The following is a 70,455-nucleotide window of genomic DNA, read 5'->3' as shown; positions in this document are numbered from 1 at the left end:
TCTGGGGAGGCTGAAGAGTGTGATCCCCTCATAGTTGGAACATACCTTCTGGTCTCCTTTCTTAAAGATCGGAACCACCACCCTGGTTTGCCATTCCCAACGTACTGCACCTGTCTTCCATGAAACATTGAAGAGGTGCACTAACTGTGGCACCCTGACTTTGTCCAGTGATTTCAATATCTCTGGACAGGGTGAATCTCATCCACCCCTGCTGCCTTACTGCTGTGAAGGCATTTTACTACTACAGCGACCTCATCAACAGAAAAGATCTGATCCCATTGGGGATTTCCAGCACTGTTTCCTGAAAGGAGGGAATGTCCACCTGGTTGAGTCGTTCCTCATAGTGCTTCTTCCACCTCTCAACAATCTTTTCAGTCCCAGTCAGCATTTCACCACCCTTACAGAGAACAGCCTGGGCAACGTCCTGCTGACTCCTCCTAAGGTGACGAATGGTTTGCCAGAACACCTTTGAGGCTGTCTGGTAGCCATTCTCCATGGTCTTTCCAAACTCCTCCCAGGCCCAGGCTTTTGCTTCAATGGCCACCATAGATATAGTCCTCCTAGCCTGCCAGTAACTCAGTTGTATCAGCAGTCTGATTCACAAGCATTTCTCAGAATGCCTCCTTCTTTGCCTTGACAGCTTCCCTCACCACTGGTGTCCACCAGCAGGTCCTAGGGTTGCCACCATGACAGGCACCAACTGCCTTCAGTTCATAGCTTTTCGTGGCTGCCTCAACAGTTGAGGCCCTGAACATGGTCCATTCGGACTCAATGTCCACAACCTTGCCTGGAATGCAGGAGAAGTTCTTCCGGAAGTGGGAATTGAAGTTTTCCTCACAGGATCCTCCATCAGACATTCCCAGGTGATCCACACTGATTGTGCAGTGCAGGTGATCCCGTGCATCAGATGTAACTCACCAACAAGTAGTGATCGGTTGACAGCTCTGCTCCTCTCTTCACCCAGGCATCCAGAACATATGGTCTGATGAAACGACTATAAAGTCAATTATCGATCTTCATCCCAAGGTGCTCTGGTACAAGGGACATTCATGAGCAACCTTGTATTCATTATCATAGAATCATAGAATATTAGAGTTGAAAGGGACCTCAGGAGGTCATCTAGTCCAACCCTCTGCTCAAAGCAGGACTAACCTCAGCTATATCATTCCAGCCAGGGCTTTGTCAAGCCTCAGCTTAAAAACCTCTAAAGATGGAGATTCCACCACCTCTCTAGGTAACCCATTCCAGTGCTTCACCACCCTCCTAGTGAAAAACTTTTTCCTAATGTCAAACCTAGACCTCCTGCCCTGCAACTTGAGACCGTTGCTCCTTGTTCTGTCATCTGCCACCACCGAGAACAGCCTAGCCCCATCCTCCATGGAACCCCCTTTCAGGTAGTTAAAGGCCACTATCAAATCCCCCCTCATTCTTCTCTTTTGCAGACTAAACAAGCCCAGTTCCCTCAGCCTCTCCTCATAAGTCCTGTGCTCCAGCCCCCTAATCATTTTTGTTGCCCTCCGCTGGACTCTCTTCAACTTGTCCACATCCTTTTTGTAGTGGGGGGGCCCAAAACTGGACACAATGCCGAATAGAGGGGAATAATCACTTCCCGTGACCTGCTGGCAATGCCCCTCCTAATGCAGCCCAATATGCTATTAGCCTTCTTGACAAGCAGGGCAACTGCTGACTCATATCCAGCTTTTTATCCACTGTTACCCCCAGGTCCTTTTCTACAGAGCTGCCGCCTAGCTCGTCGGTCCCCAGTCTATAGCTGTGCATGGGATTCTTCCTTCCTAAGTGGAGGACTCCGCACTTTTCTTTGTTGAACCTCATTAGATTACTTTTGGCCCAATCCTCCAGTTTGTTTAGGTCACTCTGTATCCTATTCCTACCTTCCAGGGTATCTACCACTCCCCCCAGCTTAGTGTCATCCACAAACTTGCTGAGGGTACAATCTACCCCATCTTCCAGATCATTAATGAAGATGTTGAACAAAACCGGCCCCAGGACCGACCCCTGGGGCACTCTGCTTGTGTCTGGTTGCCAGCTAGACATGGAGCCATTGATCACTACTCGTTGAGCCCTATGCTCTAGCCAGTTCTCTATCCATTTTATAGTCCATTCATCCAACCCATACTTCTTTAACTTGCTGATAAGAATACTGTGAGAGACAGTATCAAAAGCTTTGCTAAAGTCAAGGTATATCACATCCACCACCTTCCCTACATCCACAGAGCCAGTCACCTCATCATAGAAAGCAATCAGGTTGGTCAGGCATGACTTTCCCTTGGTGAATCCGTGTTGACTGTTCCTGATCACCTTCCTCTCTTCCAAGTACCTTAAAATGGATTCCTTAAGGACCTGCTCCATAATTTTTCCAGGGATTGAAGTGAGGCTGACCGGTCCGTAGTTCCCTGGATCCTCTTTCCTCCCTTTTTTGAAGATGGGCACTATATTTGCTTTTTTCCAGTCCTCAGGGACCTCCCTCTGTTGCCACGAGCTTTCAAAGATAATAGCCAATGGCTCTGAAATCACTCCAGCCAATTCCCTGAGCACCCTCGGTTGCATTGCATCCGGCCCCATGGACTTGTGTATGTCCAATCCTTCTAAATACTCTTGGACCTGTTCCTTCAGCACTGCGGGATGTTCACCTCCTTCCCTTTCTGTGCCACCCAGTACAGTAGTCTGGGAGCTGATCCTGTCTGTGAAGACAGAGGCAAAAAAGGCATTGAGTACCTCAGCTTTCTCCACATCCTCCGTCACTAGGTTGCCTCCCTCATTCTCTAAGGGGCCCACACTTTCACTAATCTTCCTCTTGTTGGCAACATGCCTGTAGAAACCCTTCTTGTTCCCCTTCACATCCCTTGCTAGCTGCAACTCCAATTGCGCTTTGGCCTTCCTGATTTCATTCCTGCATGTTCTACCATGACTACCACAGAAGTCCAACAACAGCTCACCTTTTGGGTCCAGATCAGGGAGGCCGTTCCTCCCAATCACGCCCCTCTAGATATCTCCATCATTCCCCACATGGGTGTTGAAGTCCCCCAGTAGAACGATAGAGTTGGTAGGTGGCACTCTATTCAGCACCAATCTCACCATCTCCAAAAAGGCTGAGTATTCTGAACTGCTGTTAGGCGCATAAACACACACAGAGGTCAGGTTTTCCTCTCTGAGACCCAAAGTCTTGTCAAGGCAACCCTCTCATCTACTGGGACAAATTCCAACTGGGCAGCACCCAGCCAGGGACTTGTGAGTATTCCCACAGCCACCCAGGGCCCCTTATGCATGGCCACTCCAGAGTAGGAAAGAGACCACCTTTAGTTGAGAAGTTTGTTTCCAGAGCCCCTGTTATGTATGAAGGTGAGGCCGGCTATATCTAGCTCTTCCACCACCTCTGGCTCTTTCCCCACCAACAAAGTGTCATCCCACATCCCTAGAGATAGTTTCCATTGTGGAAGGCCAGTCCATCCATGAATTAGTGATGAGATCTATGCTTGTCATATTAAAATCAATGGTAAAACTCCCATTGACTTTAATATGTGTAGAGTCTTTTTATATAAAGGACTTGTTTGGTTAGGATGCCTTCTCAATTGGTCTGCGCTCCAAACAATAGGGTACTACTGTTTGGACAGAGATCTTAGCTTTACCTATAACAAAACATACAGTATGATTCTCTGTAGATCATTAAAATTAATGATATACATTACGTGCCCAGGCATATGCACAGGAAAGAAGCTGTGGCAACAGGGGCATGCACAAAGGGGGGCAAGCAGGGGCACTGCCCCCCTCAATAATCAGTGGGGGGCATAGAGCACCTCCACCCCTTGGGGCCCTGCCAGGGAGAATGTGAGCTCTTCCATCCCCTCCAGTCCCGACAAGGGCAGGGGCACAGAGCTGTCCCAGGGCTGTGGAAGGGAGGGCATGCACTCCTCTGGGCCTTCCTCCAGGCCCCTCCAAAGTGTTGGAATCTAAGGGCTCATCTACACTTACCTCTGAGATTCGGTGGCAGTTGACCAGAGTTACGCATGCTACGCAAAAAACTTGCGTAACTCCCGTCGACTTCTCTGCTTCTCCTCTGCGTGCCGTCTTCACTGCACTGCGCCGGCGGGAACCATGTTCCCATCGACGCAGCACTACGCCACTTGAGAAGGTGGTCTTAATACATCGATTTCTGGATTGACTGAGCGGGTCTTCAGTGACCGCTCAGTTGATCCAGAGGAATCGATCTGACGGCGGCGACTTTGCCGCTGTCAGAGTAGCCGTAGCCTAAGTTTCTGCACACAACCCTGTGTGGCAATCTTCAATCAGAATTGCCTTATTTTTGGAGGTTAAAGGGCTCCTTAGCATTATTTTAACTTGCATGTACTTAAAACTATAATGGCAAGTACTTTTTATAGCATATTTCTGAAGTCTGCATTGTGTAAAATTATCTTTTAGAAGCTTGAAAACATTTCTTTGCTGTCCAGTTTTGTCCTTGTCCATTTTGTAGGTTTTGTGTTTCACTGCTTATAACAAAGCTTGAAATAAATATAGTACTTGTTTACTAACTTATTTGATTACACTAGTGTGCAAATAAGAGCAAACATCTGGCATGGATTGCCTATTTTCCCTTTTCTTTAAAAAAAAAAAAAAAGAAGAAGTATTTATTTGTTGACTTTGAACACCACCTGTTTCCTTGCCATCCACGCTGTCATATGTAAGCCATACAAATTAAACATATAATACAGTGCTACATCTACTGGGTAGCATGTGAATTGCTGCCAGTGCTGTAAACCAAAATATATATCATCATGATACCCTCCGCGCAATTTCTTGAATAGGTGAGCAAAAAAATAATTCAACCAAAATGTTCAACCTCATAACGAAAGAATGTTAGAACTGCAGCTCTTTCACAAAGCTTCCAATGGAAAACAAATTGAAAACCTAACATGCATCTTACACTAAGATTCTCTTAATAGGGAATGTCTAATAGTAGGGGTTTTATTTGTTTTTCTATTTACAGCCATGTTTGACATTTGAGGATTTAGATGTATGAGTGGGTCACTAAGTACCCATGTTGGATAAAGTTGAGTGTGAAATGCAAAGTTAAATCCTAGACTGCACATGAGGCTAATAGAGAGCAAGAGCTCCATGGCAACAAGGAGAGGCGCAGCAGACTCTCAGTGAGAGCTTTAATTCTCCAAAGGAGATAATATATCACTTCCCCCATTATAGCATGAAAGACAAGAAAAAAAATAAATTTTAGATAGCCAGGATGGCAAGGCTTGAAATGTTTTACCTAATGGAGAATATAATGCTGGACAGGGGCACTGAGTGCGATTAACTACCAGAGTTTATTCCATGTACTGGTTGATTTTTTATTGAGTTCCTCTTAAAAATTCAGGGTCAGATCTTGCAGCCGTATTCAGGCAGAACTCCCACTGATTTCATAATTGCTTTTTATGTGGGTAAGAACTGCCAGGCCATCAGTACATATCTGTTCATCAGTACACATTTTAATTAGTCCTTAAGAAAGGAGTTGCCATAATGGAGTCTATTTTCAAAACTAATTATTGTTACAGTGCACATGTATTCTTCTAAATTTAAGCACTAAAAATTGGTGGGAAGAGGGGCAATGATTAGTTGAGTACTAAACAACGCCAATAATTGTTTTAAACTATTTTAATTTCTACAAACTTTTACCATTTTTACATTGACACCTCCTCTACTTTGTAAAACTTTCCATGAGAAAAGTCACTTTTAAAGCAATTATCACAGCTTTGAAATCGCATTTGTTAATCTGTGCTCCCCAGTGACACAGCCATTGCAGTGCCCACAAGACTGCAGCTGTTATTTTGTTTCAACTTGGCATCAAATTGGTATATTTTTTTAAAAAAGGACCCCAGGGACATTCTAACTAGTCAAAGGCAATTTTAAGGTGCCTCTTGTTTGAGTCCTATGATGCTTGACAGTATCATTGAAATTATGTTAATTTAAATTCACTTAGTAGTAAAATCACATCAAAGGTATATCTAAAAATTGCTGCGGGTAGGAGAGTGTTTTCCAACTAAATCTTTAATATCGTTAGCTTTTTAGTAGAACTATCTCAGCGAGGTCTTATTGTCACATGGCCACTGTTACATCCTGGTGTCCACACTGTGTTAAGAAAAGGGAAAAAGAACTGCATTCACTGCCAGGAATAGGGACATTGGACCCAGTCCAGAAACTCTTCCTCTTTTAAGTAGTCCAGTGAATTCAATTTGTGTGAGTGAAGGAAGGCTAACCACAGTAAGGATTAATGTAAAGGAAGCAGGACCAGACACTTTGTCAAGAGATGTATTCTCCTGTTATGTTAGCATTTGACATGACATCTCTCCAATTGTGTTTGTCCTGGAGTAGCGAATGAAGTCTATAATAAATTAATAATACAAGGATAGGGCTTATTCTTGCAGTCCTTAGGCATGAATAGCTCCACTAGCTTCATGGAACCCATGCATGTTATTAGACATCGTGAACTAATTAAGTGTCAGTGTTCAGCTCCATAGTTCTCATCCCAAAACACAGCTGAGACTTTTTTCAAATCAGATACACCCCAACTGGGGTCATTAATTTATTGCAATAAAGCAATTTTCACTTCCATAGTACCTTTTATCTAAAGATCTCAAAGCACTTTACAAACATTCATTAACAAATACCATTGGAAAAATGTTCTATTGTGAGGCCTTCAGAAGAACCATCTGCTATTGCAGTTTAACTTAAAACATGTGCAAGGACTCATGTAACAAAAAGAAGAAACTCCTTGCTATGGACTGCCCCAAATATTTAAAATAAAAACTAGATGTACACACAAATATTTTCTCTTTTAGATCAAATTAAGGACCCTATCAACTGCTTAAATATCTAGTGCCGGATAGTGAACCTCTTCCTCACTTTGGTGAGTAGCTACTTATCTGTGTAGCACCACTGATTTCACTGGGACTATTCATATGAGTTACTTGTACCAATATGAGTTACTTGTACCAATGTGAGCAAGAAGATTACAATTTGGCCTTTAGTGATTTTATCACATTTTGGCACTTTTTCCCCAAAGTTTTACTTTTCACTCTGATGCTGATTAGTATTGTACCCGTATCATCTTATGAAGAGTAAAAAGCCTTGACAGGAAGATAAAGAAACCCATCTTAAAACAACAACTAGGAAATCAAAATGGCAGGTAACCCCAGGAAGAGGTATAGAAGTTGCTATAGACTGACATTTTAGAAGCTTGTGACCAAACTTTATGCTACAAATTTTTTTATTAATGTAACCAATTTGAAACCTGCTTCCTAATTATACAATATTTTTTTTAGTGTTCAGGTCTTGCATTTTGAAGCAAAATAGCCTTGGTACTAAACAATTTGGAGGAGATGTTCAAAGGTACAAAAGGCAGTTTGGTGCTTATTTCCCACTGAAAGCTAATAGGAGTAGAATGCCATACCGTCATTTTTGTCTCTGAAAATCTCTCTTTAGCTTGGTATTTCCCAAAGCTTTGTTTCAAGAGCTGAAAATCAATTGGTTGTCTTCAAATCAGGATGTCATTTTTCATAAGAAAATAACAAATTTGAAAACATTGGGTTTAGCATAATAAAACTGCTTCTTAAAGTCTGGTCTATACTTAAAATTTTGTCAATATAGCTATATCAGAGTGTGAAAAAGCAACAACATAGATATGCCAGAAAAGTCCTGGCTGTAGATGCAGTTATACCGGCAACAAAATCCTTTCACCGGTATAGCTTGTTTCATTTGAGGAACTGATGTAAGCTGTACCAGAAAAAAAAGCTCTTTTGCCAGTATAAGCTATGTCTCCACTGCTGATTTAGCTATATTAGCAAACCCTATCCAGTGTAGATAAGGCCTAAGTTGTTGCAAATGATAGAATTTTGCCCTTATTATCCAAGAGTCATTCAAGTAATATCAAGTCCAGGTTCCCACTGATAGTTAGAAGAGCAGGAAGGAAAAAGAAACCTACCTACTTCCTCTTGTCCAAGGAGTTCAGCAGTAGAAGGTGGAAAATATTTTTCAACAGCTCATTTAGACAGGTAAATATTAGTGTCGAAAGACATACTGTTACAGCTAAGGGTACCAAACTGAGTCTCTATCTTGAATTTCCCTGGATTGTGTGTATGTTATTATGAAATAAAATACACATTTCCTGTTTAAATACAGTTCATGTAGTTTCACACATGGTTTTCACACTCCAGTATATTGTTTATTTACCATCTATTTTCATTAATATGACTGTCTTCTGCTTTCCTGTATGGTGGTCTTCATTTGACCTAAACTGAGACATATTGATTCAAAGCAGAAAGCTGTTACATACAAGAGTGAGGCTAAGTGTATATATTTACTTACACACACAAATATTCATTCTATATATTTTTAGGCTTTTATTGCTCTGAATGTTAGAATTTATGCCTTCCAATCATTTATAGTCACTAAGCACACGAGGATTAGAAAAATGTGAAAGCGATCCAAACTATTTCAGGCCATCTTGCTCTGACACATAATATACTGTAATAACACTTTGCACTTCTGTAGTGCCTTTCATCTAAACATCTCACAGTGCTTCAGAAATATTCATTTAATAAGCATCACAACTGACCTGAGAAATAAGTGTTATTTTACAGATCTGTAAAATGATGTACAGAGCAGTTAACTATGTTCAAGGTCAGAAAGTGAGTCAGAGTCAAGAGTAGAAACTAAAATTAACATTTTCAAAAACTTCCAGAAAGTTAAACACATATATCCTAAAAGAGGTGGCTCAATTTTCTGAACAGCTCCCCTGAACTTAGGTAGGAATCCAATTGCAAAAAAACCCAAGCAGAAGCATCAGGGGAAAAAACAAAAAAACAAAAAAACCCCAAAGATTGAATGGGTAAATAATATTGGCTTTATAGGTAAGCAAAAATACCATAACATTTATAAGCAATTGTTTGGGTAACCAATGGAGATATTTTATAAACTACAATGTGAACAAAAACATGGATCCAGTTAAAAATTCTGGGAAACAATATTATCATTACATGCAATTTCTTAACATCTCTATCCAGGAGATATAAAAATAATGAGTTACACCATATAGATCCAAAAGGGAGTAAAATATTAACTAACATCTCCATATCTTTCTTTCTGAGCAAATGTTTCAGACTGTCAATGTTATATAAAGTGATAAAGAAGACAACACCTAGGTAACAGATACAAAATTATCATGAAAGGTTACTGAGATTAGATTTTAACTCTCCAAAGCCTTTTAAATTGAATAAGGTAGAACTGCATTATACTCAAAGTTAATTATCAAATTGGGAGTTATATGCAACAAATGTCTAAAAGCAGTTTATAAAAATTCTACATTTTAGTGATGGAGCTTAATGTACGTACACACACACACACACACACACCCAAACCATCAGGACTGAGACAGCTCAGGTATGATTGGATGCAAACACTAGGTACATTTGTATCATCTGTACAACAATGGAATGAAGTAATAACTGTCAGCAAGATCTGAATGGTAATATATGCACACAGAAAAGCAAAAACTTTAAAATGAAGTCCTGTAATATGCTTGACAACAGAGCAAATGGATGAGATCAGAAAAAATATAATCTGTTGAAACTGGTTTTTGATAGAAAATTGGGTTTTCAATAAAATGATTTTTTGGTGGAAAATGTTTGTTTTTCATGAAAAATTCTAATTTAGGTCCAAAAATGTATTTTTTTCCAATAAAAATGTTCAATCTACAGCCACAAATTTGTGCTTATTTGATGCAAAGTAGAAATTTTTCATGGAGGAAAAAAGCAATTTTCTAGTTCTAGTAACTACCGAAGGTACCTAAGCAGCAGAAGCTGTGTGCCAGGCTAGTAACAGAAATAATGTAGAAACAATATGTTTCCATGATATTTCATTGATAACACTGGGAGAACAAGTGAACCGGTTTCCTGGCTCAACAGCATATCTGGGTATCTGACATGATAACGACATGTCCAAACTTCACCACTTACATAACTTTATTACTGAAATTATTACCTTCTGAAATATGTGCTTCTAAGACTATTGTGACCCAGTATCACAGCTGGCACCCAGAAGGCAGGCCAATGTCTGAATTATTTCTGAGATCAAACTGTCTTTTCACCTTAGATATAGTTATTCCAGGAGGTGGGGGATTTCAATTTCCAGAGCTATGAGTCAGGTATTTTTCATGAGCACTAAACTCACTTAAATTATTTTCTTTTAAAATACTCCCAAGAGATGTGTGTGTCAGTATACAGACATGATTAGGGATATAAGTGGATATACACCTGCGTAGAATTCACATTTCTTTCCTTCAGAAAATGTGAATTGATAAGTGCTTGTCAATCAGTGGTTTGTTGCAGACCCTTAGCTGCAGGTGCTGAGAGAGCTGCTGCTGCAAGCTGGAAGTCTGAGGTATTTTTTCAAGGGCAACTGGGTGAAGCAACCAGTAACTGGAGATGGATTGTATATGGTCTACACATAAATATAGGCAAGAGTCATGTTTGTGGAGGCAAAGTCACTGGAACCCCATTGTGGTAGACTGTCCTGTGGCATTGCTATTTAGTTAAATGAGAAATGTACAGATGAATTACGCAACACAAGTGTTGCTGAACATTCCTGTAGTTTCCATTGTCTAATTTTCTTATTGTTTATGGTGGGAGATGGTTTAACTAAAAACCAGTTTATGTGCTATGGCTATATCTAGGGGAACTGTATGTTTCAAATGCCCCAAGATAAACACAGAAGGATTTACTGCATAAGAGGTGATGTTTGTAAAGGAAACTATTATCTGGACATTGTGAGAGAGTATCACATATAAACTTCCATTACCACTAATCGCCGTGCCTTGAGAGCAAAAGAAGATTAGAATCCTGTGGTGCTGCTTTCCAGCTGAAATCAGGATTGAGGGAATCCACACCGTAATCAGGAGAAACTATATAGAGTTCTCATATTTCCTGTAGCCTGAAAATGTATTCAACTTTTTGTTGCACTGTAAAATCAACTAATTCAAAGAGTAGTCTAAGTGTTACTCCTTGAAACTGTCCAAGAAGTTGTATAAAATGTCAAAAGGGCAACTAGAACGTGTACCGCAAGGCAAGAACAGTGGGATTGAGTGGGGGTGATGATAAAATTCCTGGAATATCTGGTAATTAATCTTAGTTTGGGGTGGATTTTAGAATGTTGGTTGATGTAACTAATTCCCTTTCACTGTACTAAAATGTAAATTTGCCAAGAGACCTTTGCCTCTGCTGTTGCCCAGTTTCTTCATGCAAACTTTAAAAGAAGAAACAGTTCAGAGATGTAAATCTACTTAACAGAAAAGGTAAAAGCTTTGAAATCTATACTGTGCTGACAGGTGCTATAGAAAAACTTTAGATAAATAACCAGTGTCAGCATGAACAGGACCATGGTCCTGTGACGGAGGTTTCTGTATGGTTTTCCATTTTATTGTTTTATAATCACACCTGCCTATTGTCTGCTTAAGAAAGAAACAGTAAATATATTTAAGCTTCTGTAAGAACCAGTCAAGAGTGTCTATCCTTGAAACTCAGTGCCTGCTTCAACACCCACCAAAGTAAATGGAAGCAAAATAAAGGGAATATTTTGATGCCTAGTTATTCTTAATATCATTTCAAGACTGGATTAGTGCAATGTGCTCTAACAGAGATAAGTTTGAAGAGTAGGTCAACTTCCACCAGAACAGAATGTAGCTGCTCTCTTCCTTAGTGCTATTTCCTGCAGGGAAGCCAACACAAAATGTGCACTAGAGTCTATACTGACTTTCATCTGGATTCTGGGTACAGTTCAATATATTGATTTCATTCAGTGTAGCCTGGTGTTGTTTGGATTCTAGCTATTTTAGTATCCCTATGAAGTGTAGCTGTCTTAGAGGATCTGCAGAATGCTTCTAGGAGTGTGTTCATAGCATCACACTTGTCTGAACTTGTGATGATGTTCCCAGAAATAATGTTTCAGTATTGGTATTTCTGAGAAAGTAAACACTAACCAGGAGGCCAGGAAGCAAGATGCCCATGTTACCAGTGATGACCTTTCCAGACCCCCAAGTTTTGAGGTGGATTGGCATTGACTGGTTATTTAGCTAGACCAGTTCTGAACTCACCATGTTGAGATTCTTGAATGTTTGGCTATTTCTTGTAACTTCATACTAAAGGAATCTAGTGAATTAAAGCTGATCCAACATGCTAGTGTACAAAAAAAGTTAGAAAATAAGACACCTCTAGATGAATTTCTATCTTTATAAAATTATCTAAAAACAGGCATATTAGAAAAAGGCGTAGCCATTGATATGGTCAAGCTGAAGAAGATATAATTAAGGTTACTTAGAGATAAGCGCTTGGACTGATAAACCCAAACCTGGGACCTTTGAACTGAGGAGACCAAGGTAGCCCTAGTTATGTAGGTTTTAATGACCATTTAAACAGCTAACCTTTGTCCGACATACCTTTTGTTATAGACAACACCTTTTATATGGCTGAAAGAGTCTTTATAACTTAATTTCCCCCCCCGCCCAGTGAAAATTTTTGGATCAGATCCCATCTTTTTTCCCCTATAAGAAACTAGCAAGAATTGAGTGTAAACAATTTAATATTTACAACATTCTCCACATTTAGTGACCACAGGAAAACTTCATAATTAGTACACTATGGACACTTTAAATCTATGCTAAATATTGTAGTCAGCCTTTAAGAAATGAGATTGCTTAGATTCAAGCAAATATGGATCAATATATCAATTTTACTCTGTCCCAAGATGCTGAGTTAGGAACAAAATATGGTACACAGCTGTATCCTAAGACTTTATTAGGAGTGGCTTTTGAATGGTCTTATACTATTTCAGAATGGTGTGAGTAGATAGGAGAGGATCTGAAAGTAGCTCAGAAGGTACCTTGAGAGACATACCTGGCTGCACTCATAAGAGTGATAGATGTTTCCAGTTTTATTGTTCTAAGGCTCTTGGCAGCTATTGAGTGATCAGGCTGAAAAACGTTCATTAAAACTGCAATAAAATGTGGCTGGTTTATTGCAACTGTCAATTTGTTTGAATTATTGTTTTTCAGAGAGCTCAGTATATTGTTTAATACATGCACAATGTTGCTAAATAGCGCTATCCATATACCAAAAGAAGCATATTATGGCATAGAGTGCATAGTTTGCATGCACATATGCAATGAAGTTACATACCTGAACCACACTGACAGACTCCAAAATTGGCTGTTAGGCAGCCAGTTTGGAATCATGCCTTTATTTCACTCCAAGCCAGATGTAACTTTCCTTATACAGTCATTAGTGTAGGGTTCTGAAGTCTGAGAAGAAAACCCTAGATTACCTCTCCCACAACTGGATCCCCCATTCAAGTCCAGCACTATCACCATACTACTCTTTGTTACTTTGACAGCACTGTATGATGCTGAAAACATTCCCAAGTGGGAGATTTCCTGGCTGTATCTCCATCCTCTCCACTTCCCAACAGTATTTACGGATGAGTGCAACATAAGCAGTATGAGTCTGATCCAAGGCCTACTGAAGTCCAGGGAAAGACTGGCAGTGATGTCAATAGGTCTTGGATAGGGCCCTATTTAAGGGCCAAAGCCTGCAACTGGATACCTCCATCCACAGGAAACCTCATTAAAGGTATGAGAAGGGTCCAGCTGAAGGTTCTAACCCTAAAATCTTAGCCACAGTTGAATATACATTAAAGGTAGAAAATGAATTCACAAGGTAATAGCCCAACAGCTTCCAGATGTCCTAAGATGTTTTCTTAAGAGCGAAAGATGATTGAGACTTACAAGGGATACACAAATACAGTTAAAAGAAAAGAATGTTTAACAATGGGATAAATAGTAAAATGTTATTCCAATATTTCTGAAGCTCTGAATCCTTTTTCTCATTTGGGCTTGGCACTGTATTTCATATAAAACAACACATGTAAATATTTATTGAAAAGGAGGGTTCTGTATATTCCAAAAATCCTGAGGATGACAGCCAAATGTCTCGCTAATTCACTGGGTGATCCCAAAAAGAAACAAATCTGTCTTTGATGTGTTATCCAGTGCATATAATAATGACGTTAGCTCTCCTGCCAGAAAATAGCTATTAATTTTCTATTCTACTATCTTGGAGTTGACCCATAACTTAAATAAATAGCTAGTACGACATGTACACTATTTCTAAGTGCACATTTACTAGCATTTTTATTACCTCCAACATTTTTCTGAGCATAAATGTGTTTTGATGTCTCTCGCTCACTATGTATTGTAAGTGAGGGGCAAGTCCATTTGAAAACATAAACCAGGCAAAATATACCAAATATTTTAACTGAAAGAATTAATAATTTGCCGCTGACAATGAAGAAGAAATGACAGCATTTAAAAGGGAGAAAGAGATCGTTAGTAGTCCCAACTTTCATTTTATGTTATTATTTTACAGATTTCAAGCAACAAAGTTTGAACAATTTCACTGTGAACACAAAGGCAATGTGATTATACTACATGTTATGCTAAACTCACTAAACACTCTGATGAAGAAATATGTTTTAGTCTTAAGAAGAAAGTGTGTTAGAGTTAAATATTTGATATTAAACAATTCCTTTGACATATTTCTTTGGGATTTAGACATTAATAGAACACAGTATTCCATGGGTGGATTGAAACTGTTTGCACTTCAATAGCTGTTTATAACATGGGAGAGAGATCATCTTTCATTCTTACACTACAGTAAAGTATGATTTAGCTTTGAGGTGAAAAATGGATTTTTCTGGCAGTTACTCTGAGTTTTGAACATCTGAGGAATCAGGAGCATATAGTAACATAATAAGCATACCTCTGTGTTTCACCATTCCCATAAAGGATGCATGGCTGGCTTTAGTCAACTGGGAAATGCCAGCTCCAAATGAGAGGGTGGAAGAAATCTTTTCTATGTACAAAGGTTTCATTCTAGGCCTGCAATCAAGTCATTTGACAGTTAAAATAAACTGTTTTTGTTTTGTATTGTTTACCTGGAAAAAGAGAGTTGTCAGTAAGTTGCAGAGCAGAGAACAGGGTTACACCCTATCACTCTGAGCTTTTTCTTCTTTCTCTCTGTTGAGGGACACTTGAGATCAGAGGTACTGAAGGCAGAGACTGGGAGTTTCTTTCATTTCCCTGAACTACCCTTAACACGTCCTTTTTTAGTTCCTTTTCTTATGCTGAGAATTTCTTCACTTTTGGGATATGTGTATGAGTGAACTTGATACCAATTGGCAAGAGAGATTTTCTCTTCTTCCAGTTAAATCACTGCACCTGTTTATTATTCTAACTCTTTTCCAGATCAAAACAAGAAACTCTTTTCTTTACCTGCTTTAAAAATGTATGGAATTGACTAAGAGACACAGTTAAGCTAGAGCTAAGAGAAGAAAACTACTGCCTCCTAATAAAAGAAAGAACTAACTCTAGTTTAGTTCTTTTATTCTCCACTTTATAAAATGCAAACTCTTATTTGAGGAAGAGAAATAGTAGGAGTTCTCACTTTAGCTTGAGCCAGCAGGAGCCTGTCTCCTGTCAGTGTTCGAAAATTAGCTCTCATTAGACTCCAGTCAGCCCAGCTGTGGTTAATTGAAGGCGCTATAGGTGCAGTAGTGTGGGTAGTGTGAGGTATAAAAACATACAGTAGAAGTCTGACTTTATTTTACACAAAATTTACAAGATAGTGGAGAGAAGTTGTTTGTTGACAGTAGAATAATTTGGTAGGTTTTAAGCACTGGGATAACTATATCCCATTGTGATTGTATCTCTGCTTCCCTTTAGTCAGCTTTTGCAGTCCACTCCAATTACTTTACAGTACATTTTGTTAATGTTTATATAATTACAGTTTAATTTAAATCCTGCATACAACATTTTTTTTCCATTGAAAACACAGCAGCCTGTCTGGTGAACCCTTACAGCTAACTACCACTGTTGCCCTGTGCATATAATCTGTGTATATCCAGTCAGCTCCCTTTGAGGGGGGCAGATTTTTTCTTGCATTTGGTCCCTGGTGAAGGCTAAAATAGTCCCATGGCCTGCCATTGTGCCTTTGTTAACAATGGTCCTATGAGCCAATGCTAGAGTGCAGAATCTCCTATTATGTTTTATGTTGGTGTGACCCCACTGATGTCAATGGGGTCTCACGGGTTCAAAACTCTTGTAAATACAGAAGTGAATCAGGCACTCTGATTACAAATATAATACTGGAATACATAAAGTTTTGTCTTTTCAAGTAAAATTAAAGCATATTGATTACATAATAGTCTATATACACTGGACTTTCTTTTGTTCATGGCTATAATACATGAGTCTTGTATACCTTATATTTTGTTTGGATTCTTATCAGAGCTGAAGCATTCTATGGCTTGGAGGGTATTGCAGCTTTAACCAAAGAAGCATTCACTCAGATAAACAGACATCTTAGTAATTGAGCATTTTTAAGCTCATCCTCTACTGAGAACAATTTTAGAAAGACAAGAGATTCTGTTCAAGCAGAAAATTTTATCTAATGGCACATTTAAGGATTAACGAAAGAATGGCAATTGTGAAGGCAGGAAAGTGAGGAAATTTACTAATTGCAAAGCAATTGTTTATTTTTGAAAGCAATATATTTTCCTTGAGGAGAACGATTTATGCTTTGGATTTAACAATTTCAGTTAATTCTGTTAGTGCACTGATGTCTAACTACTTCACATGTCCACACATATCCAGCTAGAAGACTCTGAATCTGAGCCAACTGGAGCTAAGAGATAGAATGTAAAGTTTGCAGGGGAATGTTCAGAAGGTTCCAGAGCATATTTGGAGAAGGGCATAAGAACTGTGAGTTTTGGAGAGAGCCTTGAATCTACATAAGATGTTAATTGTATATCACACACACACTATATTTATTTGGGATGAAAGTAACTATATATGCATCTGATTAGTATATCATCCTATTACTATTGATAATGGGCCAACCAATACCTAGTAATAAAACCAAAAATAACCAGGAATATTGTTTATTGCTTGATACCTGCATGGTATAAATAAGCAGACACACAATTCCAGAGTAGAAATAGTCAGAAAACATCCCACATCCACAGAAGTCTTTGACATTTTGGCAAAAAATCAAAAACTGAAAAATTCAGCCAGAAACTGAAAACTCATGGCTGAATACTGAAAATTTCTGTTAAATGCTGCCATGGTATCTCACAGGAATTGTAGTTTGAGCATCTCATGTCCCCATTCTTCTTTCTGAGCTGGGCTACCAGGCCAGACTACATCTCCCATGGTGCACCATAGCATCCCCTATTGCTGAACGTACATGGTGCAGCATGGGAGGTCCATGGCTGCCATGCATCATGGGAAATATAGTCTAACTGGGAAGCACTGCCCATAGAGGAGAATGCGGGCATGAGGCACCATTTCTGACTTTAAAAAATTGTTTGTTTTTAGGTGTTGGCTTTTTCTATGAGAAGTTAAAATTTTCCATGGAAGACACTTTTCACATTTTCTTTTCTCAAAAATCAAATTTTCCATGAAAAAACAGTTTTAACAGTTTTTGACCAGCTCTATGTCCTTTCTAGGAATGTGATTTTATATGATTTACACACATACGTTTTACTCGCTTGATTAAAATTTAAAAAGTAAACAGTCACATGGTCCTAATGCTCCCCACCTCTGATACCAAGAGAAGCACTAATGTGCTTGGAAGTGGCTGGCTGGGTCTGTGCTGAAGGGTTCAGACACTATTGGACAATTGGGTACACTTTTATATCATTCTTATTGTAGCAAGTAGACAGTGGTGTAAAGAAGCAGTGTAATGCCAGATATGCTATGTTGCCATCAATGATCATTATTTAGCATTCACAAATATTTAAGAAGGACATTAGTCTGTCTCTCTTGTCATATGGGGCTGCATTTGTTTCAGTCCATTTGACCTTCTCAAAGCTGAAAGTTGAAGCCCAAAAGGATTCATTTACATAACACTATAATAAGGTGTGGTGTCTGAGTTGCAAGTTTACTTTCATCTTGTTTTTTCCTCTTACGACAGATGAATTATGGCAGGAGTATTTGAGCCAGCTTATCTGTCACTAGAAAATAATAACATGAGGCAGCTAGAACTAGGGTGTTATACTTATCAGAAAGATATTACATGATCAGGTTAGACTGGGGAAATTTAATTTGCTTCTACTTCGCTGAAAATGGTGAAGTGTTGATTTTTGTTTCTGGTGCTGCTTTCTAATCAGTCGCTCAATGGATTAATTTACAAAATGTCAGTGTGGTGGTGACTGAGGGATGTAAACCAGATACAGGTTTGCTAAACTGAGTACATTAATCTCAGAGATGTTTATATTTTACATTTTAAATAGTCATTGGGGATAAATGAATATGCAATATGTTTTTCATCAGATTGATGCCTGAGAACTTTCAGTATTCATAAGCAATGCTGGTCCTCAGCTATCTGACAGAACTGGAGTGAATTTCTAATAACATAGGTCAAAGTAATGGTGCCTGTGCAGATGGGAGCCTCTGAAGAAGCCTGATTCAGCTTTCACTTAAACTGGTGTAAATTGGGACTCACTCCACTGATGTCAATAGAGTTACACCAGCAAAAAAACTGTGAGAGAAAAAGATAATCTGGCTTATGATTTATGTATTTACATGTTAAGACGTAAACATGTATGATTGAAATGAGCATTGTAACAGACAATTGATCTTATGCTGTTCTATAAGCAAATGAACATGAACACTTCTACATAACAAAGCTTACCTATTTCTCATCAGGTTTCAAACATCGGAGCACATAATCCACCAACCAAACTGGATTGTGGGGGAAGGGCAAGTTTGATACCCTATGTCAAATTTGGCCATATCTGTAGCATAAATGAATTCAGAAAGACTAAAGGGCTCCTCTTACTGTACAATTAACTATTTAAAATGTACTCCTCAGAAATGTACTCCCTGTAAATGTAGGGGCAGGTCTACCAGAATGTGAATAGCATAATGCAAGAATGTGGCATGAGAAAAAAGCAAGCCAAAAGGATATTATAGCTGTTATTTTTGTTAGTTTACCAAATGTGACTACCAAATTTGTTAGTCTACCATGCTGCCTCTTTTTCCTTTGCTGTTGTGACTCCTGTGAAACCCAGGAATCTGCAGCCTTCTTCTTGGTCTTTCAAATCTTGCAATGCTCATAATGGATATGAAGTGGTGAGGAGGAGCATAAGGGGAGGACATAATAAAAATATAGACGGGAGTCTAGGTACAACCCAGCCAGCTAACACAATTGTAAAGATGTTCACCTGGATCCACACAAGGTGTAATGCGTGTTTCAAGTCACGAAGCTGATAGGACAAAGAAGCAGCCAAAGCAGTGGGAGGAAGGAGTAAAATTGGGCCCATCTGGGAACCCACTCCCCCAGCACAGTCTTGGACCCAGAACTGTGTAGAAGAGACCCCCCTACAAAGACATTCTGGAGGCAGCAGATGGTGCCTCTCCTTCCTCCCCGACTCCCAAGTGGCCCTTGGGGACAGCTGTAGAGAGCAGCCAGTCGGAGACTTCAGCCAATGGGACTGACGCAGCCAAAGCCGGGACCTCTGGACATTCCAGTGAACACAGTAGACTATTCTGTGCTGATTTGCTACTTGTTCTAACACTTTCCCTGCCTCCTCACAGTCTCTTCATCTCAGCTTCACTCCCCACCTGCCCTGTTCCTCTCACCCACCTTCTTTTCCTTCCATTAAACAGATCCCCTCGCCCAAATGGAACTCACATGATGTTTGCTGCCATCACATTGTTCACTTTTCTGGTGTGTTCCACCCCTTCCCCCACCCTGTCTGTCTTGTCTATTTAAACTGTAAGCTCCTCAGGGCAAGGGCTGTCTACTTCTTTGTGTTTGCACAGGGCCTAGCACAATGAGGACCCATTCACGGCTGGCCCTTAGGCACAATCCTAATTAACATGATTGATAATGTTACCTAAATCAAACAGCAAATTCATTTTTGAAAAGTACCTTTCCCCACAATTTGGAATCTAGAGGGTGGGAGAGAAAGAATCCCCACTACTTGTGTTGGGCTTTACCTCTACACACAATAATAAATTGATTTAAGAGCAACAACAAAGAGGTTTGCACCAGTTCATTTTTGTGGTTCACCCAGGCTAGTAAGGGGGTCAGTAACCATCTGCCTTATAACCCTGGTTGTCTTGTGGCTTTGCAGGTTTGGTCCAGAGCTCTGACCCAAACAGCTTGCTAGCAGCCCCACAAGTTGACCTCACCCTGGCATTGCCCAGCCTGGTTACTCCTTGTAGGCTGACCTTAGTACCCTTCCAGCCCCCAATTTTCCTACTGCAGGGACCAGTCCTTCTCACTGGACCCTCACAGAGAAAGTGTTAGGTTCACTGCCTTTACAGAGACAGTAAAATACTCCAGCCTGTTAGCTTTCTAGAAGCACACACTTTACTGAATTTACTCAGCACTGATGATTTATAATGAAAGCAAAACATGTTTAATAACAAAAGGCATGGATTAAGTGAAACCAAGTAAAAGAGATAAAGGTAAAGATGGTTACAAGCAAATAAAAGTGAAAACATATCTAAAAGGCTAAAACTTAATCTAGAAAGATACAGTTTTTCTACACAATGGTTTCTTTCATCCATAGTCTCCTTTCCAGATTTCTACTGGCCAGCCTTGCCAGATCTCATCACAGAGTTCAGATCGCTTGGTTTCTTTGTCTCCTAAAGTGAAGGATAAAGATGGAGTCTCTCTCTACATCCCCAAAGGGATTTCCTTTGTTTTACAAGTCAAGAAGGCCTCCTGGGGATTCAGTCTGCTGTGTCTTACTGGGGTGCAGGGGTCATATTAATTCTCTGCCTCTCAAGTTCAGGATCAGGCTAACCCTGCTGGTTTAGCTTGATGGTTGTGTTTACTGTAAATATGTAAATTCAAGTAAGCCCCATTCCTTTGGCCAGGACTCACCAGGTTATCACCCTTAATTAAGCTAGGCTCTTAAACATGTTCTAGTAACACGTTACAGAAGAAATTCATAAATATACACATATACACATATTCACATATAACTGTAACACATGCATTTTACAATGATATTAATAACCAGTGTGTTATTAGCTTTCATATGATACCTCACAAGACATATGTTGTACATATATTATTGCAGTCATGTATAGGGTGTGAGTACAGGGATGCCTTAGGGTCAATTTTTAAACTCCATTTTAATTAAACTGGGGCATGTTTTGTGTGTAGACAAGGCCTTATTTCATCTGTTCCCAGCAAGAGGTGAATAAGAATGGCTCTTGCTATAGCCACTCTCCCATGGGTGCAAAGAGCTGTTCTTTCTGACCCATCAACAGCCATCAGCACAACCTCAATGTGGGGAAAAGAAGGGAAGAATGGCCTTGCCACCACAGTTCAAGTATCTGAATGGAGATCTTTTGCAAGATAGATTTTCCCCAATTATAGTGAAACTCAGCATATAGTGAAATTTTTTGGGTGAAAAAAAACCAGAAAGAAAAAGAAAGCCCATTTGAGTTCACCTTAAGAGGATCCCACCAGATCTTATTCTAAAAAGCATAGCTCTGTGGAGGAGAACTGAAACTGAAGAGGGACAGCTAGTAATTTAAAATCCAACCCAAGTATTTTCATGGTATGTTAAAATTCCACACACCAGTAAATAATTTACAACAGCTAATCATGTACTTTCTCACACCACTCTTATAATGCCAGACACCACTGTGCTAGACAGTAAGACACTCTGCTGCCTAGAGAAATGGCAGATTCTCTCTTACTAATTGCAAGTACAAAATGCCAAGTTAAAAAGTAGTTGTATTTATTTAGTAGTATTAAGAGGTGCTGGGGGAAGAACTGTATCTCCTAAAAGGTCTTTTCCAGCTCTAATTACTACATACAAATAATGTACATGAAATTATGATTACATCAGGCATGAATATGTGTTTTCCAAAATACATAGGTCTGGACATGTGGATCATATTGTCAGTACATGTCTTTCATTTAAATGTTATAAAAAGGGGCCTGTTTCATAATAATTAAATTATTTTCAGTGTTGCAATGGTATTTGGTTGGACAAGACATTTTTTTTAGCAGCACTGGCTGAAGGTTGTGTGTGTTTTGTGTATGCTGCTGGGAATGAAGTAAAATGAAGAGGGGCTGCTTTGTTTTACATGTGCCTGCTATTTTCTTTGTGACCAATTGTACCACTGTAACATGTTTAGAGATTTTTCCTTGATACACCATTGTTCTGGCTGGTCACAAACCATTTCCTGGTACGCACCAATTTTGTCCTTTCTGCCTGTAAGTAGGACAAGGCTTCCTTTGCACTATCAAAGAATGGTGAAACTGTGCAACTTAGAATACATTGCCACTTGTACTCATTTTCCCTGTAGTTTACAAAAGGGCCTGACTCCTTGTGAACCCATTTCCACTCGTGCAAAGTGAGTGCAAAATGATTCTGTAGTACTTTACACTCTGCATTCAGTTTACAAATATGTAAATGACGACACAAGTTGCAAGGTATTGGGGAATCAGGCCCAAAGTATGAAACTGGTACGAGCAGGAAAATAACAGTAGAATATGCCAACTTAGTGATTTAGTGCACAGCAAGTCAGGGTGTAAATCTAGAGCCCCCTAGCCTGCCACACACTAAGTGGCCATATGGACCCTGCTGCTGTTCATTAAAAGTTCTGTAGCATGCTTTGATCTTCTGCTGTTTTAAACTGTGTTTGAAACAGCACCATATGAAAATGTACTATGGAACTTTGAATGTGCAGCAGCCGAGTACACAGGGCCACTTAGTGTGTGGGCTTGTGTGTTCTAGATTCACATGCTGGCTTCCTGTGCACTAAATCACCCTGTAGACAAGCCCTAAATGTTATCCTGATACCAGTGCTTGTTGGTATTTGGTAAAACACACCCTTTGCTCTGCTAGTAATGGTCCTGACTCTCTGGTAATATTTTGGGCAGAGTAAGAATTCAAGCACTGTCTCACACAACATCAACAAGCATCTGCTTCTAAGGATAGACCTACCCAGGATTCTCAGGCACTCTCTAGTAGCCAAAAACGGAAATAAGCATAAGTTATGGTTTCTTTGTGCCTCTACTGCAGGGTTAGAATCTACCTGGAGAGAGCACACGGGATTTAGTATGGTGAGGAATTTAGCTATTAAGGCTGGAGGAGTCTCACAGTAGGTCATCTAGTCTATTCTCCTACATCTTTTGAAATCTATCTGTGTAAGCTATTCCCTTGCCATACTATCTGCGGAAGAGGCTTTTTACACCCTCATCCTCCTTTGTGCCTCCAGGCAGGAGCTAGGCACAAAGGTCCAGATCCTGAAAAGCATTTTGGTTCCTACCTACCATTGATTTCAATGGAAGTTAGGTCCCTAAATAATAACTTTGAGGACCTAGGGCAATTACGTAATTTTTCTATTGAATTCAACTGCATTTTTCTTGTTTTGGTTAAAGCCCTTGTGCAATCTCTTCTTGTGTAATCTACAGCCACATCCATAAGAATACAATCAAAATTGGAGGCAGGTTCTTTTTAAGATGAGAGGAAGGGATGACAGAAGGTTGCAGTAAAGCAATGAAAACTAATGACACTGGCTAAAAAAGTACATCCCATCTTTATTATAAAGTTCTCAGCTCTAATCTGCCCTTTGATATAAAACTGCTTCATGTTGTTTCTGAGAACCAAGAACACTCAATCCCATTAAGGTCATGACAGTCTTCCTAAAACTGAGTGGCAAAGATGAGATACGTCAGCCTATTTATATGTATTACTGCCGGATTTCAATATCAAAATTAACACTGTTTTCTTATGTTATAGGCCAGGTTGGTTCATTATTCTACCACTGGAGAGATGCCAAGTTCATATTTAAGGCACAAAGTTCAGTGATGGAATAGACGGTGGTGTTTAACACTTAAGGATAGATTCCAGAAATGTTCCAAAGGCATTAAGAAAGCTGGCTGGAAGTAAGCTAGTATTTATCTTAGAAGCCAGTGAGTAATGCATAACATAAACAAGAAGGGAGGAACAGGGTCAGCCCTCCAACACTTAGAAGCCCTGATAGCTTGGAACTGGAACTATTTTTTATGAGTTCTTCGGCCATATAACTTTCAGGAAAAACAATTCTACCAAACAGATATTTCCTCTCTCTCTCTCTCTCTCTCTTTCTCTGTGCATCTGATGGGGAGCCTCTATGTGCTTCATCCTAAGAATGACTGAAAACTGAGACTGTATGAAAGAACAAAAGAAATATTAACCCTTTTCTGCTAACAAAGTTAGTAGATTTAAAGATTATTGAATTTTAAAGGCAAATATGATCACTGTGATCATCTAATCTGACCTCCTGAATAACACAGGCTATAGAACTTCATCCAGTAATTTCTGCATCAAGTCGCCATTGTGTATCTTTTAGAAAACTCTGGAGTCTTGATTTAAGAACTGCAAGTGACGAAGTTCTGCAGCATTTACTTGTGATTTGACTTAATAAATGTTTTGACAGAAGTCAAGGGGGAAGAATCTACTCTCTGTCAGTTTAAATTTGGAGTAACCTGACCCCTTGAATTCAATTGGAGTTTTGTTTGAGAAAGAACTATCTAAGGATTTCAGTATTGAACCCATTAAAGACAATAAGCATTTTATTTGAGTCAGGTCTGAAGAATTTGAGCCAGACAAAACAAAATCTCAATCCCCTGTGTAAGAAAAGAATGAATTCATTTCCACAGTAGTTTTATACTCCCCATTCAGTGGAGGTGAAACAAGATTCTCTTATTTCTTTCAGTAGAAGAGGACACCTCGATAAAAAAAAAAAAGATGAGTAATGTGAATGGTTCTCTTTTAGTGGAGACTGAATCCCTAGTTGAGACTGACTCATTGTAGATGTCTATGTGGCAAGTTCCTATCAATCTATGCAGTATATTAGTCATGATTAAGGAGAATTTCCTTTTTTTTCTTTTTAAACTACAGTCTAGTATTCTACATCATAGTAATATCTCTTCTTCAGTGTTTCCTGAAATGCACTGAAGTCTCCTTTGGTGCAAACTGGATTATAGCTAAAGGTTCAATCTTAATGAAATGGTGAGGAAGATCAGCTCTCTTGGGTACTACAGGTACCCAAATCCATTTCTGTAGGCTTGTGATACAGTCAACTTTGGTGAAAATTGGTGACTGAATTACTCACCTACTGAAAATATCAGTCATAAAATCTGTGTGACTTCACCAGTGGGCTAGCCAGTATCCTGACCGATCAGATTTTGTGTTTGGTAGCAGGTGTATAAGTACGGTTAGTTGTTCAGTGAGATCAGGGTTTTTTATGTTTTTTTTTTAAGTCAAAAGTGTATATTTTCTCAGCAAGTGCAGATATACTTTTATGCACAAATCTTGTTAGCACACAGCAGTATTTAAGCAAACACTATTATTTTATTTTGGAAAATATAAACCTTGTTCTTTCCAGAAACTTTTGACAACAGGTAGAAAAACATTTCAATATTCAACTTCAAATGATGATGCAAAATCTTGGTCAGGTGATAGCCTTGCTTTCTTTGGTACTGAGCATCCCGCACATACCTATTCAAAATACAGGAGCTCCGTTCTTTGAAATAACAAATATTTCCAATATTCACGTGCCCTCCCTGAAACAAGAATAGATTTTCTTACATCCAGTGGTGTCCTGCAATTGCTTGAATTGACTGTCTGTTGAAGGTCATGAAGTGACTCATCTCCATCTCTAGCAGATGAAATATTGCTAGATCTATTTTTTAAAAATCTCACCTTACTAAAAAGTAAACACAAACTCCTAGAAAATGTGAACTTTGGACAGAGAGCCATCAGTCACAGCTACTCACTGAAACTGGAATTTCTCAAAGCTAGTGTAACAGAATAGGCTGCATCTGAATGTTTATGCCCCCTGAGCATAAGTGGTTCGGATGCTAGCGTGGGAGTCGGGAGACATGGGTGCTCTTCCCTGTTCTGACAAATGCTTCCTGTGTGAATGTGGGTAACGTCACTCAGCGACAGGTTTTTAAAGGTATCTAGGCACCTAAAGATGTAGATAGATGCCCAGCAAGATTTTCAAAAGTGCATAGATACTTCCAGCCACTGAAATCAATGGGAGTTAGGCACTTGGGTGCTTTTGAAAATCCTATTAGGTGCTTGTCTGTATTCCTAGGAGCCTAAAATATCTTTACAATCTTGCCCTTAGTCACCTTGTACCTCAGTGTCTCATCTATAAAGTGAGAATAACAGTACTTTCCTACTTCAGAGATGTTAGAACAGATACATGAAAGAGTGGGAGACATTCTGATACTATATCAACAGGGACCATATGTGTACCTCAGACTGAAAAGGAGGAAGATGTGCATTTGGTTGTACAAAATATAATTTTGTTCACTAACTGGATCTCCTTTCAGCAAATAAATATTTCTGTATTATAGAGCAAATCTTTGATGTAGTTTACTGAAAAGAAATTAAGTAGGGGAGGGAATCCTGATACCAAATAAATGGCAGAGTTTAATTATAAAATGGGTGTTGGCACTCAATACCTCACTGAAGTCAAGCAGCACCTCAGAGTCAGAACACTATTGTCAACATTTCTTTAGGGCCTGATTCTGCAGTCCTTACTTAACTGAGTAGGTGACCCAGGCGAATAAATCCACTGAAGTTAATAGGGGCTACTTGCATAAAACCACTTGAATGAGAAAGGGTTGCCGGCTCTATGTACACTTCCAACAATAGGAACAGATTTTCATTAAAAGCATATTGTATTTAATAAGCTACTTTCTGACCAAATAACTTTTCTAATTATCCGATTGGCTTCCTTAGATTCCAGTATGCACGGTATATACAATAGAGTGCAAACACGAGTTTACATTCTGATATTGCTCAACTGTTCAACTGTGTTCTAATATTGTCACCGCCTTTAATACTTGTGGTTTGCCATTGTTTCCTCGGTGATAGTGGACCATCAAGACATGACCGCAAAACTTCTCTCAGTATGTCAGGAAGGTAGATAATGCATATTGTATTAGAATGAGATTTTGTTGCCTTTAACTCATTAAGTCAGCTTGACTATACTTTTCAGTTTTATAGAAATTTATTCTTGGAATTAAGAGGCAACAAGATTTTATGCTTCAAATTATTCAGCTATATTCTGGTTCAGTTGAATTCCTGTATATAAAAACTTGTATTCTTTTCTTCAGAGTAGCAGGGATCACTTAAAACATTTAACTAGAATGGATTCAGTAAACTAACCAAAAGCTCCTGTGAGTTTGATCATAAGAGTTTTGGAAAGCTCAATAACAAATAAAGCAAATGTAAACATTCATGTTTAATTAAAAAAAAAAAAATCTGAACAATAAATTAATAAAGTGAAATTGTTACCTACTTAATTTTAGATACAAAAATCCCACTAATTTAATTTATAAATCACTATAGTGGGCATGAAAAAATGGAAATAATGCTATACAAATTCAGGATTGATATTTAGAGATTTCCAGTAGAAACTTTATATTTTAATTTTCTGTTCATATATAGCCAAAAGAAAGAGGCAAAGCCAACCTAATAGTAATCCAAGGTTCTGAAGGAGAAACATCAACCAGGGTCGCCGTGTCTGAATGTGAGTCATTTCAGGAAGCTAAAAAAAGAATAAGATACCAGAATGAGAGCCAGCTATATTCATCTCTGGGAAAAAAAGTCTTATGGGAAAACATGATAAACTTCATATAAAAACGACTTTTAAATCCTGAGATTCTGAATATAGTGACAAATCTGCAGCAAACTCTGTATGTTATTGCAGGGTATTCAAAATAAAATATTTCAATTGATCTAATTCTGTCATCATGTATCTTTTACCAACATTAGAGAAAATTACCAAATGAGGATCCAAAATGTGTTAACTTTTCAATATTTTTTAGAAACTTTATGTAAGGAAACACTTGGTTAAATTAGTGCTTCCTTTTTGTGGGAATAAATCAGTTTTGATTTTTTTGTTTCTGTACTATATATAGGGTCCAATCCTTCTCCCACTGAAATTATTGGCAAAATTCCTATTGACTTGGCCTTTAGTGGGTACATAAATTAAAAGCATAACCCTTTAACTATGCTGTTTAAAATGACCTTTTATCTTTTTCTCCATAAGGTTAATATGAGATATAAAGGCACTAAATGTTTAGCATCAGATTAAAAGCTACTTACACACTGACTTTTCACCCTACATGATCTCTTGAATCACAATATTGAAGATAGTTTATCAATTGTATGTCCCACTATAGCCTGTGAAAATATGCTAGTCAGAGCTTGATGCATTTCAGTTAGCTTTATTTTGTTTGTGTATTTTTATTATTTTCATGTAACAGTATTATCTTTGATCAAGTTCTTATGTTTAGGTCCAAATCTACATTTGGATATAAATCTAGAGTCATGGTACTTTACTGTATTTGTATGTTTTCTTTATTTGTTGTTATATGCTTCAAAACTTGATAAAAATATTTAAACTAGAGATAGGCCCAAATCAAAATCCTACCTCAAAATTTTGCCTACAAATTAACGTTTTGAATCTTAATAATGAGAAAAACCAAAAGCCCTGGATCTTAATACTTAAAACGTTTCAGTTCAAATTTTGATCCTAAACTGGAACTCTCCTAGATCTTTGGGTATTTAGATTTGATTTAAATTTGAGTGGGAACTTGAATCCCGAATCTGAACTAAATCTAAACACCCCAAACACTGGGAAAGTTCAATTTTGTATCAAAATTTGAACTACCAAGTGTTCAGATCTGGGTTTTGGAGATAAGTACAAACTGAATTTATATCCAAACCTGAATCCAGGCATTAGATCTGTGCCCATCTTTTATTTAACAAGAAGTCCCACCCTCCACCACAACCCTACACCCTTATCTTCCCAATGAAGCACAAACAAGCAAGATCTGAGGGCAGAATGATAGGAAACTTCATTTTCCTCCTCATGCAAACTAATACTCTCGATCTTACCTGATGTCAATGCATATTGCAGTAGGCTAGTGAGAAAGTTTGCATGTAAACTAGTTAAAAAATAAGGTCCCAATAGGTGGCACTAGGCATCAGTTTATAGGTTTCTCTGTACCTTTCACCTAACTGGTGTGCATACAAGCTAAGTGCACACGTCACTTTGGTAATATGCTAATTTTTTTCATATGAAATAAAAATGTAATTGTAAATGTAACGTCGGCCACGAGTTCACAGCTATCAATAAATCCAATCCTACAAGCCCTTATGGGGCACAAAGGAGATCTGCCAATTGGCTAAGATGTGCACACACATACTCAACAGGTAGACTGACAGCAATCAGCACAGAACTCTGCACCGTGCTCAAGATGCTGAGACAAAGGTATCAGTCAGAGTTTGGTTATATTTAGTGCTTGAGGAAAAAACATAGTCACACTGGGGGATGAAGAACGTGCTCAGAATTCCCCTCTAAGTTCAATGATTACCCCGCTCCTGCTCCTGCATTCTCCATGAGCATCAGGGGAGGTGAAGAAATAGCAGGTGCTAAGCTGAGAGGAGAAATCAGTGGTTGCTCGCTCACTTGCCATTTAAAGAACAGCACTCCCAGTTTAGAGCACATACCCATAGTTTCTGCTACCAGTTTGTGCCAGTACAGCATGACAATGACAAGCACAATTTAAAAAAAAAATTGAAATGTGGAACCACGAAATTGTGCAATAGCTAATTCCTGTAACTGTATGCTTTTATTTATCTTAGTCGGCAAAGTGGTTTGTTTGTTTTTTAAACTTGGTGCCTAAACTTAGGCTTCCAAATCCTTACTTAGGTGCCTGAATAGGTGACTGAGTTTCAAGAATGGTTCAGGAACCCCAACGGTTTCAAAGCAGGCCACTTATTGAAGCACCTAAATAAGGATTTGGGAGCCTAACCTTAGGCACCAATTTTGAAAACTCATGGCTATTACTCTTGTTCTACTTCCTGCCTCCTTCTTCCCTTCATCTTGCTTCAACTGCAAGGCCTTTGGGTCAGGGACCATGTCTGTGTGTTTATTGGGGCCCTAATGCGGATTAAAATGTTTCAGTACTATTGCAATACAAATAATAATTGCTAATAAGTTAGTAAATGATTACTAACCGCAAATATATTGATATGTGACCTATCTAGTTAGTGCCTAGGCACTAACCATTAATGTGGCCCCATTGTTGAAGGGATTGTACAAACACGAAGTAGAAGGCCATCCCTGTCCAAAGAGCTTACAGTCTCTTTCTTATATATATTTATGACATGACTGTTCTCAAAAGGAAAATGTAATAGAAGAGACTGCAGAGCTCACCATTTCTGCTAATGATAAATACAAGAACATTCCAGCTGTGACAGTAAAAATCCAGTTCTGAACAGATGAGTCGGTTGATACAGAAAGGCCAATGTAAAGCCCTATGAAGGCAGTTAGTGCACTTATAAAATTCATTAATAACACAATTTTTGTGGCGAGTCCTGTACTTAACAGCACAGCAAAATCTCCTGCAGAGAGAAAAGAAAAGAAAAAAATATTATTTAGCTGATAAAACATTGGCAGGATTGCATGGCAGTAAGTCACTGATGATAATTTAGATAGAATTACACACACACACACAACACACACACACACACACACACTCTCTCTCTCTCTCTCTCTCTCTCTATTGGATGCTGGAGGGTTGCCCTTACATTTCTGTAGAAATGGTTGTAAATTCATGCAGCTAGCAGAAAGTTACATATCCAGTCGTATTTGTTCACTTGTTCCTAAAGATAGCATACAGTTTACAGGGAGGGCTCGCCACTAGTTCTCAATGTTCTGTGACATTTCCAATTTGGATACATGCAAACCTGAAGTCACATGCTTTCCCAGAGTTTCTAAATTTTTCTTGATTGGGAAGTTGCCCGTAGAAATCATGTGATTATATTTGTAACATGGTATTTACTTACAGGTGCTGTATGCCAGAAAGAGAAACACAGGACCTGATTCTGGTTTCAGTAGCAGAGGTTTTACACTGGTGTAATTCCATAGTTTTCAGTGAAGTTACTCCTAATTTTTCTTGGTCTAAGTTAGATCAGAATCAGCCCTCAGGATACATCTCTTATAGAAGAACCCACTGCATTACAAACACATAGCACAAGTATCTGAGCACCAGATTCTGATCTCACACCAGTTTTACACTGGTGTAACTCCACTTGCTTGTTGGTCGGACATCAGAATCGGCCATTCCATATTTGTCAGATTTTTTGTTTTTATAAACCTGCCTGTTTCTTGGGAATCCCCAGCCACACACTTACAGGTTTCAGTAAGTTATTCACACATTCAATATTTGAGTTATAAATCCACAAGAAAAGAAACATGTCTCAAGTTCTCATCCACCTACCACCATATGTATGTATGTCAAAGCAATGCCATGCACAGCCTCAAACTTCTGAAAAGATGTAGTATGAGGAAAGAATGGAGAAAAAGGAAAAGTTTAGCTCTAATGAACCTGCTATTTTATCTTGCTGGCCTGTCTGATAGTAAGAGAAGGTGGTTGAGGTAGTGTCTGTTATTGGACCAACTTCTCTTGGTGAAAGACACAATCTTTTGAACTACACACAGCTCTTTTTCAGAGCTTCTTCCTATCTGCTAGTAAAACAGTTCATTTACTTATTTGCAATCACTGGTACCAGATATTCTGTTCACTAAGTGTTTGATTCTCCGCAGTGCAGAAGTGGCGTGTTGCACATACATATGCATGGTCAAAGGTAACGAGCAGGAAGAGAAGTGCCAGGAACCCATCTTCAATACAGAGAGCACTGCTATCTGGTCACAGAGTTGCTTCTGCCTAATGGAAGGAGTAAGACCAAGTATCTCCATTGCATGTTGAGGATCTCATTTAACCCCTTGTATCCTCAGACATGCCTATTGTGCATCCACATCTCATTACTTTTTTGCCAATGTGCTTGAGAATAAAGGAAGAGACGGCAATTCCACTCAGTATGGAGGATTATGTCTATGTGCCCATTCACACTTGCACTGGAGCACAGCATCCTTGTGATCCCTTCTGTGCACTATGAAAGGACTTTAAGGATCAGGGTTTGTACTGTACTTCTTTACTCTTTCCTTTTGGCTGCAGTGGAACAAATTTAACTTTTAGTGGAAAGAACTTCCCTCTCCCAATTAGGGAGCTATCCTGTGATGGGCATGGAGCAGAGTGAAGTGAGTCCCTCAAAAGCAACGTGCAGGAAAAGTTGTGATACAAACCACAGCATATGCACTAGCTGACTGGGGACTGGATGTGCCAATCTGTCCTCACCAGCTGACAGACCATGAATGCTTGGGAATGTGGTGTGGAGCAGTAACCAAGCACTAGGGAGAGATCCTGCTCCACTGCTTATGCAGGGGATGGGATGAAGGGAGCTACACATCCTCTTTTCCCCATCCACCCAAGGCAGTAGTGTAAGAATGGGGTGGGATCTAGCCCTAAACATCTTTGTAAATCCAGAAACATAGAGCCATGACTCCTTTACTTGAGCCAGTTGGGAAAAATGTGTATTTGCTTACCCATTTCATGAGGAATTTCATGGCATAAGATAGCAATAGTAGTGGTCACACCCGTTTCTGTTGAGGATGAAAATGCTGCTCCTATTACCAGGCCATCGGCAAAGTTGTGAAGACTGTCACCCACCAAAACCATTATCGCTAACAAACTAATTCCTTTACCTAGGGAACAAGGTCAAAAGGAAAAAGAGAAATTTATCTTGTAATATAGGCTTCTACAAACATCTTTTTTCCCAATGGACCAAAGTTTTGTGTTGCAAAAAGTCAAGACAAGCAGAGCCTGTCCAATTTCTTCTTATTACAGTGGTTTCAAGATTTTCAGCATGGGAAAATAGTTAATAGAATAGTTAAGTGAAGCAAACATTAGGAAGTAGCTTCTTTTGGGCCTTTTCTGAAAGGTAGAATATTGAGACAAAAAGTTGGTCTAAGTCCAGTTGAGTAATTTACCTTCAATTTATTTTATAAACCTTATCCTGGCCTGCTATAGTTCATATTTTCTCCCCAACTCAAATTTGTTTTTGTCTAAAAATAGAAAAGAGTTTATACACTGGGGGTCAGAAAGTTGCACATATATAACTAAGAAGAATTTGGTCTTGTCAGGAGACCAGGCCATAAACCATCAGGCCTAGTGGTTAAAGTAAGAGTCCAAATGCCAGAGCCAAGGTTGAAGACAGAGTCGGAGCCAGAAATCAGAGGCAAGGGTCAGAACCCAGATTACCCGGAGTCTGGGAAGACAGGAGCAGGACTAGTTCCACGGCAAGAGCAAAGCTAGGAAAGGACTGGAATAAGATCAGGTTCAGGGAGGGTCTAGGCTGGAGCAATGCTGTGGGCAGGGCAGGAGCAGATCTTGGAGCAAGGCAAGCACAGGGAGACAGAGAATCTACAGGCATGTACATTAAGCAGCCTGTGAGCTACCACTACTTAAGAACAGGCTTGCTAGCTTTCTCAGCCAATCAGGTGGGGAAATCCATAAGGTGGCCTAGATGAAGCAGCTCAGCTGTGCTCCTTAGGCCTCAGGACACTGAGCAGGTGTATTTGCATGACCTTATCTCTCACAGGCCTCATGTAAATGATACTTTTATTGAGGAAAGCTAATGTTTTCATGTTCTCATCTTTGAGCTTGGTATTTCACAGGAGATAGAATCCAAAACGCAATCAACCTCAAACTATCATAATTGATATAGTGTCACATCATACTCAGTTTTGTTCCAATCAGTTAATAGCTGTGTTGCTCATTCATAGCACTCCTGTCTGTAACATCACTCATGTATATAGATAGCTCTTTTTCTTTCCGCTATTGTTCCATGACCTTCCTTTAGCATTGGACCTCAAGCTGCTTGTGTGCTTGATGGGGCACTCAAAATAAGTGAACTACTGGAAAGACACGGCTAGTATCTTGCATGTTGAAAATCAGTTATTGGGCTAATCTTCTTCCTAGCCCAAGCAGCTGGGTCACTTGCTGAGCAGATGCATGGGGGAAGGAACCTTCTGTCCACCTGCAGAGCAGCTGCCGAACTACTACATAGAAGTTACTGCGACTCAATGGCGAGTGTATTTTGCAATCCATACCTGGCTCCCCACATCCTGTACCTCCCTTGGTACATTCAGTCTGCCTAGCTGACTACTTTGCTTACCTGCATGCCTCCCAGGACTCCTGCCCCTCCACTCCACACATAGAACAGTCCCACTGCCAAGGTCAGCCTCTGTAGTTGACAAGGCAATGGCAGGATTTACCCCTAGAAACTCATCTATTTCCTGACTCTCCCTCCCCCCACCCATGACAACCTGGGGATGTAATGTGTTATTCCACAGAGCCTGCTGAACGTTATTATTATGAGGTTTTACTGCAATAACATTTTTGTAGAGGAGATTGTTTTTAAGGAGATGGGAGAGATGTTTTTCTTACGTAAACTGGCTAGAACAGAAGCCTTCAAAACTATTATAAAAGAAAACACACAGCAAAGAAAAGCCTTACAACTGTATTCAGAAAATCCTCCCCAGTTGCCTGGAAGCTCTGTGGATTCAGTAATATTGGCAGGCTTGCTAGATTTTCTTGCCAGCTCACAGAGCCAGACATGGCTGTCCCCAGCTTGCATAGCTCTTTCTAAACACTATAGGCAGCTTATACTCAATAGTGCAGGACTAGAATGACATAGAAATAACAGATTGCTGCACTACATTAATTTTGTGATTTATAATACGCACTGGCTACGGTGAAATTGCGGCTTGGCACAAGATGCTATTAGCCTGTTTTATTTAAGTAACAGTTGTTGGGAAAAAACCCATACTATAACGGCTACGATTCATTCCAGCCTATTATCTATAATATAAAATGGGAGTCAGGTTAACATTATGAGACGTTAGGCATTTTAAAGCTTTTGCAAATGTAACCTATGTGAACACACTTGACTGAAATTGAAATAAATACATACATGAAAAAATTAGAGTGCTTTTAACCTCATTTATTTTAGTTCTATTTTAAATCTAAATCATGTTATTAGCAATTATGTCATTGCACTTTACTGCTGTGACTGTAAAATTTCTTATAGTACCTCTTAGAAAATGAGGATTTGTATCCAAATTCTTCTTCTTTGAACAACCTTGTATGTAACTTGCAAATTTCAGTGGATTCTTTGCATGAAACCAGGGATTGGAACTCATATCAGTTTCTGCTCTTTTATTTTCATAGAGCTAACTGTGGGTAGGTAGCATTTTTACTATAGATCACCCTTCATCACACTTCTGAAGTTCTGACTAACAAGGTAATGGTTTAACTCTTGCATTTGCTCATGCATAGGGCTCTAGTTCCATGTTTTCAGGGCTACCATTAAGTGACTAGTCTAATGTGAATCAGAAAAAAAGCAACTACAAAGTGATAATGTTGGTTGTTGATATTGACAGAAGAGATCTCAGGGGAAAAAAGGAGTACGAAACCTTTGAAAGATAGTTATTTTTCAAAATTTATTTTTTTATTGAATATTACTACTAGACTTCTAATAAAGAGGGAGAATTGATAGTTATGACCAAAACATGAAATCAAACAGAGAATATTGATAAAGAGATTCTTGGGAAATTTTCCCAAATACAGACATGCTGTAACTGGAGAAGATAATCTTGACCTTGTGGGGAATATGTTTTAGATGATTAGTAGAGAGTGATGACTGAACAGACAGAAATAACTACAGATGGACTAGATAGTGGCAGTGAAACTGGGATTAAATTATGTGCTGACGGGAAGGTCAGATTCAAGCAATGGAAATCCAGTTTTCCAAAAATGAGATCTATGTCCTGAAATGGAAGTGAATTCAAGAGTATGAGATACTATCTCTGAAGGATTGGCAGAGGACAGTGAGACTACTAAAGAATTCAGGATCATGTCCTGAAATCTGATTGTCACTAGATAAATTGGGAGTAGGATAAGATAAATACACAGATTTCGGGTGAAATGCTGTTCTAAGTAGCACTCCTGCTACCCTGCTGAATTCAACAGGGTTACATGGGTGTAATCAAGAGTGGAATTAGGCCCATATAATAATTTCTTATTTTCTAAAGTAAGGAAAAGCAGAGCCAAGAAGTAAAACCTATTTCGAAATTATTTAATGAGGTAAGATATCACTTAAAAGCTACTGATACATTGAGAAGTATTATGAGCCCAGAGTTCCATATGAGGAATAAGTCACCACTGATTTTAATAACCATAATTCATTACCATAAAGAAGACAGAAGGAGTCAGAAGGAAAAGTATAGTTCGGCAAGTAAGCCAGAAAAATGAGAAGTGATGACAATTCCAATATTTTTTTGCAATAAGTGAAAGGCCCAAGCAAGGTTTACAATTGTAAAAAGATGTTTGGTGGTAAATATGTGAGGGTGTCCCTTTAAATAAAAGACTTCAGTAAAATAGCTTGCAATGGTGCGTAAACAGACATTGAAGCAAGGATAGTACAAGATTAATGAACTTTACAATTATGAGTCTGGTTGGCTGGAAAATTAAGTAGAGATTTAATTATGTAGCCAGGCAGAATCAGACATGGTGATGTAATATATAGAAAACATGGAGCTGAGCCAGTTTCACACTTTCAAGCCCATCTCAGGCCTTAAGATTTTTCATGCTGCTTGTTTAATCTTTTTATCATTACTTACTCTTTCTGCTCGTCGCCTTATTGTCTGGAGGAACTTCAGGCTCAGATTCTTCAGGGCTTCGCTAATTAAAAGGAAAGATACTGGATAAACATGGAGGGGTTGTTTCAATCAACTCTTACCAAACAGTGAAAAGTCAAATAGATTCACTGGTCATTAAGGGAAAAGTTAGCTGCTGCCATCTACAATATATGCTTATTATCATTAGAATTAGTTACTGAACACTGCACACTGTCCCAAGGAGCTTACAGTCTAATTCAGATCTAAACAAAAACAATTCAGTAGCATTGTGGTGCCCTGAGAAAAATCACATTTAATTGATGAAACAAAATTTTGAGTTGGAAATGCAGAGCTGAAAAAAGACTGTTATAATTCAGAGTTTTGGTACAGTTTTTCATGGGATAATGTGTTTTGTTGTATCACACTACTGAGTAGTGCAGCTACAGGATCTTGAAAGAAAAGTGGTGAAGTCCATAACTAAAGGCTTGTCTACACTACAGATGCTACACCATCATTTGAGGCATATGAATTTTTCACACCCCTGAATGACACAGAAAGTTTTAAGTGTAGACCAGGCCTAAGACATTCTCATTAGTTGCTCTGTGAAATTGCAAGTCACAAGGGGATGAAAACAAATACATAGCATATATTAAGGTGCTTGACCACTTGGATATTGATACAGTAGGTACCAAAAATGTGCACACATAATCAGGTAACAAAAGTCTCTGATTTTAGTGCTCTTTACTGCTCCTTCCAGACATTCCCTCCCATACTTCTCCCCTTCCCATTTCCCCTTTCCAGCCCTCAAAAAGTACTAATAGGGCTGTTTGATATGCAAATAAAAAAATCTCTCAGATCCAATTAATTAATTGAATTAGAATTGTGGTAGAGCAAGTTTTATTTCATCAGCATTCACAGTCACTGTTGTGGCACAAAAGAAAAGCCCTGACTCCTTCACACACACACACAAAAAACAATAAAAGAGGAGATAAAAAAGATTAGTGAGAAGTGACATATGTCTCCTTCACTGTGGCATGATGTCTCCTCTGCTGTATCTATTAGCCTTTGTCTAAACTGTGGATTTGACCCAACGGGTAAATAAGACTTCCTTATCCACACCATTCATGATTTTATAGACCTCTATCATATCCCCCCTTAGTCGTCTCTTTTCCAAGCTGAAAAGTCACAGTCTTATTAATCTCTCCTCACAGTCAGCCAGTGTTTGTCTCATTGTTACCCACATGATCCTGGAAAAATGGGTAGCTCTCATCAAAACAAGCCAAACCACACTAGTTCATATTATCAGTATGTACTTTAGGATAATCTTGCAGTTTGCCAGCTGAAAGGAATGGTTAATTACTTAATAAATAAGCAGGAAGTGACTATGTGGGTCAAAATTTCGTAAAGTATCTCCACTGGTCTCCTTACATGCTTTCAGTCAACAGTTCCCAAACTGTGTTCTGTGAATCTATAGTGGCTCATATGGTTCATGTTGATAACCTGTTAAGATGTGGACCATAATATGGGAAAGTTTGGGATTCTCTGACTAAACTAACAAGACTACAAAATCCTGAAACTACATATATTACAAAGAAGTAACCATGCTTGCAAAAAATCCTAAAACCATTTAATTAGTTGACTGTGTGTGTGTGTGTGTGTGTGTGTGTGTGTAGGCGTGTGTATGTGTGCGCGTGCACATATGTATCAAATGTCTGGCTTGGGCACTCTCCATACATCAAATAGAACCAACAGAATTTCCTATTGGCAAGCACTATTTTCAGACATCTGGTTTTGTTTACATATTATTCATGTCAATGGAAAAATGAGTGCATATAGTCCAAATTTTCAGCAGGTAACTAATTATACCCTGTAATTTCTTTGGACACTATCCTGCAGTCCTTACTCCAACTTGAAGACTGAAGGGAGTTTTGTTGGTGTAAGGACTGAAGGATCCGGTTCCTTAGAAATGTAATTTACATTTGAAGACCAGGAAGACAGCAGATGTTTTAAAAATCTTCTGGGCAAATGGAATATAAGGAGGTTTATTACATCAACCTGATATATATTTGTAGATTCGCTTTGTAAATATTGGTGAATAAAATCTGCCTAAAAATGCGTATTGTGGTCTAACAAATCTTCAGAAGTCTGACAATACCATCCTTTTTTAAGGTCATGGAGTAAGAAAAAAATCAATAAACACTGAAAAATACTATTTGGTTATGAAGTTAATTGGGTTTATTCTTTGAGACAGAGAGAAAGAAGGAAATCAAGTCAGTAAAGCATTTCATATCAGTAACCTACCAACTGTATGGTTGAAGTAGATTTGCCTCTGCCTGAATGGTCATTTAATTCAGATTCCACTGGAAGATCATGGGAATGCCCCAAGTGCCCATTAACTAATGAAAGGCCCTGCTGGATGAAGATGCTTTGCAATTAGTTCTGAAGCCAGATGAACACAGATGCATCCTTTGTCAGTTTCATGTTCAGATTTAGCATTTATTTGACCTATAAAAGTTGTTGACTTGAGAATAAAAACAGTTGAAAAGAATGCTAGCTGTGATAAACATTTGCTAATGCCTTTTCAGCTCAGAAAGCTGCAAATTGAACTAGAAAAATATGTGAGAATCATAGGGCATTATAGGAAATTATATTTTTAAAACTGAAATTTCGAGTTACAAGCTTAGATAAACAAATAGTCAGTGTTCATATGGCCCTCAACAGAATGGGTTTACTAAATCATGTAGAAAAATTATAAAGTCCCTTTCTCCTAAGTAGATAATATGAAAAATTATTTATTATTCTTTATCTATTGGATTCCAACTTCACTCTTAACACCTTGCAAGCAAACCCAGATAATATCATAATTAGCAAAATATTCACATTCCATTCATTTTACATCATTTTTATGGCTCAATCCTGTATTCTTCGTGGGTAATAGGTATTTTCGGTGTATGAAGAATATAGGATTGGGATCCAGATATGTAAATTAGGCCTCTGATTAAGCATCCTCTGTAAAAACAGAGCAGCAAATGCCATTTGAAGTGGCATTAAGTTAGCTTCCCATGTTCAGAAATTTAATGAAGCATCACATTTTGTGCTACATTATACCCTGGTACATAATGACATTTTCAAACACAAGGCACACTGAGATAAAATAATATAATTACTGAGAGCATGGAAGCCAACAAGGATACACTACCAGTAAAATGCAGGATGGAGCTCAACATTTATATTAATTTTCAAAATCCTTTGGGATAGAAAATTATAAGCAATTTGGTAAATTTTAAAGTATAATTCTTTGAAGTGTCATTTTAAAAAACTTTAGATAACATATGTGTCTTTGAGATCTTCAAACCATGCCTAGATTAAGAAACTTTCATTACTCTTTCATTCAAAGACATACTTTTTACCTGTTCCTATCCTAGCCATAGAAATCTGCTTATAGAATACAATAATAAAAATATCTGGCCTTTTTACAGCTAAATACATAAGACCTATACACCAAAGCAAAATAGAAATTGAAGGTCAGTCTGATGGGAGCAATTTGGGAAGAGACAGTTTATGCCTCATTTCTTTTGTAAACAAGGCAGTTATTCTTCCAAAAACTTTTTAAAATTTACTGCAATATAAAGGATATAAAGGATTTTAAAAAGGGTAAAAAGAAAGTTCTACCTGATGACTTGGTGGTACCAAAAGAAAGAAACATTTTTCTATCAGAAAAAATCCATGAATTCCTCCAATCATTCCCAACATTTTCCAAACATATTCTTTCCCTTCATAGATGTGTTCCGTCTCTTGAGCTTCATGCTTATGTAAACCAAGAATCTAGATAAAGAAGTGAAATAAAAAGGGGGAAATGGTTTCGACTTTTTTTTGCTAAAGTAACCCATAAGAGCTTTACCCCTCAGTTTCCCTTTTATTACCACTCTCAGACTTATAATGTATTTTAAGTTGCTGAACTGTACACCAGTATAGATGGATGAAATTAGTTATTAATGGCCTCCATTATGCTTCTGTCATCTCTTGCCGGTAAAAGTTGTATTATTTCTAGAGGAAGATTTAATTGTATTGATAAGAGGATTTTCCTTTGTATATTTTGATTAGACTGTTTTACAGTTTAAAAAGTTGCTCAGGTCATCTTCGAAAATCAAATTCATACAGAAAATAATTAATTAACCCTTTTGCTCATGATCTTTGCTCCAATTTCTATGCTGTGACAGAACACAGTAACATTTCTTTGAAGTGTTCTGACTTTATTTGAAAGTTGTCACTTTAAAAGAGATATACACAGGATACAGTACTTTAAAAGTTGAGGGGGAGAATTTCAGAAGCACCTATGGGATTTAGGAGCACAAATTTCACTGACTTTCAATGTGACCATTTCTCCTAAATCCTTTTGGTGCTTCTGAAAATCTCTCCCAGTTCTAGCTCCAGAAATATTACTGGTTCTGATAGTATTTCCCATTTTATTTATATTGACTAGCTCAAAGAACTTTTTACTAGTTCTAAAACCAGAATGAACATTTTAAGATGGAGAAACATCAGAAGTGTGTTTTGCCCAACTTACCAGCTAAATGAAATTATTAAACTCCTTTCGTTAGAACCCTTCAGTTACTTATTTAGAGTTATGCAATGCAGAGGAAAACCCAGCAAAAACAAATGAATAACTAAGCGTGTCTTTTCTTTTATACTGTCATGTAGTTAAAATATATGTTGTGAATTTAAAAGAAAATCCTAACACTGAGGTGTTTTCATTGCAGTTCATGACAGCAGGACCACATATATCTGAAAGGCCCTGGAACTTTATAATAAGTTGAGGCTGGAGCTGCTGATGCTCATTGAAAACTTTGAACAGAATTCTCTTGAATCAATTCTCCTTGCATGACCTGCCTTAAGCTCATGTGGAGCGTGCAATTTGCATAAGGCTCTGTATTTTCCACAGGTTCTGTGCTACAGAACTCCAATCCAGCAACTCAGGGAGGGGAGAAGAGAGGCCTGGCAGTCCAGCTTCCCTTACTCCACCAGCCAAAAAAACTTGCCAGCACCTGCCACTGACAAATGACCACAAACCAACTATCTATCAACATGCTCCCGTTGAGTGGGTTACTGAAGCATGCCTGAGACCTTACCCATTGGCTTCACGCAGGGTTCCATACAAACCTAGAACTAGCCCTGTCTTATCTGTTTATCATATATTTCCTGAGGACCCCCTTCCCCCCCCCCACACACACCTCCATTTCTTTAAATTACTAAGTACCTATGTATTAAAACAGTACCAGCGTTTCTTCAGAGTTCATCATTCTTTGGCTTCTGCTTCTTATTTCCCAATCTGAAATCTCTTTCTGATTTTACACAGCCCCTAGTGTTCTCAGATCTCATAGACAGCTTTATTTTATAAAGATGAGAGCATGTGAGCATTAGTTATTCTCAAATAAGATTTTCCTGTCCATCAGTGTTGGGGGGAAATCAAAAGAATACAGCGTCACTAGGTACATATTTATTTTATATATATAAAGAAACACTTCATTTTGAAAATACAAACATGCATGTTACCTCTGGAATAAGATGTAGCAGGGCATCTCCAGAAAGGGTCCCAACAGCTAAACCCACAAACAGCTGTAAAACGAGTGTATAGATTTCTTGACAGGAGTTGAAGAAAATGAGGGTTGTCCCAAACATAGATCCAATAGTAATAAGTAAAACTGCAACAGTGCTGTAGCCATACTCTGAGGAAAAGGAATCAAAATAAAACCAAGTGCAGCTTTAACCACTCAGTATCTAATTACTTGAGGCCATATATTCCCAACTCTGTGAAAAAAGAGGAAGGAAATTCTTGAGTTGCACCACAATTTCTTGCCATGCAAGAAGGACAGGCAGTATAACAGAAGGGAGAAAGGTTCAAGGTATGCAAAGCATTCATTGATCAAGGACCTGCAGGTAAAACAGCACAACCCACTGGATTTCATGCCTTAAAGAGATAAATATGCTCTTAGTAGACAGGTCATAAACCTCTTGTGAACACACAAAGTCTACCATTCCAAACTGCATTTGTTTTGTAGTGTGGACATACTTCTTTTAGGGATGCAGACAGGAGCACTAACCTCTCTTTACTACTTTAATGGAGTGATTGCAAGGTTACCCATATGTACGTGCTTACTTTTTCAAGTTGCTGTACAACATGAGCTAACTAATTCGTACCACACCCCTGCCCTTGTGAGGTAGGGAAGTCACGAGTGGGGAACAGACGCAAAGAAATTAAAGACAAAATACTCAAAAGTGTCTACTAATTTTGGGTGCATCAAGTTTTTTTCATGCACTGGGAGCTGTGAGTGCTTAGAACTTCAGAACATCAGACCCAGGTAGCTCCGGTTACACACCCAAACACTAAGGCACTCTAAATTAGCAGACACTTTTGAAAACTTAGGCCTCAGTGATTTACCCAAGACTGCCCAGCAAGTAACTGAAAAAGCTGGGAATGAAACTCCCAGTCCTAGACTCATATCTTTAGGCTACATTTGCCTTACATCAGGTCATTTCCCTATCTTCTCTTTTGGGAGACTCCCCAAATTTAGGCCTTAATCCTGCAAAGAGACCTATGTGGTCATAAGGCCTTCATCTCTCACACATGGTCTCTTTCACCCCAAAGAGATTGTCATTACGGAGGGAAGGATGATCTGGTGGTTAGGATGCTAGCCTGAGATATGAGACACTCTTGTTTAATTACCAGCTGTGCAAAAGACTTCTTATGTGATCTCTGCAAGTCAGTTAGCCTCTCTGTGCCCTGGTACCCCAGCTGTAAAATGGGTATGATAGAACTTTGCTACTTATGGAGATCTTTGAGAATGAATAATTTAAAGATTGGGAGACACTACAGTTAAAGGCGCTTGAAGAAAATAAATAACTCTTTTTGGGGAGTCTCAGTACTTCTTGCTATTTTGTAGATTCCTATCTCTTATGAGTACCAATGGGGTGTCCACAAATCTCCTGCCAGACAATGATCTACCATGTTGTTTAATCAATGCACACTGACAGCACAAATGCACAATGTGAAAATGTGGTTCATTCCCTTCCCAGCAGCAGCCTAATTAATTTAGTTTAAGAATGTAAGAATGGCCATATTGGGCCAGACCAATGGTCCCTCTAGCCCAATGTCCTGTCTTCTGACAGCAGCCAGTGTGAGATGCTTGGAGGGAATGAACAGAACAGGGCCATTATCAAGTGATCCATTCCCCTGTCATCCAGACCCAGATTCTCGCAGTCAGAGATTTAGAGACACCCTGAGCATGGGGTTGCCTCCCGATGTTGACTAACAATTGTAGTTCGGGGAGCTAAACCTCTATCCCAGACAGACCACAGGCTGGAAGGATGCATGGAAAACATTTATTAGTCCCCAATGGAACTGGGAAGCTACCAGATGAGTAAGGTACAATACAATAGATATAGGTACTGACTGTACTGATATGTGATATGTCCCCTGAGAAATTTTTCTAATTGGTTTCTTTCTACAGGCCAAGGTGTAAAAAGCCTGGAGCTCATTTTTGCTGGGCACAGAACAGTATGTGACCCTGAAAAAGGTGCTATTTTTTATTATCACAACAACATCTCACAAAAACCATTACTTTTGCTCTGAAAAGTTCACAGAGTGATAATCTGCCCTTTCATACTCATTTACCTTCTGGAGAGCATCTTAACTCCACTGATTCAACACACTGTGGTGTAAAATAACAGATGTTACAGCACTGAAGTCTGATTCATCATTATGTTACTCCAATTTGATGCCAGAATAACCCAGCTGAAACAAATAAAATTATACCAGTGTAAAATTGGAGAAACATAGTGGCAAAGTAGGTCTCAATCTCTACTACTGGGATGGCCTCCCATGGCACCACAGCCTTTATACCTACTGTCTATATCTCTGAGAAGCATCTAAGAAGGAAGAAAAATCAGCACAAATGAGAATTCAATTTGATAAGAGAGTGAAATAGTTACTGGGAGCTGGACCCCATAACTTCTCAATGTGTAATATTGTGTAGCATGCACACTGTGAAATTCTTTGCTGTATAAATATCTGGGTGTTTTGTTTTTTAGTCACTAATGAATAAAAAGGCTCCAGAAAGCTAAACTCCTGCAGCCCTTCACCTGAATTAGCACAATACATTACTGTACAATGGCAACATAACTCACTTTCCAGAGTTGTTGGCGGCAGCTTTGTTTGCTTGGATTCTGTAAGCTGACAAGAGCAGCTTAGTAATTGCTGAATGATCGCTGGACTGATTTGCTTGAAGTGTTCCTTAGAAATGGATGAAGGACTGTTTCGTAAAAATATCTTCACAAGCTCACTAGCGGAGAAGCATGCCTATGTGGGAAAGCATATGTGGTTACTAAATATAGATACCATTTACCTGAGTCTTAGGTTCAGGTTAATCATGGATTTACAGGACTTTTTAAATGACATGGAATTGTGAACTTTAAAAACAAGGAACAGTGGATTCCAAAGAAAAGACTCATTTTCCATTTGTGGTGGCCTGGTTACATCTTTTAAAACCAAAGATAATGAAGTTCTTGTTTATAGTTGAAAACCTGATACATCACCTCCAGTTCCACATTTCAAGCCTGGTGTGAGTCAGCATAGCTTCCGTGGAAGTCAGTTTACATCAGCTCAGGGTCTGGCCCATTATCATTTCTAAATATGTGGATAGCATGTTTCTCAAACAAGGCTATTTTTAATGCTAAAACTATTAACAGCAGCTGGCATTCGTTGCTATTTAGTATTCAAAGATGGCAGGTGCTGCCCCTTTAAGAGTCAGTAGACATTAGGAAGTTAGTAGGCCAGGTGCTTGTGGTGGTATTGCCATGAGATCTACATTTGTGCTGTATGTCTGTGTCCTTCATAACATATAGGGCTAATGGAAGTTATAAAGCCTTAGTTAGAAGCTGGAAAAAGGCAGAGGGGGACTCCTAACATCTGGTACAGTAGGAAGATAGCCTCCTCTTTTTTTCCAGCCTTATTTAACCCTCATATGAGGGAAGGGCAGCAGGATACCAGCAATGGGTTGAGATGAATTGGGAGAGGGAGGGGTGATGGCAGTTCTCCCAAGTAGGTAGAAACAAATGAGGAAGGAATGATGACCTGCACTATATGATTTATTGCTAGGTACTCTCAGATAGGTTATATGAATAAAATTGTGACCTAATTAACCACGTCCATTACATCTTGTCTTTCTCCTTGCAAGTTTGGGACAAAGTGAGGAAGTTAGCAGCCAGAGTTTGCTAACAATGAAGTCTGTATTTGTGCTGCATATCTGCATCTGTATTTGTGCTAAATATCTGTATATGTGCTGCATATATTCTTAACCCATACAGCTAATGAAAGTTATAAAGATTTACTAATTGAATCATAACCTATATGCAGCACATATACAGATATGTAGCACAAATACTGATGCAGGTATGCAGCACAAATACAGACTTCATTGTTAGCAAACTCTGGCTGCTAACTTCCTAACTTTGTCCCAAACATTCAAGCAGAAAGACAAGATGTAATGGATGTGATTTAATTAGGTCACAATTTTATTCATATAACCTATCTGAGAGTACCTAGCAATAAAGCATTGTATAGCGTTTACTACTACTTTTAGAAAATGCCCTGTTGTTTTTACCTCGATATTAGTGAGATAATCTAGTTTTGGTATTAAAATTTACTTTTAGGGCTATATTTTAATACAATGACTAAAGATTTTGCATTGTAATGCTCATTCATTATCATGGAAGTAATAAGGACCAATTCATGTAAAACATGGGTTTCCATATTGCTGCCTGGGTCAGTACTTCGTGTATATATGTGGCAGGGAGGGAACTAGATGCTGCAGAAATGTTACTCAGTTGATGGCACTCTTTATTTTGCACCAAAACTGAACCAGTTCCCCAGTATAGTGTTAGAGGAACAGTATCATTTGTCAAATGAGACATTAAATGGAGGTCCTGACAGTTTGTACTTATTAAAGTTCCCATGACATTTTTCAAAAGAACATCGTTGCTAATTCCAGTATCCTGGCAAAATTCCAGCTCAAGAAATTGTATTCTGACTACATACAAACACCCTGAATTGAAGAGAGTAAAGGTATTCTTCTTTTCTTGTCCCTATCCGTGATATGTTATTGCTGTGTCGTTTTAAATGTTTGTTCTCTTCACCCCAAAGGAGGCTGCGTCATGATGAAATGATTCCTGTATATAATTTGTAAAATCATTTCAACTTATAAAACTATTTGGCTTCTTTTAGGAAGAAAGTTAGTATGTAAATTGAAAAAGGTTCTAGTTATTCTTCAATAAATACCAATAATGGGACAAATCCTTCTGGCCTTGCTCATCCCTTACACCAAGGCAACACCTTCTTTGGACTTCAGTAGGAGTTTGAGTGAGTAAAGGACAATCGATCAATCCATCCATCCATCCTCAGGATCCCTGTCTTCTATGAGCATAGGTGGCTCTGCCACCTGGCCCTTCTAGTCTGCTTCCACCAGAGGACAACAGGCAGGAAAATACAGGAACTGCCCTATTGAAAAAGAACAGTGGTCTATCTAGTTTAGTATCTTGACTCTGACAGTGGCCAGCACCAGCTGCTTCAGAGGAAGGTTCAAGAAACCTTGCAGCAGGCAGTTCCGAAATATCCTGTCCATGGAGAAATTTGTTCCTAATACCCTTTTATTAGAAGCTGTCTTAAGCTCTAAAGCATGAGGGTTTATATCCCTTCCAAATGAAAGTAGATGACTAGAACCTTTGCATCATCTACTATAAACCTGATCTCTGTGTGCCTTTTAATATGGGAAGATAAAGATATGGGGCTTTCAGAGGGGTAGCCTCCTGTATGTTACCCATTTGCTGTATCATTTCTACATACAGCATCTGAGGAGGTGAGCTGAGGCTCACGAAAGCTTATGCCTGCTGAAATTAAATTTGTTAGTCTTTAAAGTGCCACAGAATTCTCATTGTTGTTTTTTTTTAATATGGGGCTTTGTTACTAATGAAAGAAATCTATGTGATCTTTGAGGAGAATAATACAGAAAATGATAAACAGAGGTTACATTTTTTTCTTATGAAACACCAGATAGATGCATGACTTTCCTTTCCCCTCACATAGGTTTATTTAAGAAGAAACCATACATTAACGTATAGACATGAGTTATTTAGCTTTATGTGATTAAATGTTATAGCTCTTATTAGTTCATCTTACTATTTACTTATGTTTTATATGCACTTTAAAAATCATTGAAGACAAGGATGATTTTAAAAAAGACTGCAGTGACCTACTTTTCTGGCATTATATATCAAAATATAAAACTAATATCTGAAAAACTAAATTACAGCCCTTAATTGAACTGGCAGAAGCAAGCAAGATATCAGTCCATTTCTTACATGTAACAACATTTGTTACTAATGGAACACAATGGCTATCTTAGGGACATGTGGAAAACAGAAGATAAAATTAGCAACAGCATTTGAATACAAATTCTTCTAAAGGAACGTTCTGCCAAGGAAAATGTAAATAGTTAGTAAGAAGAGAAAGGGAATGAAAAATAGATGCTAGATATCAGAAAAGGATGGCAAATCTCTTCTCTCCAAATGTATCTTTATAACCTTTCAAACGCTACACAAAAATACTTTGGTTCTCAGTTTGACTGCCAAATCTGGAATAACTCCCCTGCATGCATAGCCTTTGATTCAAGGACGGCATTGGAAGTCCAAGTTCAAAAAAGTTCTAAAAAAGTGTTCAGGTTTGGAAATTTGCCTTCTTCCCAGGGGAATTATACTCCTTGTACTCCTGGCATCACTACTGCCCTATGACCTTCATTTAAGTTATTTTGGGGCCACTATTGCTTTAAATATCTACTTGGCTGATCAACATGACTCTCCTTTGAGGTCCACTAGAATGAGAATAGTTATATTGATGGAATATGAATTCAAAATAAAAAACTAAAATTACTCAGATAAACAACATCAGAGGACAATTGTGTCATCTCCACCTCATAAAACGAACATTAAATGAAAGTCAGTTGCACATCTTTTATCCACTCAAGGAAGTAAAATCACTAGACTTTGAATAATCTTAAAATGTCTGATTAAAAAATGTAATCTCTTTGGAAAGGCTACTTTTGAAATACCACATTGTGCCTGTAGGAGACTTGCACCTGGACTACAGAAGCAATGACTACAGAGGCTCGGACTCTATTTCCCAGATTGCCTATGGTCCAGGCGAGAATCAGAACTGGAAAGCAACACTAAGAAAACCAATCAGGGAAAAAGGGTTCGGTTTTACTTTTGGTTTTGACTTTTGTTTTTGTTTGGAGAGGGTGAGTGTAGCAGGGAAAGGAGCTACACTGCCAGGGAGGACCCTGAGACCCTCCACATTTTTCCCAGGAAAGACTTTGGGATTTCTGGGGCACTGAACAACGTCATCTCAGCAGAGACCAGAAACTCAGGAGACTGAGAAGAGTCAAGGTCAGGCTACCAAGAGCCATTTGAATCTAACTGCACATTTGAATCCGAACTAGAGATCCCCAAGGACAATGTTACAATCCTTGGTGTGAAGACTTTGTAAGAACACCCGTTTATTTAATTTGATATTGCATTTTAAGCCAACCACTGATATCAGCACTGCACTGCCCATCAAAGACTGAGCCTAAACTCACTATGTGTCTAAATAGGTGCTGGGAGGGAGCACCTATTGGTTGTAAATGTTAGGAGGGGTATTTTGTTTCCCATAGTTACATAACAAGGATTTGTGAACTTATTAAAACTTCCTAAATAAATTGTTTAAAAATATTAGGGGGTAGGAGGGGTTTGGTTTATGTATTAACGTTTTTGTCTTTTATTATCCTACCCCCCCTTTTCCATTATCCTCTAACCTGAATTCCCCATACCGAACAAAATCCTGGTTTCTGTTTTATTATTATGGAAACTGTGACAGCTATTTTATTTTATTGTGCTGTGACTAACATGCCTCTGTGTGAGTTGGGTGTTGGAATTTTCCCAACAAAGAGGCTCTCTGTATTCTCTGTACTAGGTGGTGATTTCCTTGGTTGGAGGCACCGGTGCCCTTATAGGTGAACCCAGGAACCATACCTCTGAGAAGAAAAGAATAAAAGTTGCAGTCATGTCTCAGGTATGGGTTAAAAATATACATATGACTTTTTGAAATTCATAGATTTTACTTCTTGAAGTAATTTAGTGTTTGTACTATATATTTGCAAACCAACCTGAGCTTTTGAAACAGTCATCTGATTCCAACTGTTGGTAATAATAGTAAAAAATAAATTAACCTGATCCCAAGCAGCACTGTTTTCATTATCTTCATGATAACCGCTTATATATTCCCCATTCTTTTGTTTTGATGTGACCGGAATATTTAAATATCCAACATCGCTGATTGTCATGCCGTGATGTCTTCCTTTGTGACTGCGCATGTGTCCATTTGTGTTGCAGGTCCTTCCATCCCTCAGCATGCTTAGGAGTTGGTCTATTTCTAAGAATTAATTTAAAAATGTGGTGTTACCCTTGTTATAAACACAAATTAAAAAGAAAGACAGAACAGCAATTGTTTAAAATGTCAAAATACAATATATTCATAGATTCCAAGGCTAGAAGGGAACACTGTGATCATCCAGTTGGCTCTCTTGTATAACACAGGCCATAGTATTTTCTCCCTAAAATTCCTAGAGCATACCTTTTAGTAAAACATCCAATCTTGATTTCAAAATGGTCTGTGATGGATAGTCCACCACAATACTTGCTGAATTTTTCCAATGGTTAATTACTCTCACTCTAAAAAATTTACACCTTATTTCCAGTCTGAATTTGTCTAGTTCTATCTTCCAACCATTGGATCGTGTTATATCTTTCTCTGCTAGATTGAAGAGGCCATTATCAAATATTTGTTCCCAATGTAGATTCTTTTAGACTGTAATCAAGTCACCCCTTAAACTTCTCTTTGTTAAACTAAATAGATTGAGCTCTTTGAGTCTATCATTGTGAGGCATATTTTCCAATCCTTTAATCATTCTTGTAGCTCTTCTCTGAACCCTCTCCAATTTATCAACATGCTTCTTGAATTGTTGGTACCAGAACTGGACACAGTTTACCTATAGCATTCGCACTAGTGCCAAATACAGAGATTAAAGAACCTCTCTCTTCATACTCAAGATTTCCCTGTTTACAAATAGCAGTGTCACATTAGCCCCTTTGGCCACAGTGTCACATTGGGAGTTTGTGTTCAGCTCAAATCTTTTTGGAGTCACTGCTTCCAGGATATAGTTCCTCATTCTGTAAGTAGGGCCTACATTCTTTGTTCCTAGATGTATACATTTACATTTAGCCATATTAAAACACATATTGTTTGCTTGTGTCCCAGATTATTTAGCAATCCCAATTGCTCTGAATGAGTGAATTTTACCACTCCCTCAATTTTTGTGTCATTTGTAGTCTCTCTCAGTGAGGATTTTATGTTTTCTTCCAGGTCATTGATAAAAATGTTAAATAGTGTAGTGCCAAGAATCAATCGCCATGGCCCCTATTGGAAACACACCTGCTTGATGATGATTCTCCATTTATAGTTACATTATCTAGCAGTTAGCCAGTTTTTAATCCATTTATTGTGTGCCATGTTAATTTTATGCATGCATTGTTGTTGCAGTCATGTTCATCCCAGGATATTAGAGAGACAAAGTAGGTGAGATAATATCTTTGATTGGACCAACTTCTGTTGGTGAGAGAGACAAGCTTTCAAGCTTATATGGAGCTCTTCTTCAGATCAGGGAAAAGTGTGTCACAGCTAAATACAAGGTGGAATAGATTGTTTAACATAAGTAGTTAACACGTATTTTAAGGGACCATTCATGGTGAAGTGGCCTGTTAACACTCCTCCAGTCATACAGGGAAAAGGAAGGAAGGGGGGGAAAACAGGCAGTTTGGGAGGTGGGGCAGCTGGGTTGTTAGTGGGTTATAGACTGCTGCAATAAGTAATAATTCCAGTCATTCCATTCACTCCATTATTCTTAGTTGCTAGCAAAGTTATGAATCAATACTTCCAGACTCATCTTTTGAAAGTTTTATGCAGATTTCCTTTGAGAGTGAGGACTGAGAGGCCAGATATAGAGTGATCGTTTTGTGAAAAGTGTTCACCCACAGGTGATCGGGTGTTTCTGTCTTTTATCATTGTCCTGTGTGAGTTTATTTGAGAGCATGATTGTCAGGTTTCACCCAAATAGTTGCTATTGGAACATTTAGTTCACTGGATGAGGTATACCACACATTGTGATAGGCATGTGTAGGACCCATGGATATTGAAAGGTGTGTTCTGGGGATGTTGATCATCATGGCAGTGGAAATATGTCTATAGGATTTGCACCTGTTGTTCTGGCAGGGTGTAGTAAAACTTTGAATTGGTGTGTCCTGGTCTGTGAGGAGCTTGCTTCTGATGATGATCTTGGAGAGGCTGGGGGGTTGTTAGTAGCTCCCCCCATCCCACCGCTGCCTTTTCCCTGCCCCTTCCTTTCCACCCTATGACTGGAGGGGTGATAACAGGTTGCTTCATCTTGAATGGTCCTTTGAGATACATTGTGCTAAACAATCTGTTCCACCTTATATTTAGCTCTTAGTACATTTCCCAGACCTGAAGAAGAGCCCTGTGTAAGCTTAAAAGCTTGTCTTTCTCACCAGAAGAAATTGGTCCAATCAAAGATATTGTCTCATGTTAATTTTAAATTTTAATAAAAAATGTTGGATGGTATTAAGTCAAAAGGCCTTACAGAAGTCTAAGTATTTTATGTCAACAGTAGTACCTTTATCAACCAAACTCGTAATTTCATCAAAAACAGATATAAAGTTAGTTTGACAGGATCTATTTTTCATAAACCCATGCTAATATGCATTAATTACATCACACTCCTTTAATTTGTTATCAATTGAATCCCATATTAGCTGCTTCATTATCTTGCCCAGGTCTTGCTGAGAGGCCTATAATTACTCAGGTTATTCCATTTACCCTTTTTAAAATATTGGCACAATATTAGCTTTCTTCCAGTCTTCTGGACCTCCTATGTGCTCTAAGAAATACTGAAAAGCAGCACTGAAGATTTAACGTATGGATTTAACCATGCTTTTTTAATAACATTTTCTCTAATAAATGTGAAAGATCCCATCTTGACAGCTCTCTAGCATATGAATTCATCTATACAGTCAGCAGTTACTTCTCCACATTGTCACCTTAATGTTTTTCTCTTGACCATCTCTAGGAAGATAAAAAGGCAGTTCATCCTTCACCGCCATGTACTCATTGACAGTTCTTCTGAAATTATCCACAAGTTAATGATAAATAGTGTCCATGATCCTGCAAGTTATTTTGTGTGGATGGACCCCATGGGCCCACATTGAATAACTTGCAGAATTAAGGTCATTGTTATGATTTTTGTGAACTGGAGACTGGTCCAATTGATTTCAGATTGGCTATTTAGCTACCAAACAGATGTTAAGAGTATTTGTATGTGGCAGTTCTTTATTTTAGAACTTCCATTGTTATTTAGAACAATTATACCCATCAGCGCTTGAAAAAAGAAATCTTGACCTTTTTCTTAAAGAAAAACGTGTGCAAAGATGTCTGTTTACTTTCTTTTTTTGAGCAAAAATATTTCTGAAGTCACCTAAAGCGTCTTTCTAAAAGTGGTAATTGTAATCAGCTCTAATTTAATTTTCCCCTATATTCTAGCCCTGCAAATTCTAGCCCCTTTTTCCAGTTTGTATTTGAAATGTAAATACATTTAAAGGAGCAATGCTAATGAGTTCAGGTTTAAAATATGCTGGCACTGTTTCAGTCTGGTTAAAAATATCCTCTGGATTCTGTGAGTGAAATTTGGACTCCATTGAAGTCAACAGGAGTTTTGCCATTGACTTTAGTGGGGTTTGGATTTCACTCTTGATAGCTACTTACATAGCACAGTGCTTCGCTGCATTCTAACTGGCTATGTTCCTTGTCATGAATCAATTATTTTATGAGTTCTACACTGATATTTTTTAGGGGAAGGGCTTGTTACAGAACCAGGGTTAATCGAAGTGAGTGCGGTCTATGAATTAGAGAGCAGGACTGGGAGTCAAGATGCTTGAGTTCTTTTCTGCACGTAGCTTGTTTGTTGTGTTACCGTAGCTGGATCACTTGGCCACTCTGTGACTCAATATACACATCAAGGGGTATTAATACTTATTTAGCTCACTGGTGCATCACACAGATTAATGTTTTCATGCACTTTGAGATCCTTGTAAAGGGCTATCATTAATCAATGAACTGCAAACAAGGAAAAGTAGGTGTTTACAATTAAGCTCATAAACCCTATTAGGCTCTTAAATAAATGTCTTGTTTGTCAAAGGTGCTGAGCATCCTGCAGCTCCCCAGTGAAGATAATTGATGATGTTGGCTGCTCAACACTGTTGAAAACCAGGGTATTTGTTTAGATTCCTTCATTTAAGCCCAGTTAAAAAAATCCTGAGCCTACTAATCTGGTGTTACGTTTAGTTGAATCTGACAAAAGATCTATTAGAACTGAAGTGGAATTTCTATAATAAATGGACTTTATATGTTCCAATCTCACTGGAGGCTGGTGACATCAGAAAGTGGGGAGGGAAAAATAATACATAAAGGAGCTATGGGTAAGGATCAGACACATCCAGTCAAGACAGGGTGGACAAACTCCATCTGCCCTAAGAAGCCCTCTGTGCCCCAACCTACATCTGACTGGTACAATCTTCAGGTAAGGCTGTCCTAAGCAAATTGAGGTCGCCTTATATATGATTATTATTATTATTTATTTTATAGGGCCTAAAAGGATTTTCAAAATAAAGAAGGAGCTTGTCTCCCAGTCTTCTTACATTTAGAAAAATTCTACTTTTCAAATACAAGATGAAATGGGGATTCAAACCCTGATTTAAGAAGTGCCTAAAATGTACTGATACAAAAGGCAAACCTGAAATACACAGCCCTACCTGTTACTTGGAGTTCATTAGTGCCATTTAGAGAACTGAAAATATATTTTATAAAGAATTCTGGGGAGGGTAAACTTGCTTTCCCAAGGCAGACTCCTTGAAGAGCCAAAGTAATGATTGTAGCAGCCAGGCGAGGAAGTGTATTTTCATCAGCACCATCACTGTTCAGTATGTCAGCTTCTTTCTCCAGAACGCTTACATCAACACACTGAAAACAGAATAAAAATTTAGTTAAGACGTTGTTGGTCACATTAGTGTAAATCAACAGACAAGCAGGAAAAGAAGTAAGAGAAGACAGTATTGCAGAAGCCCAGGGTGGATAAGTTGTTAGGACAGAAAGTATAATCAACAGCATGAAAAGCAGAAGAGAACTCAAGGAGGATGAGAATAGAATATAGGACCTGAGATTATGCTACAAGGAGTGGCTAAAGACCAACAGGAGATTAGTTTCAGTCATGTGTTGGGGAGGAAGCCAGTTTGAGAAAGAGGGAAAGGAACTTGAGGCAGCAGTTAAAAACAACACATTCAATTAGCTACTTCAAGTTATTTTTATTTACTGTTATTTTCATGCCATTTCTGCTTAATTTTTTTCTTCAAGATTTTTGCTGCTTAGCATGTGGCCAGTGCAATCCCAAAAAGTGAGAGAAGAAGAGGAGTGGATGTTGTGGGTAAGGCACTGGACTGCAGCCCTGCAGATCTAGATTTAATTCCCAGCTCTGTCACAGATTCCAGGTGTAGCCTTGGGCAATTTCTTTAATTGTGTTTCAGTTCCTGATTTGTAAAACAGGGGTGATAACATTCACTTTCCTCCTACATTTTGTCTCTCTTATCTAGTTACACTTTAGCTTCTTCGGGGCTTTTTTTCTTACAGTACATTGGTAGAGTGTCTTACACAGTAAGGCCCCGATCTTGATCTGGGGCCTCTAAGTTCTTGTAATGCAAAGAAGAAGGAAATTTATGAGATAAATTCAAATCAATTGATTTCCAATGAGTGGATGCCCACCTGTGTGCCTATATCTGCATGTGCATTTAGTTCAGCTGCACATGCAATTATCACAGCTGCAGGAGTAAAGTGCACTTAGCTATCAAAATATCCCAGTAATTGCATGTGTCATTGCAGCAAAGGTGTGCACAAATGTAGTTATGAAAATGTGTGAACATTTTTATGCATGAATCTGAGGACTCCATCTCCAGCTGCGATGAGAGACATTTAGGGCCAGATTTTCATTGTGCCTTAAATGTGCTGCAGCCTCAAAACTTCACTATTCCGTTTTACACAGACAGCAGCAATAGACACATACAAATGTGACCCTGCCTTGCCTAGTGGCTTGCTTGTTAATTATTATTATTAATTAGTTGTTGTATTATCATAGCCCTAATCTTGGACCAGGACCCCTCTATGCACCATTGAGAAAAGTAAGTATTCTTAATGTCAAATTCACTGCCAATATATTTCCATACAAGCTGAAGATTTTTCTTTCCCACCAAATTTAATATATTAGCTGCTACGGTGAGAAGGAAACAATTTTTATACAACCATAACATGCAAAAACTGACCAAAATGGTTTTCTTCTCCCCCTGGATCACCCACCCTTTTCCCTAACCACAGGTGTTGTGATTCAAAGCATTAGATATGCTGTAATGTTTTCACTACCTTTCACAAAGAGTCTCCCTACTCTCATCTCTGTGAACTATGGAATTACAGATACTAAACAGACATATTGAGTGCACTGACAACCTAAACAAACAGACCACTCTGCAAAGCACTGTATAGCCTGCTGACATGCCAAATACCTCCCTGATGCCTCTTTACAGCGGCCGAGATACTGTGAGTTCCTGGAAATCAGCACTTTCACCGAGACTTAGAACCAACTGTACTAGTCAATGAATAATTTATGATGGCAAATGAGTACACAAAGCACACAGAGAGAAAGAGGAATTGCAGGCCTTCTGCTTTAAGCTGCATAGCTAGTGGCTTCTAACACTCTTCCATTTGCCTAGATTGCTGCTACCACTATATGTTGTAAATTAAAGAGCAGTGAGATGGAAGAGAGAAGATGAATCGCAGAGTCAGCTTCAGACCAAGACAGAGTTGCATAGTATCCAAAGGGTTGATAAACTTTTCACAATAGGTCAATATATATATAAATATATATTATTTATTATACAGTAGAACCTCAGAGTTATGAACATCAGAGTTACAAACTGACGCATCAGCCGTCCACCTCATTTGGAACTAGAAGTATGCAGTCAGGCAACAGCAGAGACCAAAAAAAAAAAAAGAAGAAGCAGCAGCAAATTCAGTACAGTGCTGTGTTAAATGTAAACTACTAAAAAAAAGGGGAAGTTTAAAAAAAAGATTTGACAAGGTAAGGAATCTTTCTGTGTTTGTTTCATTTAAATTAAGATGGCTAAAAGCAGCATTTTTCTTCTACATAGTAAAGTTTCCAAACTGTATTAAGTCAATGTTTAGTAGTGAACTTTGGAAAAAACAACTATAACGTTTTGTTCAGAGTTACAAACATTTCAGAGTTATGAACAACCTCTGTTCCCGAGGTGTTTGTAACTTTGAGGTTCTACTGTATATATATATATATATATATATATATATATATATATATATATAACACTCTAACTTCGAAAATCTGGTCAGTTTTTGATTACTGTAAATTATACGGAAAATAGATTATTTAGATTGTAAACTCTTTGGGGCAGGGTTTGTATATTATTATCTGTTTGTACAGCACCTGGAACAAAGGGGCCCCATTCTTGACTGGCCCCTAGGCAGTAACATAAAAAGCAATGAATACTAGGTGAGTGATACCTGCCATGTATCTCCTGATTTTAAAAGGATGTTTACAGTTAAATATAATGAATACATTATTTGTCCTTTCTAACATAAGTTTACTCTTCTCTGGATGACTCTTTCCACTGGAAGAACTAACTATGGCAGGTATATTAGCTTCAGATGTATCAGCCATATCAAAGAAACAATCACATCTTTGGACAGATTTCCTGCTACATCTAGTATCTGATGGATGTAGCACAGTGAGGGACCAGCAGGAAACTGGTTACAGAAACCTGATTTTTTTTCTCCATTCCCAGTCCCAAGGGCTGCTCTAATTTATCCCAAGTGGCTGACATTTGATGGCAGAGCTAAGTAATAGCCTTTAGATCTTTTTTAAGTATTTAGTTGATTTCAAGTATTCGGGGGGTTTACCTGGCTTTCAGGAGTTTTAAAATGTTGTCTTATTGCAGCCAAAATGTCTTCAGTTTCATTCCGTGAGAAATAATAGCAGTTTTCATCATGCCTTAAACTGAGCATGCTGTGTAGATAAAATTTATAATCCCTGTTACTTAGACTGAGCTCTGAAGAACAGATGTCTCTTTGATGAATAATATAGTAGAGAAGAATGAGGGAAATTCTCTGGAATACTTCTTCACTGAGATGGTCTTCAGAATCTCCACCAGCTATTAATAACAAGGCATCTGGTTCCAGGCACTGTGAATAATTAAAACAAATGGAAATTAGCTTCAAATAACATGTCATTATTAATCTACTGAAAACAGGATTAGAGAATAGAGTAGAAGAATTCAACTTTATGTCTAAGGGACTGGTTTTGAGGTTGCACAGATGCAGAGTGGGGTGTGTGTAAGCATGAGGTAAAATGTGATGAGCAATAGGGACAGCAGGGAAAGCACACGGAAATCCAATCTTGCAATAACGAGGGATGCTGCATGGGTGCCAAAGCACTGTCCGTGCATTCTTTCATAACTATGCCTGCTCGCAAGCAAGGGGGCAGATGCCCAAAGGATTTGAGACTTTCTCCCACTCAGAGCCTGATCCAAAGACTGTTGTAGTCAGTTTAAAGGCTCCCATTGACATCAATAAGCATTAATTCTGGCCCTCAATGCAGAAGACTATCCGCTAGTGCTTAACCTTACTTTAACTCCTGCATAGCCTCCACCTGAACTTCTGTGAGTTTGCCGAATCAAGGCCAGAAAAAGCCAAATTTGGCCTGCGTTTGTGTGAGACAGTGGTTCTCAACCTTTTTGGGGTCAGGACCCATTTGTAAACATTGATGGCCTGTCACGACCCAGTAAATAGGCCAGGGGTCCGGGTGGAGGTTGGGTCCCGCTCTGGAGGATTGTGGAGAGGGTGGTAATGGACTGTTGCGACCTAGTAAATTAGGGTGGAGGGAATGGGGTCCTGGCCCCGGGGTGTGTGGTGTGGTGCTGGGAAAGGTCGGCTCTTGTGGGGCTGGTTGGGCTCAGCTTGGCTCTCCACTCCTACCATTGCATCTTGTGATACTGCAGCCCCTAACGAGTTTGCTGGGCAAATTTGTGTAAGTGATATTACAACCTGGTTCTATCACTCAAATTTGACCTGGCCAACCCCCCCTCCTCTCCCACCGCCCCGTCATCATGATGGAGGGACAGTTGGGACAAGCCTTAGCAGCACTGAAACCCCAGAGGTCACAATGCCCAGAGCTGGGAGCCGAGCCCTACTAGCCCGTGAGACAAGAGCCACAGGCACTGCCATGTGACCCTTTGAAACAGTCTGGTGACCCAATTTTGGATCATGACCCACAGGCTGAAAAAAATCCTAGTGGAAGTGATAGAATCATAGAAAGCATAGAAATGTTGGGCTGGAAGGAACCTTGAGAGGTCATCTAGTCCATCCCCTCTAAATTTACACCAGGTAAACAGAACAGAATTGGGCTCTGTATCTTTAGAGCTGTATATATTTAGACTTATTAATTGTGCTATCGGAATATTTGGTCAGCACAAAGCCCTCAGAACAGGGCTCAAGAGAGACAGAAGTCATGCATAGGTTTGTGCTGCTCCCTACAAAGAGGTGAATTCCACCCTAAGGGTAGGTATAATATTTTAAAAACAAAATTGCTCAGTATCAATAAGGCACTATCTCTCCCTACACTCAGACCCCTTCCAATGTCACCTCAGGCAAAAAGCTTTGTGAACAGATAAGCCTTACAGTGTGCCTAGAAAACCAGCAAATCCTCTCAGACCAGGGGTAAGTGGGTGAGCGAGTTCCAGAACAGAGAGCCCCTTCCTGGAAATATCCTGCCACTATTGTGATTTATAGGACATATCAGTTGGTCCCATTGGAAGAATGCTAGTTGCTCTCTCCTGTTTAAATCCAAGTATTGCTTGAGCACATCAGTTGATCTCCACTATCCACTAGACAGAAGCACCTGAACCATACAAAGATTCACCAATAGACTTCAGGTACTTTGCCTCACTCCGATGATTCAATGCAGCCAGAAGCCTAGTTTGCTGGGTAAAACTATGTTTATGGCTACAGCCAGTGTGTGCTGGTGTCTCTGTACACTGTATATATCAAAACCCATTCCTTGAATGTTTACCCACAAACAAACTTCAATCAAATGCAGATTATGGAGCTCAGGTGTAATATGCTCTCTCAAGTATAAACAAGGAAGTGAGCTGATACGTTTTAATAGACATGTTCCCAACCTAAATCCACACAACAAGTAATGTTATAAAAGGAGATGTACCGTGGGCGCCAATAGCCAAATTAAACATTCACACTGGTGTGTAAATTAGATTAGGATCTGGTCCCCTGTGTTCTGTGTAACATGGCTAACAGCATCTACAATACTAGCCTTTTCTAACATGACTGTCTTTGTATATTATTGTTTTGGGCTAGGAGGAATACATTTAATTCTTTAGATCATTTCCCTAAAGGCCTCACGTTAAGCCAACCTATCCTTTCAAATTTACCCAGTGGGGAATAAGGTAAACAAGGTCTGGGATGGAGGCTTTCCAGAGATTTCTATAATTACACCTCAAGGTCTAGTAAAAATAACTTGAAGTCATTAAGGTTTTTGGCACTGGCAAGCAAAATGATTGAAAAGGAAATTGCTAATCAGAGGGCAGCAGGTGCATTGAAACAGTTGCTGTTATTGGAGAATATGTGGGATCCTCCTCTGGGAGTTCTTTAAAGAAGGTGTCAGGGGGATATAGATTGATTCATCACTGGTTATTTTGCTGTTATCGACATTTTAGAGGCACAAACACCTGCATGACCTGACTTTCAAAATCCTTATTTTCTAAAATAAACCAGTTCCTTTCTGAATGTGGGTGCAGAATGTTTTTGCTGATGTCCCCGTTTTTAAAAAATGAATATTAGTAAGAATTCCATCAATACAGAAGAATGTATGCCTTTTTTGGAGCACTTGGGAGATAGAGTAATGACAGATGCTGTTTAAGGAGCATCAAGCACATGGCCATGGATTCTGAGGCTCAATTACTAAAGAAAAAAGAAAAAGTCTAATAAAGTTATAGAACTTCAGGGCAATGATTTAAATGCAGGATGGCATCTTGTTTGCAAATTAAAATAATCTGAAAATGCAATGGGTTGTCCTTACTGGGGTCTCAGATTCAGAAGGGAAATGTGAGTCTGACTGATGCATTAAATTTTGGTTTTGCTGAGGGAGGGGAGATCTGGGGCTGTGCCCTGCGTAGTTTGGGAAGTTAGCTCCAGTGCCAAGGAAGAGGGAAAATTTCTGGTTCTGAACACTGCAGATGTTTCAAGAACAATTGCTGTCAAGAATTTTCCTCCATTTTGGCCCCTTCTTCGTTCATCTTGCAGGATTTCAAATTTATAAAAACCCTCTGTACTGCATGGACTGTTCTATTTGTCCAGGCCAGCCCAGCCCAGCAGAAACTTTGAGAAGGGTTCAGAGAGTTTCTCCTTTGCTACCTGCCAGCAGACCCTGTGCTTTTTATACATAGATCATAAACACAAGGAAAACCTTGGCCCATGATAGAAGAATTCCAAGGAAGTTTCCACTCTCCTATGCAGGAATAACCCCGTAGGAGAGAATGGAGCCCTACATTATTCACCAATGATCTTTCACACTGGGGCAGTTATGAAAAATGTCAGCATTTGCTACTATGGCTATTTAAATGAGTAGGTACTCTATGGTGGAGGACCGAAATCTCCTCTCTAACCCATTGGCCTGGTTGAGTACAGGGAACATAAGACTTTCACAGTAAACGTTGGCTTTCCCAATTATTCACCTTCACCACATTCTGACATGAAGCCACAATCCTCTCTGTATAATTCACTGCTGTTAGATATGAGCCAGACCTAGAACCAGCTGAATTAATCTTAATTGGAAGGAAAATCCATCAGTTTGTCGGGGGCCCGCATCCAAACTTGGAACATCTTCCAAATCTACATTTCCTCCCACCTGGACATAGTCTCTCTCCTAGCTGAATCTGGCATCCTATTCCCCTGTTCCTTCCATGGTCAAACCAGTGGGAAGAAACAGCTCAGGCAGTAGTCTGAATTTACTAAATGATTGAGCCCCTCATGCAGCTGTGATTCCAAACTTTTGAATACCCAGAGTCTGGATTTGCAGAGTCATTGATCTGCTCTTGACCCACCTTGACCGGAACTATTTATGCAAAACCACCCCTAAATCTTGGAGGCTTGGGGGAAATGACATATGGATCTCAGCAAACCATGGGTTGGGTTTTAGTTTTGCAAAATAATCAGAATGACTATGGTTCACAAAACCATTCCTATTTCTCCCCATCCATCTCTAACTACAATGGAAATTTCTTTTGGTGTTTCAAATTCAAGCTAATGCTATAACTGTAGGATGAAGTTAAGAGAGGAAAACCTTTATCTACCAGTGCATACTATTAGTAATAAGTGAAAGGTAAATGGATCTAAGTTTCTAAGGTATACTTGAAGTACTTGGAGGCCTTCTTTACACGAATAAATAAGCATTATAAATCATTAGCAATTCAACAATTGTAGCAGTTCATTTTTTTGGAAGAATGAATGTTGTGTGTGCCAATGATATGCATTAGGATGGCTTCACCCAAATGAATGATTTCAGAACCACCTAAACCATCTTTTAAATATACCCTTCATTAATTGATACACTAACCAGATTACAATCCTCCTGCATCCCATAAATCCATTGTGGGCATTCAGCTCTCTCCAGTAATATTTTGATCAATTTCCTTGTGTGATTCTTGTGGAGCTCAGTGTAGTTGTCAGCTGAAAGAATGCGTAAAACTTCCATCAGATAGCTCTGCTTGGGAGCGTAGCTGCTTTCCTGCTTGTTCTCTTTCCCAGGCTGTGCTTCTGCAGCGACCGCACTGAATATGAAAGCTGAACATGCCATCCAAAAAGCTGGATGCTTGCTCAGAAAACACATTTTCGCTTCTTTCTGTAAGTGCGTGTCCGTGCTGAGGGTTGAATCGTGGTGCGTAGTTCACAGCTTAAAGTTGAACCCTGAGGAATTTGTATGGTAAAGAAAAACAAAAAACATTTAATTAGAGTGACTGCAATATGTTTGAAAGGATTTATTAATTGGTTGGCTAAGCTGATTTGCAGTGACAAGCTGTTTCTGAACAACAGGAGGTTTGTAGGGACTTTTCAGCCTGAAACAGCAGGAAACTAAGATGACAGTGGCCTTAAAAATTCTGTAGAATTACTGGTAAGTGGTTAAATCAGACTGCCCTTCCTCCAGATTAAAATAATACATATTTTTCATTTCCCTGTTATGTTACTATATTTGATAATAATCTCCTTTAGTGAGTACAGGAAAATATAATTGCTTTCTCTTTTACTCAATTATGAAACAGGTTGCCAAGAGCTGGTAGACGTACTTGTCCATGAGGTGCAAATAAAGCACAGTGTAGGAATTCTGATAGGAATGTTCTTTAGTACTGATGCCTACCAATGACTTATAGTGGTTTTCATCTTCAAAGCACTTTATAAACATTAAATAACATTAGCTGTAGAGCAGGAAACAAATCCCCCATAAAGAACCCAAAACATTTTAACAGGAAATTAATGATGTTTTATGGTCTGAGGAAAGAGTTGCTAAGTTGACGTCATTATGTCATTAATACAACTTGAAAAATATAGAAATGTCCCAAAAGCAATTACATCTCACTTTTAATAATCCTAGATGCAAAGACAGCATTCCAAACAGTAAGAGCAAACTATCCTAGCCATATTTTAGGGTCTGTCCTAACTGTAATCCATCCTGATATAGGAGCATGGCAGTTGTAAAAGAGTTTAACTTTTGTTTTCCACTGAAGAGTTTTCCCTTTACTGAGAAGCAGACCTTTGGAAATATACATACATATGTTAAATAGCTACATGCACATCTGCTTCTTTTCACTGTAAAACAATCTAGGTTTGATTTCCTTTTTTAAAATGCTGTGCTAACAGATTGCTAAAGTAGAGTAAACTAATAATTTTTGCTGGATTATAACTTGGCATGCATTCAGATAAAAGTTAGTGTGGTATAGCACACTGTGAAAGGTTTTGATGTTTCAACAACAATAATTTTAGCTTTAAGTTAGCATTTAGAAATAGGTTAGCATTTAAAAGCCTCACAGTTATGGGGACACAACCATTTATAACACCGTGTTCTTACCTTCGGTAGAAAAAAAAAAGAATGATTGTGTATCTCTAGCTTTGTGGCCTTTTGAATCCCCAAAAGTATTTAGCTGCTGGAAAGTCTGATGTTTTTAAAATTCCTTGATGGTGCTCTGGAAGCTGGAGAGGATTAGTTTATTGCTGCCTTGAAAAGTTTTCAGTTGCTATGGAGAGAGCTGTTCTTAAGGTAACAATGGAGGTGGATGGGAATTAGTACATGTTCTTCTTGGCCGGTTTTAGGCATCATATTGAGTGTGTTTAGCTAATTATTTTAGTAGTTATCATTTTATGTAAACATTCCCTAATTAATATCAGCAGATGGCAGGATATATGGTATCTGCTAAACAATATACTTTATGGTAGATAATACACATGAGAACACCCGTTTCTCTACGTTATTACAATATGTAAGCAGTTTTATAACACATCTGAAGAAAATCTGAATTTCTGTTTTAACTGACATCTTTGTTCTGATTGCAAATGTGAAATCAGAGTAGAAATATTTTCTGGCACCTCTGTAGAGAAACTCATATTTTTTCTTAAAGGTACACTCTCAATGAAGAATGGGCCCCAACACAGTCTGTTAAAATAAACAAACAAAATCAGAGAGTATTAAAATTCCCACCTGCACTAGGCTTGAACAACTGGGCTTGATGCAAATGGTGAAGTGGAATAAAGGACAAAGAAACCCTCCCTGCCCGCTTACTGCTTTGTTGTGGAAACTGCAATCTTCAAGTTTCAGTAGTCCAAGCCATTCCTGTGTCCCTGCACTAGAAAGGGGTGAGAGAAGTCAATGACTAATGGATTTGCATAGAGACAGAGCCACCAAGCTCATCTTTGTCCTATCTCCCAAACATGCTGTGCAGTGGTGCACAGGGAGCCATATTGCCTGAGTAGGGTCTCCAAAACCTGTGGAGAAGAAGGCAGGATTTAACTTAATATGAACAGAAATGTTACCATGGTCTTTAAAAACAAATAAAGACAAGCATGTGTCTCCTCTCCTACAGGGCTGGGAACACAAAGACAATTCTATTCTATTCTATAATGGTTCTTATATTGTGCTCATCATCACTGTAGTATCTGAGCAGCTAAGAGCACTATGATAGTGCCTGAGAAGTGCAAGCAACTACAGTATAAACAAAAGTGAAACTGGCCAGTCGAATCTGAGTGAAAAGCAAGACATAAACAAACAGCTTCAATAAGGTAAAGTAATGGCAAACAAGAGCATGCGCAAATTTTTGTGTGCTCACTAAACAGTTGAAAGTTTTAAAAACAGACCTAATTTTTAGTTAGTCAAATGCAAAGAAAACATCTGACATGTATTAAAGTACATTTTATTTTAAGCTTAATAAATCACAAATGAGTGAACAGATTTCTACCAAACAGCCACAGACATTCGTGTGCTGAGAACAAGCATGAGAAATTTCAATTCAAAGGGATTATTTTCATAAATTTATAAATCACTGAAAACAGGGACTCACAATTGTAAGTGCTTCTTCAGCCTTCAGTGCTTTCCTATATCATCATCACTATGATGTTATGACAAACATATCCACATTTGTTTCACTAACAGAAAATAATTATTCAGATATCAAGTAAATAGCTTGCATAATTTAATACTGGGAATATCTCACAGGGAGAGTAAGCATGGAAAAGGTATCAATTTGTCCATATAAATCTCAGAGCTCTCAGATGTTCTGAACATATTTAAAAAACTGAAATAGAGATTGGGTTTTATCCAGATAAGAGTATACAAGCATAGGGTGACTTTTTTTTAACTCTTTCAGAGAAGCCAGTATTTTTAGAGGTATAGACCTGATAAACTATGCCAGCAGAGAGGAGTTGAAAGGAGATTTGGTAATACATTATATTAACATTTGCATTGCGGAATTAGACTACTAAAAGTAAATTTACAGTATGGTAAAGAGCAATGGATAATAAATGGTATAGGCAATGGAGACTGAGAAGTCAACTCCCATTGCAAGTCATACTGCTTATTAAATGAATTTCACGCTAGTGTTGTGGCAATGTCACTTGTGGATCAAATTAATATTGTATTGAGCTTCCCTCTCCACGTTGATGCCAGTCTCTGCCACCCAATCATTCATTTCTGCCCTCACTGTTTTTGGGCCTTCTTCCATCCCACCCTGTGCACATATAATGCCCTCTGTGAACTAGACTGTAAAACACTATCATCTCTTCCTTCAAATCCCTCATCAAGGCCCACTACCATCCTAGCACCTACTGGAAAGTGCCAACTGATAACAATGGGGAGGAACCACCTCTTTCGATTTTTGTTAACAGCCCTTAGCAAGTGGAAACCCAGTCCTGATAGGGACTCTGGGCATTAGGGCAATACATATAAATTAGTGAAGCTGTAGCTACTGTAGGATAGCATGATGGGTGGCAGAGAGCCTTCAGGTCACTTTCACAATTTACTTTAGAAAAGGAAATTCGATGCCTAATTGATTTTACTTAAACACAGTTGTTCTTAAATTAGTTTTGGCTGAACTGTAATGGATGTTGCCTTATTTTTTTTTTTAATAGCTAACCCTGCCAGCCTTCCAAACTCTTTTTGTTTCTTAAATGGTTTCCTTTCTGCTTGCCAACCTCTGTGTAATCTGTATATTGCTGTTCCATTGTACATAGCATTTTATATTTACAATGTTTAAGTAGTAAATTATTTGATGTTAGAGAATTGAGATGTCCTGAATCAGAAAGACTTTCTAGTATAGCATGTGATGTTGACTGTGTGCATCAAAGATTGTTGTGTTTGCCGCTTCTTATAAAGAATGTTATCATCATGTCTGAACTATGATAGACAAGTTATGAATAAATGAAATATTATTCTGATTCCGCTTATCTACACTTAGCTAGAGATCTTTCTAGATAGCCAGGTCCTGGTAAGGACCAGGGCTGAAAGGGAGGCAGGTGAGATATTCAATCCTTGAAAAATACAGTCAGTATTGGATAGGTGTCATGGAAAGATGTTTGGAAAGAGCTGGAATTCACTTCTCCAGTAGATATTCCCAAACTGAAACATGTGACCCTAGAAGAGTGACAAAAAACAAGAGTTCCTTGAAATTCTGATCTAGTTTCAGGAGTAGTGGGCTAAATTCTGCTCTCACACCAGTGCAACTCCTTTTGGCCCAGAGTTTTTATGAGATGATCAGAACTTCAATTTTTAGTGAGTGTGAGAGAGGATAGCTATGAAAAGTAATAGAACCAGACAGGGAGCATGACAAACTCATGCAGCTACCCTCTTTTGTTAAAGAATTATTTTTGTGCTCATTTTTTCAAATTGAACTGGTAAGACTTCTCCCACCTACACACCTGTTGTGAGAACAAAAGCTGGTTAGCCATTTCTAAATGCCACGAACAGCTGCATTCTGCAATTTAATGGTTGTCAAAAGATCAATGATTACACAATGCTTGAATATTAAAACACTTTATAGAACTGTGCTCTTAGACAACTGAAACATTTCTGTGAGTGCCACCAACCTAGCAAACAGCTTAATTTTATTTATATGGCAAAGTGGGAGAGGATCTATGCAACATCTTAGCAAAAACCCCTTGGTAGCTTGCAGCTTACTGATGAAAACTGCTATTGATATTGAACTCTTATTCCTTAAATACTGAATAAGGTATATTGATGCACTAAGCAAATGAGCCTTGAGCCCTTTTACTAATCACAGCAATTACATCAAATGAAGAGAGAATTCTGTGGAACTACAGATTTTCTCCATGTTATCAGTGTGATGTGTGCACGTCTGCTGTAATTAAATCCACAGGGAGTGTATTGTAATATGAAAGGATTTCATTCTCTGCACAATACAAGTAGTGTTTCAATGCAAATAGCATCTTTGCCAATAAATTAATTCTGACGTGCTCCCATAAATAATTTCAGCACTTTAAAGTCACCACAGGATATTCAGCTCCATTGTCCTGTTTAGTCAGTTCTACCAATATGCTGTATTTAGGCTTGGCAGAATTCAAATTTTATTTTTGTATAGTTTCGACAGATAATATAAATGTTTATTTTAAACATTTTTTCTGATTTTTATTTATTTAAATTTTCATAGTTGCGCAAATTTATGGGGTTTAAGCATTTTTTTCAGTTTTTTACTGATTTAAATTTTCACAATTGCAAGAAATTATGGGATGTGGGGCGTGTCAGACAATAATTATTTAATGGCAGCAGACCTTGAGATTCAAAAAACTTAATGCTTTATAATCATTAAAACACAAAGTGTCAACATCCCATCTCAACATTCACAAAATAAATATCCTTAAATTAAACTCTAATAAGTTCTCAAGCAGCATTTTTTTACTTTGCTTGTTTGTAAATTAAGGTGATTATAAATGGAAATATTTTTTCATTAGTTTGTGTGTGTAAAGTGAAACCAATGTTTACCAACATTTCGCTATAAAAAATGAATTCTTCCATGCCTAGTTATATTTTAAGGTTGGTCAGTGAGTTAAAATGAATTAATACTATTGAAATGCATTTTATAGGAGGTATATATTACTAGATGGCTCTGGAGCATACCCTGTATTAGTCAGGACTGTTGAGTTATCTCTCTGGTCAGCAGATGATGAGATTTTCAAAGAAGGTAAAGTGAAACTCCACTTATATTGAAGTTGAAAGGAAATAAGTTTGCTGCAGTGTATTTTGGGTGACTGTCTTTGCGCTTGTAGTGATGTTTCTTTTCATCAATAGGTAAGTTGTTATTTATTTGTATTACAGTTGTTCCTAACTGAGATCAAAGTCCTATTGTTCTAAGTAACTGGACATAGAGGTGGTAAAAAACAGTCTCTGTGCCAAGCAGCTTACAAACTAACTAGACAAGGAAGATAAGGGAAGTATTATTATCCCCATTGTTCATACTGAGGGACAGTGAGAAGAAATGAGTTGCCCAAGGTCACACGGTAAGTCTGTGACAGAGCTGGGAACTGGACCCTTATTTCCAGAGTGATTGAATCACAAGATCATTCTTCCTCTCAAATTCCACTATTACATGCTTCACTACAAAGTAATTAATGTTAACATTTCCCCTCAGCCAGAACAACAGGAAAAGAGAGGACAGGAACAAATGTCACATATATCCTCTGAAACAACAAAGGCAAAGAGGAAACCTGCTGAAAATAAAGTCAAGAGACCATATTCACTAAACCTGGTGCAGACAGGCTTATTATACCTCTGAAGGTAAGCAAGGCCTCTGATGCTCTGGGGGATTCATGCCCAGAAAGGGCAGGCATGTTTACTTTTAAAAAAACAAACAAACAAACACACACATTGTACAATTAACCTGTGGAACTCATTGCCACAAGATATCATTGGAACAAGAACCTAGAGGAATTAATAAAGAGCCTGGACATTTATATGGATAGTGAGATTATCTACATTTACCTAAATTGTGACATACTGATGCCACTGCAATCTCCTCTCTGATGGCCTTTCCACTGTTGAGAATTTGCATCAGGGTTTATGTTGGTGAAAACTGGCATAAATCCAGTGTCAAGATGGCCCAATAGTCTGTGGAGACTACTGTTCAGTTACTTTAGTTATAACTGTAATAAACCCATATATACAAATATCTATTTGAAAAGCCTTTTATACCAGCATGGGACAATATCATGCATTTGTGCAAGGGGATGAATATGTTGCTGCTCATTTTTGTTCCTCAATTCACACAACATTTTTTAGGATAATTATGTTCTTATGTTCTTCACTGCCTCATCTGTGGTGGCACAGCTAGTACTTATTTTAAAGGGATCCAAATATTATACTATGGTCATTAGGCAACAATGTCAACTGGTTCCATTATCTCAAAGCCATTGAAGTGAAATAGATGTACAAAATGAGTTTACACGCTTTCCCTGTTTTTGTTTACTTTGGCTTACTTTGATTAATTGGTAATATCAAATACCATAAGTCTCTGCTCCCTTAGGTTTCCAAACAAGTTAATTTCTAATGAGCAAACAAAGTAACTTGATTTAATTAACAGTATATTATCTAGCATAAGATATTTATGCCTTACTGGCACGTTTCTAGAAAATGGGAGTTTTAGTATACCAAATACAAAATTATACCATTATAGAGTTTTGAGTTATATTTTGAATGAAAAATAAATCACATCCCACTGGCTTACATTTGAGAAATCCATGACTAACCCTATATTTTGATGATTCATCCTCACACCTGAAAGGAAATCCACTTAAGTAATGTGCATAC

At 38.5% G+C, this 70,455-nt stretch overlaps 1 protein-coding gene and 1 long non-coding RNA gene across 9 annotated transcripts; one reads left to right on the top strand and one right to left on the bottom strand.

Annotated features, from left to right (window-relative positions):
- Nucleotides 1–27,332: 27,332 nt before the first annotated feature.
- SLC39A12 (solute carrier family 39 member 12) lies at nucleotides 27,333–62,985 on the bottom strand. 7 transcript variants are annotated; one of them, XM_067562322.1, is made up of 12 exons: nucleotides 62,713–62,985; nucleotides 57,987–58,268; nucleotides 54,767–54,974; nucleotides 50,059–50,261; nucleotides 44,927–45,098; nucleotides 42,296–42,468; nucleotides 40,415–40,567; nucleotides 39,044–39,154; nucleotides 36,746–36,806; nucleotides 32,609–32,767; nucleotides 30,377–30,564; nucleotides 27,333–27,697 (listed from the first exon to the last, which is right to left on the bottom strand). In XM_067562322.1, the coding sequence occupies exons 1-12, from the start codon at nucleotides 62,983–62,985 to the stop codon at nucleotides 27,569–27,571; spliced, it is 2,112 nt and encodes a 703-aa protein (XP_067418423.1). In that variant the 3' UTR covers nucleotides 27,333–27,568. The 7 variants fall into 7 exon arrangements, with proteins under 7 accessions (XP_067418423.1, XP_067418424.1, XP_067418425.1 ...); XM_067562323.1 differs by having other exon boundaries at nucleotides 39,044–39,151; XM_067562324.1 differs by lacking the exon at nucleotides 39,044–39,154.
- Nucleotides 54,444–69,419, top strand: LOC137162468 (uncharacterized). 2 transcript variants are annotated; one of them, XR_010922367.1, is made up of 3 exons: nucleotides 54,444–54,534; nucleotides 55,365–55,434; nucleotides 69,281–69,419. It is a non-coding gene; the product is annotated as an uncharacterized lncRNA (long non-coding RNA). The 2 variants fall into 2 exon arrangements; XR_010922368.1 differs by lacking the exon at nucleotides 69,281–69,419 and adding an exon at nucleotides 58,128–58,251.
- Nucleotides 69,420–70,455: the final 1,036 nt, after the last annotated feature.

Source organism: Emydura macquarii, unplaced genomic scaffold (assembly GCF_026122565.2).
Source record: "Emydura macquarii macquarii isolate MOO-44397 ecotype Brisbane River unplaced genomic scaffold, CSIRO-AGI_Emac_v2 contig_2422, whole genome shotgun sequence".
Lineage (NCBI taxonomy): Eukaryota > Metazoa > Chordata > Testudines > Chelidae > Emydura > Emydura macquarii.
The sequence above is the reverse complement of the archived record's forward strand: the minus strand, read 5'-3'. Positions and strand labels throughout refer to the sequence as shown.

What these genes read in the sequence shown, in the direction of transcription:
- SLC39A12 (XM_067562322.1), bottom strand. Translation starts at nt 62,985, where the DNA reads ATGTGTTTTCTGAGCAAGCATCCAGCTTTTTGGATGGCATGTTCAGCT. An exon ending in TGCAGGAGGATTGTAATCTG is followed by an intron (nt 58,269 to 62,712) that starts GTTAGTGTATCA and finishes AATTATTCACAG; the next exon opens with TGCCTGGAACCAGATGCCTT. An exon ending in CTACTTCAACCATACAGTTG is followed by an intron (nt 36,807 to 39,043) that starts GTAGGTTACTGA and finishes CCTTTTAATTAG; the next exon opens with CGAAGCCCTGAAGAATCTGA.